This window comes from Oncorhynchus gorbuscha, linkage group LG14 (assembly GCF_021184085.1).
Source record: "Oncorhynchus gorbuscha isolate QuinsamMale2020 ecotype Even-year linkage group LG14, OgorEven_v1.0, whole genome shotgun sequence".
Taxonomy (NCBI): Eukaryota; Metazoa; Chordata; class Actinopteri; order Salmoniformes; family Salmonidae; genus Oncorhynchus; species Oncorhynchus gorbuscha.
Window position 1 is genome coordinate 42,488,213 of NC_060186.1, and position 72,089 is coordinate 42,560,301.

Genomic DNA, 72,089 nt, shown 5'->3' on the forward strand with positions numbered 1-72,089 from the left:
GGCAGAATCAAAGCGGGTTTCATTCTCTTTGATGATGGGTGTTTTACTTTTAATGTGAATTAACGTTTTTTATATATATTTTTGACCAGCCCACCTTAATAGAAGATGGTCCGGCCCTTCTGGCATTTGCCAGAATTGCCAGACCGCCAATGCTTGAAAATGGTTTTCGCAGATCAGGAGGCTCCTTGCTCCCCACAGCCCCTAATCGAAATCTATGCACTGTATTGTGACGTTTTATTGATAACGGCCTATGCAGCAAACTAATAAAAATGATTGTATTAAATGACTTGCACTGGTAGCATTTTGGCAAAGCAAGCGTCTTCCTTCCTTTACAAAAAAAATGATTTTCCTTCCTTTTTCCCCCCTGTTGGTAAAAATTACACGGCGAGTTCTGATTGGACGTGGAGCGGCACCGCCTGCGGAGAACCAATCAGCGTGGGCCACGGTAAGATTTTGTCGCCCTCTCTTCTCGCGCTGCGCATGACAAGAAATTGGAGAGGTCCACAGAGAACCATGAGCCTTTTATTTGGTAAGAAAGTCTAAACAGCTTGTGTTCGGATGTTTTTGTATTATAACTAGGTTAATATCACGGTGGCCATAATACGATGCGTGCAAGATTGCTTACGTTAGCTAGCTATTGAATCAGGTTACAGTTTGCTTCACTGTAGCTAACCATATGAATGTTCGTGGCCTTGTAAACGAACTAACAGTAATGACAGCTACAGGATGGCTTAAAAGACGACCAGCAAAATGAATACCTGATGACGGCTCAAACAGCTCCTGTATTGTAAGCTAACTAACTAGTTAAATAGTTATTTGCAGTTTGGCTTGATGTGCCAACTTTTGTAGCGCTAGCTACCTATGCCAACTTGCTAGCTAGCTAGACAGATAGATAGATAGATAGATACTTTTTTTTCTTCTGCTGAACTGTAGACAATGGAATTGTGCTGTTGTGTTAGTTTGCTTATGTATGCCATATGACAATGTGAACAGACGCATCTCACATTCAGCTCCTTCCTATTTCCCAGCAGCTCTGTTGGGGTGTTCCCTGGTCTTTATGGTCCAAGGCTTCTACTCTGCTAGCGATGATGTGGTTGAACTCAACCCCTCCAACTTCAACCGGGAGGTTCTTCAGAGCGACAGCCTATGGCTCATCGAATTTTACGCACCTTGGTGAGTGGTCAAGTCTTCCCTGGGCCCAATGAAATACTGAGAACTTGAGATCGAAATTGTCACCAAGCAGTAGTTAGTGTTGTACGTAATCTCCTTATCCCAATATCCTGTCAAGTAGGGACAACCAAAACTGTAGACCTGGGGCGCATTCAGGAGGGTGTAACATTAGAAAATGTTTAGATAGAAATGTCTGGTGTAGAATGGATTACATTGTCTGTCAGGCAGAATAGGGAATTGTGTCAATTACATTTCTGCAGCTTTCTGATCACGGCACCTCACTGAATACCCCCAAGTTTATAGGGGTCAATTATGACAATGATAAAGAAGTTGATATATTAGTAAACCCATATTCCCTTTGACATGATCTTGAAGCCACTGCACACATCCTGTCTCAACAAACATCTGTTGCAGGTCTATGCAAAACCAGAATTACTCACTATCCCTCCGATTGTTATGAAAGTCTTTGAATGTGATTTATGTAGACTTCACTTTGTCGATTTTATATGAGGCTGTGTGTAGTCTGGTACCTCAGACTTAACTGTTTCCCTCCACAGGTGTGGCCACTGCCAGAGTCTGACTGCTGACTGGAAGAAAACCGCTACAGCCTTGAAGGTAAACTGCACATTTGGTATTGCAGTGTTATGACACTGTCTTTTGGTTAAATTACACCAAAATGAGATCAACTTAAGATGTTTTATTTACAGTGCTATGTCACTAGAGACATAGACTGCACATTACTACAGTGCATTCCACATACAGTGATCACAGCTGTGCAGGACAATTTGATCACTATAACTGAATTCACAATAAGCGGAGTGTACCTTTTCATGACTTTGTGAGATTGCTATGGCCTGGGTGTATATCTTTCTTGTTTTGAGTACAAAACAAATGGAACTCACTCGCACTCTATGAGCTATACCAATGACCGTAACCTCTCGCTTTTTTTCTCTTCCCTCAGGGGATCGTTAAGGTCGGTGCGGTGGACGCCGACCAGCACAACTCCCTGGGTGGTCAGTACAGTGTCAGAGGCTTCCCCACCATCAAGATCTTTGGTGCCAATAAGAACAAGCCAGACGATTACCAAGGTACGTCTAATAGCTTTTCAATTAAAAAATACATAAATCTGCATTTCTTATTGGTTCAGGTAGTCCCTCCATGTTTCAGTCCCATTTTCTTCCTTTTTGTGCCTACTGAACACAACCCTAAGTTTGTATTCATTAGTGCACACCCATAGCAAAAAGTTTTGCAATGGAAAACAAAAACTAGTTCAGTTTATCATCCCTATTTTGTTTTTTATTTTGGTGTCTAGTGTATTGGTTTTCAAACTGCGGTGTTTAGGAAACTGGTGTTAATAATCTTTCTCCCTGCCTCAGGTGGGCGCAATAGCCAGGCCATTGTGGAAGGGGCCCTGAATGCTCTTCACACATTGGTGAAGGACAGGATGAGTGGCAGGTCGGGTGGCTCTGACTACAGTAGACAGGTAACTACTACTTATACCTAGGCTGGGTCATGTTAAGTAGGAAGAAAATGTTTAGAAATGGGTAGGTACTATCTGATCTCGTCCAATAATAACAGAGTTTTTTTCCGTTACAAAACGTTTTGCTACGTTGTACCCTATTGCACATGACTCCAGTGTCCTACAACATTTAGCCACCTGTTGAAAGAATTTTAAAATGACAGCGTGGGTTTTAAGAATCATGTCAAGTCTCTTTTTGTTGAAACATACAGTGCCCTCTGTAATTATTTGGACAGTGATAAATTTGTTGTTTTGGCTCTGCACTTCAGATTTGAAATGATACAATGACTATGAGGGTAAAGTGCAGAATGTCAGCTTTACTTTGAGGGTATTTTCATCCATATCGGATGAACCATATAGAAATTACAGCACTGTCCTCCCTGTTCCCCCCATTGTTTTTAGGGGACCAAAAGTATTGAGACAAATTCACTTATCTGTATTGTAGTAGTCTGATTTTGGTATTTGGTCCCATATTCCTAGCACGCAATGATTACAGCAAGCTTGTGACTCTACACACTTTTTAGTGCCCAAGAAAAGAATGGTAAATGTGTAATTTTGGAGTCACTATTATTGTAAATAAATAAAGGTTAAAAAAAATAAGAATAGATGTTTCTAAACACAACCAAAACAAACAGCAAATGCATTTAACAAGATTGTAGAGTCAGTCACAAGCAATTGTTGTTGCGTGCTAGGAATATGGGACCAAATACTACACTTTTGACTACTTTAATACACATATTTGAATTTGTCCCAATTCTTTTGTTCCCTTAAAATTGGGGGATTATGTACAAAAAGTTCTGTAATTTCTAAATGATTCACCTGTATATGGATGAAAATACCCTCAAATTAAAGCTGACAGTCTGCACTTTAACCTCAGTCATTGTGTCAGTTGAAATCCAAAGTGCTGGAGTACAGAGCCAAAACAACAACAACGTGTCCCTGTCCCAATAATTATGGAAGGCACTGTATATTTTGAGCAGAGTGTAAGCGGTGCGTCTAAGTTAACGTATCTTCGTGGTTGTCTTTCTCTAGAGTGGTGGTGGTGGCGGCGGCGGCAGTAAGAAAGATGTTGTGGAGCTGACCGACGACAACTTTGACCGGCTGGTTCTGAACAGTGGTGAAGTGTGGCTAGTGGAGTTCTTTGCCCCCTGGTGTGGCCACTGCAAGAGCCTGGAGCCTGAGTGGGCTGCTGCAGCCTCGGCCGTCAAGGAGCAGACCAAGGACAAGGTCCACCTTGGAGCAGTGGATGCCACCGTGCACCAAGGTCTGGCCAGCCGCTATGGGGTGAGCAGAAAACACCCACCAAAACATCACACCAGTCAGCCTTACCACTGATGAGCCGTGCACCACTGTCTGTTCATCTGTACACAACAGCAGAAAATTTAGATGGAATGAAAGATCTAGAAATTAAGGAATCACGTTCGCCTATTCATTACATCTCTATCGGCAATGTTCCACCAAGTTTGCCAACTGAATGTGGCCATGGACTGAGGTTTGTCCTGTTTCTCTCTCCGTATCTGCAGATCCGTGGATTTCCCACCATTAAGATCTTCAAGAAGGGGGAGGAGCCTGAGGACTACCAGGGGGGGAGGACCCGAGGTGACATCATTGCCGGGGCTCTGGACCTGTTCTCCGACAATGCAGCTCCTCCGGAGCTGCTTGAGGTCCGTGTCTGCGAGTCCGTGTCTGCATGTACAATAACATAATTCATTCTGATGGAGAGCATAAAAACAAATGTATATGTTTTTTTCATGCCTCCACAATTTTGTGATTATGATCTTGTCTCATCGCTCCAACTCTCCAATGGGCTCGAAGGTCGAGGCGAAGGTCGAGTCATGCGTCCTCCGAAAAAACATGACCCGCCAAACTGCGCTTTTTAACTTGTTATGGTTGCAATCCCAATATCGGGATAAGTGTCGTCAACAACCGCTGAATAGCATAGTGCTACATTCAATAAATATTACTACAAATATTTATATTCATGAAATCACAAGTGCAAAATAGGAAAACACAGTTTAGCCTTTTTGTTAATCTACCTGTCGTGTCAGATTTTGAAATTATGCTTTTCAGCGAATGTCCAAGCGTTTGTGTAAATTTATCGATCGTACTAAGTACACTTAGCATCAGGAAGCTTGGTCGCGAAACTTAGAAAAGCAATCAAATGAATCGTTTGCCTTTTGATCTTCAGATGTTTTCACTCACGAGACTCCCAGTTACACAACAAATGTTCCGTTTGTTCCATAAAGATGATTTTGATATCCAAAATACCTCCGTTCGTTTGTTTGGCGCGTTATGTTCAGAAATCCACAGGAAAGAGCGGTCACGACAACGCAGACAAATTCCAAATAGTTTCCATAATTTCCACAGAAACATGTCAAATGTTTTTTATAATCAATTCTCAGGTTGTTTTTAAAATATATAATCGATAATATATCAACTGCAAATGTCTTTCACAGTAGGAGAGGGGAAAATAATGGCTGTCCAAATTCTGTTGCGCGAGCAAAACTCTTGTGACCACTTGACGCGATGTTATCTTTCTGGCTCACTTTTCAAAATAAAAGCCTGAAACTGTGTCTGAAGACTGTTGACACCTTGAGGAAGCAATAGGAAAAGGAATCTGGTTCATATCCCTTTAAATCCAGCAGAGGCTATGGAACATGAAGTTTTCAAAATAGAAGCCACTTCCTGTTTTGATTTTCCTCAGGGTTTCGCCTGCAATATCAGTTCTGTTATACTCCCAGACTATATTTTGACAGTTTTGGAAACTTTAGTGTTTTCTAATCAATACTAATAATAATAAGCATACATTAGCAACTGAGACTGAGGAGCTGGCTGTTTACAATGGGCACCTTTTCATCCAAGCTACTCAATACTGCCCCTGCAGCCATAAAAAGTTATCTCGCTTAACCCGGAAGCCTGCCGCGCCAATGTATCGGAGAAAACAACTGATGACCGAGGTCAGCCTGCAGGCGCACTGCCCACCACAAGGAGTCGCTATAGTGCGATAAGCCAAGTAAAGCCCCCGGCACCTGTCTAAGGATCATGCTTTTTAATCAGTTTCTTGATATACCACACCTGTCAGGTGGATGGTTTATCTTGGCAAAGGAGAAATTCTCACTAACAGGGATGTAAGCACATTGTGTACAATGCTTTTTGTGCATTCAGAACATTTCTGGGATCTTTAATTTCAGCTCATGAAACATGGGATCAACACTTTACATGCTGCATTTATATTATTGTTCAGTATATAAATCTAAACACGAGGCCTATAGGCTATGCCTACGCTGCGTTGTATGCCATTACCTCATGAGTAAATTCTGAGCTGAAAACATTGTAGGGTATTCTGTTAAAACAACTACAGCCTATGCGCACGTTGTAATCAAAATTATAATCTTAATTGGTGGAAAACTGTGTCAAACTATTCTTTTGTGAGGTGCAACATAATTGGATCATAATTGGAGAGGATCCTACATAATTGTTTAAATCTCCATATCTGGAAACATATATTTTTTTAGGGGGTAGATCAGCTTTAATATTGCAGATTGTGCCTTCCATTAATGTCATTTTCTGCATCATTCCCAATCCCCCATATTTAAAAAAATAAAAATAGATTGTCCTTTATTATTTTCCCTTAACCTGGCTGCACAGTCGATTACAATGTCGATGGACAGAGTTGTAGATAAGATAACAGTATGTTCTCCACTGTTCAACAAGAATAGCCTATGCAGCTTGTTGTTGACACCAATCACAAGTCATCAAAGTGCCACTACAGTCATTTTGTAATTATTTTTTATTTTTTCACCTTTTATTTAACCAGGTAGGTCAGTTGAGAACAAGTTCTCATTTACAACTGCGACCTGGCCAAGATAAAGTAAAGCAGTTTGACACATACAACAACAGTTACACATGGAATAAACAAACATAGTCAATAATACAATAGAAAAAGTCTATATACAGTGTGTGCAAATGAGGTAGGAAAAGGGAGGTAAGGCAATAAATAGGCCATGGTGGCGACGTAATTACAATATAGCAATTAAACACTGGAGTGATAGATGTGCAGAAGATGAATGTGCAAGTAGAGATACTGGGGTGCGAAGTAGCAAGATAAATACAGTATGGGGATGAGGTAGTTATGGCTGTGTACAGGTGCAGTAATCTGTGAGCTGCTCTGGCAGCTGGTGCTTAAAGCTAGTGCGGGAGATATGACTTTCCGGCTTCAGTGATTTTTGCAGTTCGTTCCAATCATTGGCAGCAGAGAACTGGAAGAAAAGGCGGCCAAAGGAAGAATTGGCTTTGGGGGTGACCAGTGAGATATACCTGCTGGAGTGCGTGAAACGGGTGGGTGCTGCTATGGTGACCAGTGAGCTGACATAAGGCGGGGCTTTACCTAGCAGAGACTTGTAGATGACCTGCAGCCAGTGGGTTTGGCAACGAGTATGAAACGAGGGCCAACCAACGAGAGCGGAGAGGTCGCAGTGGTGGGTAATATGTGGGGCTTTGGTGACAAAACAGATGGCATTGTGATAGACTGCATCCAATTTGTTGAGTAGAGTGTTGGAGGCTGTTTTGTAAATTACATCGTCGAAGTTGAGGATCGTGGGATGGTCAGTTTTAAGAGGGTATGTTTGCCTGCATGAGTGAAGGATGCTTTGTTGCAAAATAGGAAGCCGATTCTACATTTAAATTTGGATTGGAGATGCTTAATGTGAGTCTGGAAGGAGAGTTTACAGTGCAACCAGACACCTAGGTATTTGTAGTTGTCCACATATTCTAAGTCAGAACCGTTCAGAGTAGTGATGCTGGATGGGTGGGTAGGTGTGGGCAGCGATCGGTTGAAGAGTATGCATTTAGTTTAGCTTGCATTTAAGAGCAGATGGAGGCCACGGAAAGAGTTGTATGGCATTGAAGCTTGTCTGGAGGTTAGTTAACTTCATTGGGATAGGAGGCAGCATTTTCACTTTTGTATGAAAAGCGTGCCCAGAGTAAACTGCCTGCTACTCAGTCCCAGATGCTAATATATGCATATTATTATTAGTATTGTATAGAAAACACTCAAAGTTTCTAAAACTGTTTGAATGATGTCTGTGAGTATAACAGAACTCATATGGCAGGCAGACATCTGAGAAAAAATCCAACCAGGAAGTGGGAAATCTGAGGTTTGTAGTTTTTCAACACGGCCCCTATTGAAGATAGGAAGTGCAAGATGACCAATATCCCCCTAAGGCTTCCACTAGATGTCAACAGTCTTTAGAATGTTGTTTCAAGCTTCTACTGTGAAGGGGGGCTGAATGAGAGGGGAATGAGTCAGAGGTATGCCAGCAGCCAAGAGCTTGTGACGCGCGGTCATGTGAAGGTTTCCTCGCGTTCCATTGCTTTTCTACAGACAAAGGAATTCTCCGGTTAGGACATTATTGAAGATTTATGTTAAAAACATCCTAAAGATTGATTCTATATTTCGTTTGATATGTTTCTACGACCAGTAATATAACTTTTTGGACTTTATGTCCGACCTTTCCGCTGGAAACGCACGCGCGTTTGGATTTGTTTTCCAAACGCCCTAACAAAAGGACATAAATTATGAAATTTATCGAACAAATCAAACATTTTGTGTGGAACTGGGAGTGCATTCTGATGAAGATCATCAAAGGTAAGTGAATATTTATAATGCTATGTTGACGACACAACATGTCTATACGGAACTGGTCGTCCTCGGGCCTGTTCGGAACGGGTCTCTATATTGAAAAATGTATTAATGCATATTTTTCTGGTGGGAAAGCCCGACGTCCATTTCGGAACGGGTCCAACTTTTTAAACTTCAACAGAGGCCCAATTTAATGACCCCTGTCACAACAGACAATGCCGGTGACTTCGTGAATGATATCACAGAAACTGTACTTGTTTTATTTGTATTTTTTTATTTATTTTTTATTTCACCTTTATTTAACCAGGTAGGCTAGTTGAGAACAAGTTCTCATTTGCAACTGCGACCTGGCCAAGATAAAGCATAGCAGTGTGAACAGACAACGCAGAGTTACACATGGAGTAAACAATTAACAAGTTAATAATACAGTAGAAAAAAGGAGAGTCTATATACATTGTGTGCAAAAGGCATTAGGAGGTAGGCAAATAATTACAATTTTGCAGATTAACACTGGATTGATAAATGATCAGATGGTCATGTACAGGTAGATATTGGTGTGCAAAAGAGCAGAAAAGAAAATAAATAAAAACAGTATGGGGATGAGGTAGGTAAAAATGGGCGGGCTATTTACCGATAGACTATGTACAGCGGCAGCGATCGGTTAGCTGCTCAGATAGCAGATGTTTGAAGTTGGTGAGGGAGATAAAAGTCTCCAACTTCAGCGATTTTTGCAATTCGTTCCAGTCACAGGCAGCAGAGAACTGAAACTAAAGGCGGCCAAATGAGGTGTTGGCTTTAGGGATGATCAGTGAGATACACCTGTTGGAGCGCGTGTTACGGGTGGGTGTTGCCATCGTGGCCAGTGAGCTGAGATAAGGCAGAGCTTTACCTAGCATGGCCTTGTAGATGACCTGGAGCCAGTGGGTCTGGCGACGAATATGTAGCGAGGGCCAGCCGACTAGAGCATCCAGGTCGCAGTGGTGGGTGGAATAAAGTGCTTTAGTGACAAAACGGATGGCACTGTGATAAACTGCATCCAGTTTGCTGAGTAGAGTGTTGGAAGCCAGAAATAGGATGCTTTTTAATTTAGCCAAATAATCTACAATTGACTACAATAACTGTTGTAATTTCATTTTTCCGCTGTACCACACCTGAACCGTGATCCCCAGAACATCAAAGTACTGAACTGTGGGTTTGGTGAACTGTTACACCGTTATTGTTTTCTGCTCTCCGGCTGAAAGTTAATTAGAACAATAACATATTTTAAATCAATGTTTTTCTAACTTTGACGTTTAGTGTGTTTTTGTTCTGACAGACAGATTCTGAATGTGTTTGTGTGACTCTCAGATCCTTAATGCAGATGTCCTGAAGAAGACCTGCGATGATTACCAGCTCTGTGTCATTGCTGTGCTGCCCCACATCCTGGACACAGGTTAGATGGAACTACTCTCTTCAGTTAGTCCCCTGATCACGTTCATGCTTTTATTCTCAGGCTGTTTGATATGGCACGTGGCGTTTTACCTCATGACAGTTCATTGATTTTTGCCGTTTTGGATCTGTACAAAACTGACCTGTCCCTTTCTTGACTCGTTGCAGGTGCAGCAGGCAGGAATGGCTACCTGGAGGTGATGATGAAGATGGCAGAGAAGTACAAGAAGAAGATGTGGGGGTCAGTATATAGAAAGAGCCTGCATTTGAACACTTCACCGACTGAGCAGACCGACTGATATACAAGTTATTTTATCCTATGTTAGTACTCAATAGGATTTGTGGATTAGCCGATTAGCAATGCAAGTCTTCTCTCTCTAGCTGGCTGTGGACTGAGGCTGGTGTTCAGATGGAGCTGGAAGCGTCACTGGGCATTGGAGGGTTCGGCTACCCTGCCATGGCGGCCATAAACGCCCGCAAGATGAAGTTCGCCCTGCTCAAGGGCTCGTTCAGCGAGACTGGCATTCACGAGTTCCTCAGGTAGGGGTGCCCATTTAGTGTTTTACACAGTATAGTATAGACCATGGATGCATCCTAAATGGCACCATATTCCCTTTATAGGCACTATTAAAGTAGTGCATTATATATTATCCCTATATAATGCACTACTTTAATAGTGCCTATAAAGGGAATAGGGTGCCATTTGGGACGTAGCCCATACCCAACCCTCTTCCTGGATAGCTACTGGGTCACAAAGGCTTTTGCTCCAACTTGATTCAGCTAATTAGGGTCCTGGTGAGCAGCTAAGCAGATGTGGTACAGTATCATTCTAAGGAATCTTTTCTCTTTTTTTTTTTTAGGGATCTGTCTGTAGGCCGCGGCTCAACTGCTACCGTCGGGGCCGGGGCTTTGCCTAATATCAACTCTGTCGAAGCCTGGGACGGCAAAGACGGAGAGGTGAGTGGGAGTGGTCAAAGGTCACAGGGTGTATGTGATCCTCTGAGGTCCTCGTACCATAATACAGTTTTGGCTGGACACGGTGATTTGAGCTTTACCCAAGTCTTGCCTCGGGCCAGTTCATGACGATGTAACGTTACAGAACATCCAGATAGAGATAGTGTAGAACCAATATGATGGTATGTCCAAGAGAATAGTTTCACCCCACTGAATACACCACAGGGTCTTATTCATTTGTGCACATCATTGGGAATATTTGGGAACAGAATAAGTTGTGCAAAAAAGTTAACCCCTCCCAGTTTTGTTTCGCTTTCTTACGTTTGGTTTCTAATGAATATGTTATTGTTTGCCCAGTCCTCAATCCTCTCTCTCCTCTTTTATCCCCAGCTTCCCGTGGTGGATGACTACGACCTGAGTGATGTGAACCTAGACGACAACTTTGGCAAGAATGAGTTGTGAGCCCAGCGTTCCGGTTTGACGACATCTTGTCTGTCTGGTCTACCTCGGTGTGGCCAGTCTCTCCTCTCCCGTGGAGCAAGTTGGAGACTGGGTCGCCCTGTTACTGAAATATCCCAGAAGATAAAATAAATTTAAGAGAGTGTGGCCCTGTTGAGAAATGCATTCTTCCCTCTGTTTCATTCAGGTTAACACAGATCTATAAGCGATTAGTGAGGTGTTAGGAAGCTTACCACCCGTTTACTTTCATCAGTCGAACAAATTCAGATCTTTGAGTACTTCAAAGAAGGTTGGAAAGACTCAAGGATGCATTGCTGAAGTAAATGAACCACAGGAGGCTGCTGATGGGAGAATGGCTCATAATAATAGCTGCAACGTTACAACCATGTGTTTGAGTTTGATACCATTCGACTTCTAACGTTCCAACCATTACTGTGAACCCGTCCTCCCCAAGTTAGATGCCACCAACCTCCTGTGAATTGAATCAGAAAGTCACCTGCAGCTTCTCACATCGGCCGAGTTCCACTGCTTAGATATTGCAACGCCTAGATAGGTAAAATACTTATGAGCTGTCGATGTCCGTAAGACTCCGCCTCACAGACCTGCTGAATATTAGTCACTGCATTAGTTATGCAGGCCCTACCTTTTTGGAAAGAGTTGAGGGTTTTCTGGATATGGCTGTCCAGTTGGAACATTCCTTTCTGCAACCGTCCCCTCTTCCTTGTTTCGCCACTCTGACGTCAAGCTAATCAGACATGGTTGTATTCGATTTCACTTTCATGCCCGGCCTGATGTGACTATATATATTTGGGGGATTTAGTTGTCGTATTTTTATTTTATTCTGTCGGTGACTGTGCAGGACAAAGGGCAATACCGCGGGACTTCTTGTTTTTCTTACAAAACTTTATTTAGATTGTGTGAAAACAAAATTACATTTTTGTTACAAAATAAAAAGAGAATAGAGAATACTGTTTCATCATTATTTATGTATGTGTATTCTGTGTTGGGAATTGACCAGCTTCACTGTCAATGTATTTTTAACTAGGAACACAAAATAATTGAGTTTCTCACTTTAACAATGTACCATTGCTGTAGCACAGGTATTTTGAAAAATAAATGTTTATGGCCCCCAACTGTACTGGTAGTTCCAGTGTATTAAAACCATATTTTTCAGATACTGGTTTGTTTAACTCCACAGGGATAGAGGTCATTCACAGCCAGTTTTTTGGACTTTAGTCACCTGTAATGGACACGCTTGCTACAGAAACGATAGAAGCAGCATTTTACCGAGGCTTGTGTTGCATAATCTCTTTACAGTACAAGTCTACTTCTAGCACAAAGACGTGTGTCTGAGAAGTGAACAACTGATAGTTGCTTATGTTTTTTTCCCCCTCTTCTGATGCTTCTGGTGGAGCAAGCTAAAAACAACGCTAAGGGAACGCACACATTTGCAGTGTAGTCTTCAGGGTGCGTATCCCCAGTGTTTCCTTATTGGAAATTAGTTTATCCTTTGGAGTTAAACAAACCAGTGACTGCAAAAGATGACAAGATACTGGTTTTAGTACACTGGAACTGCCTGTACAGTTGGGGGCAATAAAAAGTTCATTTTTGAAATACCTGTACATTGTGAAAAACTCTTGTTCCTAGCTAATATTACAATAAGACTCAGGATGGTTAATATACAAAATATTAGTTTTGGTTGATTTCTTCTTACCGTAACACGTCCATAATACATACAAGTGTAATACATTCAGTACAAATATTAAGATTATTAAGCACTTCACTTTGACTGAAGGCAAGTAAAAATAAAACCATAAGTATTTAAACATTTGCAAGGAAATGTAAGTCTTTCAGTGGTACTGTGGATGCAGAATGGGATGTTTCATAACGGAAAACATTATTCGCTGTAGGAAGCATTTTTCAGACCGCTGCTTTGGGATATGGGAAACTGCTAGTTTGGTCTCAGATCTGTTTGCATGGAGCTGACAAGAAAGCACAAACAGATCTGGGATCAGGCTAGGGAACTACTGCTAATGTAAACAATAATACATGGAATAAGGTATTAGTGTTGTAATGACAACTGAACCTCTTTCTTGTGTGGTTGTGTGTGTTGGATGGGGGATGATACAGGGTCCATCTGTCCGCTTTCCTGTGTTCAGGACTGTGTGTGGTTGTCCATTTGTCTTCATAACTAGCGAGAGGTTCCCTGGTCAGATTGCAGGAGCCGGACGATGGAAGGGTCACTCTTGGCACCTTTGATGAACTCCTCCAGAGAGAGTTTGCCTGCATTCCAGAAGAGACCCCGAGTTAGCAACACACAATAGACTATGGACATCAATCTCATTTTGCATAGCTACAGGCAGAATATTTTGAAAGAGGACACCAGGAATGTCATATAAGAGCCCAAGTGAAATACCCATTCAAGACAATGTGGGGGAAAAAAGTATTTAGTCAGCCACCAAAGTTCTCCCACTTAATAAGATGAGAGAGGCCTGTAATTTTCATCATAGGTACACTTCAACTATGACACAAAATGAGAGAAGGAAATACAGAAAATCACATTGTAGGATTTTTAATGAATTTATTTGCAAATTATGGTGGAAAATAAGCATTTGGTCACCTACAAACAAGCAAGATTTCTGGCTCTCACAGACCTGTAACGTCTTTAAGAGGCTCCTCTGTCCTCCACTCGTACCTGTATTAATGTCTCCTGTTTGAACTTGTTATCAGTATAAAATACACCTGTCCACAACCTCAAACAGTCACACTCCAAACTCCACTATGGCCAAGACCAAAGAGCTGTCAAAGGACACCAGAAACAAAATTGTAGACCTGCACCAGGCTGGGAAGACTGAATCTGCAATAGGTAAGCAGCTTGGTTTGAAGAAATCAACTGTGGGAGGAATTATTAGGAAATGGAAGACATATAAGACCACTGATAATCTCCCTCGATCTGGGGCTCCACGCAAGATCTCACCCCGTGGGGTCAAAATGATCACAAGAACAGTGAGCAGAAATCCCAGAACCACACGGGGGGACCGAGTGAATGACCTGCAGAGTGCTGGGACCAAAGTAACAAAGCCTACCATCAGCAAGGGCATTGAAGATGAAACGTGGCTGGGTCTTTCAGCATGACAATGATCCCAAACACACCGCCCGGGCAACGAAGGAGTGGCTTCGTAAGAAGCATTTCAAGGTCCTGGAGTGGCCTAGTCAGTCTCCAGATCTTAACCCCATAGAAAATCTTTGGAGGGAGTTGAAAGTCTGTGTTGCCCAGCAACAGCCCCAAAACATTGCTGCTCTAGAGGAGATCTGCATGGAGGAATGGGCCAAAATACCAGCAACAGTGTGTGAAAACGTTGTGAAGACTTACAGAAGACGTTTGACCTCTGTCATTGCCAACAAGTATTGTTATAAACTTTTGTTATTGACCAAATACTCATTTTACACCATAATTTGCAAATAAATAAATACAAAATCCTGGAGAAAAAAAAATATCCTTTTGTCTGTCATAGTTGAAGTGTACCTATAATGAAAATTACAGGCCTCTCATCTTTTTAAGTGGGAGAACTTGCACAATTGGTGGCTGACTAAATACTTTTTTGCCCCACTGTACAGGCTTGGGGTTTTGACAGTGGACTCAAGTTTACACTGTAAATTCAGTGCCACTAAGTTCCAGCCCGGGAATAACGGGTAATAACTATGTATTTACTAGGTAATTAGCTAGTACACATTGAGTGGCCTAGTTACAGGATGCACCAGAGCTACATTGAGTCTCATAGCTAAGGGTCTGAATACTTATGTAAATAAGCTATCTGTTTTTTATTTTTAATACATTTCCAAACATTTCTAAAAACCTGTTTACGCTTTGTCATTATGCGGTGTTGTGTGTAGATTTGACGAAAATGTTTAATCAATTTTAGAATAAGGCTGTAACGTAACAAAATACTTTCTGAATACTTTCCAAATGCACTGTATGTCCTTGTAAAATGACACAAAATTGCTATGGTGTGACAAAGCCCAGTTGTCATTATTAGCTTTATGCTACCCAAATGTAGCTTTCCTAAACGCTAGCTAGCTCTAGGCAAGTGAGTTTCAGCTACTGTTAGCTTAGAAGGTTTAGAAGGAAATGGTTGTAGCATTGTTGAGCACAGGCCTCCAGTCATGTGTAGCTTTTGAAAATTGACACACTATATACAGTGGGGAGAACAAGTATTTGAAACAATGCCGATTTTACAGGTTTTCCTACTTACAAAGCATGTAGAGGTCTGTAATTTTTATCATAGGTACACTTGAACTGTGAGAGACGGAAACAATAATCACATTGTATGATTTTTAAGTAATTAATTTGCATTTTATTGCATGACATAAGTATTTGATCACCTACCAACCAGTAAGAATTCCAGCTCTCACGGACCTGTTAGTTTTTCTTTAAGAATCCCTCTGTCACGCCTTGGTCATTGTATCTTGTGTTTTTGTTATATGTTTGGGTAGGCCAGGGTGTGACATGGGTTTATATGTTGTATTTCGTATTGGGGTTTGTATTAATTGGGAGTGTGTATTATTAGGGGTGTGTCTAGTTAGGCTTGGCTGCCTGAGGCGATTCCTAATTGGAGTCAGCTGATTCTCGTTGTCTCGGATTGGGAACCGTATTTAGGCAGCCTGAGTGCGCGTTGTATTTCGTGGGTGATTGTACCTGTCTTAGTGTTAGTCACCAGATAGGCTGTATTAGTTTCACTCGTTTGTTGTTTTTGTATTTTCAGTTATTTCATGTACCGCATTATTCTTCATTAAAAGTATTGAGTAACCTACACGCTGCATTTCGGTCAGACTCTCTACAAACAACAGACGAAGTTCATTACACCCTCCTATTCTCCACTCATTACCTGTATTAACTGCACCAGTTTGAACTCGTTACCTGTATAAAAGACACCTGTCCACACACTCAATCAAACAGACTCCAACCTCTCCACAATGGCCAAGACCAGGGAGCTGTGTAAGGACATCAGGGATAACATTTTAGACCTGCACAAGGCTGGGATGGGCTACAGGGCAATAGGCAAGCAGCTTGGTGAGAAGGCAACAACTGTTGGCGCAATTATTAGAAAATGGAAGAAGTTCAAGATGACGGTCAATCACCCTCGGTCTCATGAGGAAGGTGAGGGATCAGCCCAGAACTACATGGCAGGTCAATGACCTGAAGAGAGCTGGGACCACAGTCTCAAAGAAAACCATTAGTAACACACTACGCCGTCATGGATTAAAATCCTGCAGCGCACGCAAGGTCCCCCTGCTCAAGCCAGCGCATGTCCAGGCCCGTCTGAAGTTTGCCAATGACCATCTGGATGATCCAGAGGAGAAATGGAAGAAGGTCATGTGGTCTGATGAGACAAAAATAGAGCTTTTTGGTCTAAACTCCACTCACTGTGTTTGGAGGAAGAAGAAGGAGGAGTACAACCCCAAGAACATCATCCCAACTGTGAAGCATGGAGGTGGAAACATCATTCTTTGGGGATGCTTTTCTGCAAAGGGGACAGGACGACTGCACCGTATTGAGGGTAGGATGGATGGGGCTATGTATCGCGAGATCTTGGCCAACATCCTCCTTCCCTCAGTAAGAGCATTGAAGATGGGTCATGGCTGGGTCTTCCAGCATGACAACGACCCGAAACACACAGCCAGGGCAACTAAGGAGTGGCTCCGTAAGAAGCATCTCAAGGTCCTGGAGTGGCCTAGCCTGTCTCCAGACCTGAACCCAATAGAAAATCTTTGGAGGGAGCTGAAGTCCGTATTGCCCAGCAACAGCCCCGAATCCTGAAGGATCTGGAGAAGGTCTGTATGGAGGAGTGGGCCAAAATCCCTGCTGCAGTGTGTGCAAACCTGGCCAAGAACTACAGGAAATGTATGATCTCTATAATTGCAAACAAAGGTTTCTGTACCAAATATTAAGTTCTGCTTTTCTGATGTATCAAATACTTATGGCATGCAATAAAATGCTAATTAATTACTTAAAAATCATACAATGTGATTTTCTGTATTTTTGTTTTAGATTCCGTCTCTCACAGTTTAAGTGTGCCTATGATACAAAATTACAGACCTCTACATGCTGTGTAAGTAGGAAAATCGTCAAAATCGTCAGTGTGTCAAATACTTGTTCTCCCCACTGTATGTGTGTATGTATATATATATATATATATATATATATATATATATATAATGTAGCTTCTTGATGGTTTTTACAATGCAAATATATTTTGCTGCTATATACTACTGATTGAATAACCTCAGATTGATTTGAACATTAGTGATAGGTAATATGACAATGTGTAGATGTATGACAATAGTTTTTTGAACTTGTCACCTTTATTTTTTATACTGAAATGTGATGTGTAATTGATTTTGAACAACAACAAAACATTAAAAAAGAGAACAATATTTTAATAAATCTTGGAGAAGGCCTACTATTGAATACCACTGCCGTTTCTCCGTCTCATAATTTTTCCTGTCAATTCATGTTCATTGTTTTCTGACCACTTCCGAGGTGTGTAACACTTTGAGCATGATTATAGCGGGTTTACTATCTCTAGTAGCTATGTTGACTATGACGTTAGCTAAATATGGCTGTGTGAAGTGTTTAGGGGTTATGATAGGTTTTGCATGGAATATTTTTTTTGCCTGGTCACAGACAACTGATGTGTTGTGCACTGAAGTCCACAAGCAAAGAGAAAAGGTGAGAAGAGCAGATCGTGTAGATGCAAGAAGGAATTATAGAACAAGAAAAGTGATCATGCTGTTTGTATGTGGCTGCCTTGAAAGTGCGTTTGCGTATGATCAGGAGTGTATTCATTCCACCAATTCTGTTGAAAAACATTTCTTAAATGGAAGAAAACAGAATGAAATGGGGATAAACTTTCGTTTGTCCAATAGAAACTCTTGTTTACAACTGTTATAATGATTACACCCTACATTCAGAAGGTGGCTCCCCTTCCTGCTCGGGTGGCGCTCGGCGGTCGCCATCGCCGGTCTATGAGCTGCCACTGATCCCTTTTCCTTTTCGTTTGTTTTTGTCTAATTGTTTTCACCTGTTCCTTGTTGGGGTTTTGGGATGAGTGTTATTTAAGTTAGTTTTGCCCGCTGGTGTTTGTGCGGGCTTGTTGGTTGTTACGTTTGGTGATGTATCATGTTTTGGTTTTGGGTTTTTCGCTGTCCAGTGTGTGTCTAGGTTTTGGGTTGGTTTAGCGCCAGTGTTTTAGGCATTCACCCATGTTTTGGACCTGTTACGATTTGAAGGACATTAAAGCGTTTTCCCGTTCATTTCGCTCTCTGCATCTGACTTCTCACTCCTCACTCATTTCAATCACCCGTCGTTACAGAAGCCCGCATCACCAGATGGAGTGAGCAGGAGCAGCGACCACCCCTCTCCCCACGATGGAGGTCCTTCAGCATACGTCCATCCTCCATCGCATTGGATCAGCAATAGATCAAATGATGGAGAGGATGGATCGTTGGGAGAGGAGTGGTCTCCCTACTACCCCACCTACCCTCCCACCAGTAACTCTACCATCTCCTCCAGCGGGATCCAGTGCCAGCGCTCTGTGCATCACGCCTCCGAGGGGGTACGATGGAGCGGCGGTGGGGTGCCAGGGATTTCTGCTACAACTAGAGCTCTACCTGGCCACCGTTCGGCCTGTTCCCCCGGACGAGGAGAGCGTGAGTGTCCTCGACTCCTGCCTGACGGGTAGGGCCCTGGAGTGGGCCAACGCCGTTTGGAACGGGCCCGACTCAGCGAGGTGCCACTACCTGGAGTTCACCCACCGTTTCCGGGCTGTGTTCGATCATCCTACGGAGGGCTGAGCGGCGGGTGAGAGGATGTTCCAACTCCGGCAGGGGACGAGGAGCGCGCATGACTATGCGTTGGATTTCCGGACTTTGGCCGCTGGCTGGAACGACAGGGCCCTGATAGACCATTATAGGTGTAGCCTAAGAGAGGACGTCCGCAGGGAACTGGCTTGTAGGGACACTACGCTCAGCTTGGATGAGCTGATCGACATGTCTATCCGGCTAGACCATCTGCTGGATGCTCGCGGACGTTCTGAAAGGGTCCTGTCAGTTCCACCACCTGCCCCCCCCCCCCACCGCTCTAATCCCGATGGAGCTAGGAGGGGCTGCATCTAGGGAGACCGGAGGAGGAGGCTCCTCCTGTACCCATTGTGGCTGGAGAGGGTACATTTCCGGTCGGTGCTGGAGGAGTCCATCTGGGAGTCGAGAGGGCAGGCGGAACACTCCTCGGTCACCCCAGGTGAGTCAGCACCACACTCTCCCAGAGCTTCCTGTTGGACACATGTTTTTGTTAATCTGTTTCCTTAAGTTTTTCCCCTCTCTTCAGCATAAGGCGCTAGTCGATTCAGGCGCAGCGGGGATTTTATAGATCGCGGACTCGCTCAGAGGTTGAGGATTCCGTTAGTTAAGGTAGACCCCCCTTTCCCGTGCACTCCTTAGATAGTCGACCGTTAGGGTCAGGGCTGGTCAGGGAGGCCACGATTCCTCTGGAGATGATTACGCAGGGGGATCATAAGGACCGGATTAGTCTGTTCCTTATCGATTCACCTGCGTTTCCGGTGGAACTGGGGATTCCCTGGCTGGCTATTCACAATCCTAAACTTTTGTAGAGACAGGGAGCTCTCCAGGGGTGGTCTTATGAGTGTTCAGGCAGGTGTTTAGGAGTTTCCATCAGTCCAACAATGGTGGAGAGTTCAGACCAGGTTTCCACCGTGCGCATTCCTGCTGAGTATGCCGATTTGGCTATCGCCTTCAATAAGAAGAAGGCGACCCTATTACCACCCCATTGAGAAGGGGATTGCGTGATAAACCTCCAGGTAAATGCTGCACTCCCCAGGAGTCACGTGTATCCGTTGTCCCAGGAGGAGACGTTGGCTATGGTCTTTCGAATGGGACGTTAAATGGGTGTCCTGACTCTCTGAGGTCATTAAAGATCCCATTGCACTTATCGTAAGAGTAGGGGTGTTAACCCCGGTGTCCTGGCTAAATTCCCAATCTGGCCCTCAAACCATCATGGTCACCTAATAATCCCCAGTTTACAATTGGCTCATTAATCCCCCTCCTCTCCCCTGTAACTATTCCCCAGGTCGTTGCTGCAAATGAGAACGTGTTCTCAGTCAACTTACCTGGTAAAATAACGGACAAATAAAAATAAAATAAATAAATGTCACGGAGGCACGGGACAGGGGTACAGTCGGCCCTCCATGTCACCCGTCTCCTCGAGTTTATTTTTTGTGAAGAAAAAGGAGGGTGGTTTGCGTCCGTGTATTGATTATCGAGGTCTAAATTCCATCACTGTGGTTTTTAGCTACCCACTACCTCTCATCGCTACGGCGGTGGAATCATTTCACGGGGCGCGATTCTTCACGAAACTGGACCTCATGAGTGCGTATAATCTGGTGCGTATTTGGGAGGGAGATGAGTGGAAAACCGCATTTAGTACCACATCTGGCCATTATGAGTACCTCGTCATGCCGTACGGGTTAAAGAATGCTCCAGCCATCTTTCAATCCTTCGTTGATGAGATTCTCAGAGACCTGCACGGACAGGGTGTAATGGTGTATATTGACGACATCTTGATCTACTCCGCTACAAACGCCGAGCATGTGTCTCTGGTGCGCAAGGTTCTTGGGCGACTGCTGGAGCATGACCTGTATGTGAAGGCAGAGAAATGTGAATTTTCCAAACAAGCCGTTTCCTTCCTGGGTTATCGCATTTCCACCTCGGGGGTGGTAATGGAGGGTGATCGCGTCAAGGCCGTTCGTAATTGGCCGACTCTCACCATGGTAAAGGAGGTGCAGCGGTTCTTAGTGTTTGCCAATTACTACCAGAGGTTTACCCAGGGCTTTGGTCAGGTGGTGGCCCCTATTACCTCACTGCTGAAGGGGGGGGCTGGTGCGTTTGCAGTGGTCAGCAGAGGCGGACGGAGCGTTCCGCCGTTTGAAGGCGCTGTTCACCAGTGTTGGCGCATCCGGACCCTTCTTTGGAATTTATAGTTAAGGTGGACGCATCCGAGGCTGGCGTTGGAGCTGTGCTCTCCCAGCGCTCGGGTACGCCACTGAAGCTCCGCCCCTGTGCTTTTTTCCCGAAGAAGCTCGGGCCAGCGGAGCGGAATTATGATGTGGGGGATAGGGAGTTGTTGGCCATGGTTAATGCTCTGAAGGTGTGGAGACACTGACTTGAGGGGGCTAAGCACCCTTTTCTCATCTGAACTGACCATCGTAACCTGGAGTATATCCGATCAGCTAGGAGACTGAATCCTCGTCAGGCATTTCACCCGATTTCGTTTTACGATCTCGTATCGACCAGGTTCCCTCAATACTAAGGCCGACGCGCTGTCCCGCCTATACGAGATGACCGGTCCATTGATCCTACTCCCATCATTCCGGCTGCCAAGCTGGTAGCACCGGTAGTATGGGAGGTGGACACGGACATTGAGCGGGCACTAAGAGAGGACCCTGCGCCTCCGCAGTGCCCGGAGGGTCGTAGGTACGTGCCGCTCGCTGTTCGTGATCAATTGATTCGATGGGCACATAGTCTACCCTCATCAGGTCACCCGGGTATTTCGAGGACGGTGCGAAGTCTTAGAGGGAAGTACTGGTGGCCTACCTTGGTGAGAGACGTGCGATTCTATGTCTCCTCCTGTTCGGTATGCGCTCAGAGTAAGGCTCCTAGACATTTGCCACGAGGGAAATTACAACCCCTCCCCGTTCCACAAAGGCCGTGGTCCCATCTATCGGTGGATTTTCTCACAGATCGTCCCCTGTCTCAGGGGAACACGACGATCCTGGTCATTGTGGATCGGTTCTCTAAGTCCTGCTGTCTTATCCCGTTGCCCGGACTCCCTAAGGCCCTGCAGACTGAGGAGGCACTATTCACCCATGTCTTTCGGCACTACGGGATGCTCGAGGATATCGTTTCTGATCGGGGTTCCCAGTTTACGTCCAGAGTATGGAAGGCGTTTATGGAGCGGCTGGGGGTCTCTGGCAGCCAGACCTCGGTTTATCACCCGGAGAATAATGGGCAAGTGGAGAGAGTGAACCAGGAGGTGGGTAGGTTTCTGCGGTCGTATTGCCAGGACCGGCCAGGGGAGTGGGCGAGATACATCCCCTGGGCAGAAATGGCCCAGAACTCACTAAGCCACTCCTCTACCAACATCACCGTTTGAGTGCGTGTTGGGGTACCAGCCGGTTCTGGCACCATGGCAGCAGAGCCAGACCGAGGCTCCTGCGGTGGAGGAGTGGGTGCAGCGCACTAAGGAGACCTGGAGAGCCATCCAGAAGTCATTGTGTCAGGCGAGTGGACGGCAGAATAAGAGCGCTGACCGTTACCACAGTGAGACCCGGTGTTTGCACCGGGGGACAGGGTCTGGCTCTCGAACCGAAACCTGCCCCTCCACCCTGCCCTGCCGGAAGCTGTGTCCGCAGTGTGTAGGGCCATTTAAAGTCCTGAGGAGAATAAACGAGGTGTGTTATCGATTGTTACACCCTTCGTATTATCGTATTAACCCCTTATTTCATGTGTCTCTCCTCAGGCCGGTGGTAGCTGGTCCCATGCAGGAAAGTGAGGTTCCGGAGGTCCATCCGCCCCCTCTGGACATCGAGGGGTCCCCGGCGTACACGATACAGTCCATTCTGGACTCCAGACGGAGAGAGGGGCCTGCAGTACCTCGTGGACTGGGAGGGGTACGGGCCGGAGGAGAGGTGCGGGGTCCCGGTCAGGGATATATTGGATCCCACTATACTAAGGGAGTTCCATCGCATCCATCCGGATCACCCTGCGCCTCGCCCCCCGGGTCGTCGCCGAGGCCGGTAGTCGGCGCACAGTGGGAGCCGCGCATCGGGGGGGGGGTACTGTCACGAATACCACCGAAGGTGGCTCCCCTTCCTGCTCGGGTGGCGCTCGGCGGTCGTCGTCGCTGGTCTACTAGCTGCCACCGATCTCTTTTTCCTTTTTATTTGTTTTTGTCTAATTGTTTTCACCTGTTCCTTGTTGGGGTTTTGGGTTATTGGGGTTTGTTTTTGCCCACTGGTGCTTGTGCGGGCTTGTTGGTTGTTACGTTTGGTGATGTATCGTGTTTTGGTTTTGGGGTTTCCGCTGTCCAGTGTGTGTCTAGGTTTTGGGTTGGTTTAGCGCCAGTATTTTGGGCATTTACCCATGTTTTGGACCTGTTACGTTTTGAAGGACATTAAAGCGTTTTCCGTTCACTTCGCTCTCTGCATCTGACTCTTCACTTATTTCACTCACCCGTCGTTACAGCAACTAGCTACTGTTGCAATCAAGTAAACTTGCTAGCTACTTCAGTGGATGTTGAACACATTTCTACCTGCAAATGAACACATTTATAGTAGGAAATGTGTTAATTTATAGCCTGATATGAAAGATAATCAACTCGGGCCTCTTGATGTTCTCTGGAAAATAATGCAGCTCTGTGGAAGGTAAGTTCCACGACGCGCTACACCCTTCTTTCCACGTTGTTCATTATTTTCCAGAGAATGCATAGCCCCTTGTTGATTATCCCTTACATAATGCTAAAATCACAACATTTGGAAAGGATTCGTGAAATATACATAAACGTGTTCTAGCGACACTGTTTAAAATAAATAATAATAATAAATACATTTCCTAAAAGCATCTTAAGTTCATCGTTATCATTATAGTTCATCGTCACCACCCTCTAGTGGTGTGGGGGCTGTGCTTTGGCAAAGTGGGTGGGGTTATATCCTTCCTGTTTGGCCCTGTCCGGGGGTGTCCTCGGATGGGGCCACAGTGTCTCCTGTCCCCTCCTGTCTCAGCCTCCAGTATTTATGCTGCAGTAGTTTGTGTCGGGGGGCTAGGGTCAGTTTGTTATATCTGGAGTACTTCTCCTGTCCTATTCGGTGTCCTGTGTGAATCTAAGTGTGTGTTCTCTAATTCTCTCCTTCTTTCTTTCTCTCTCTCTGAGGACCTGAGCCCTAGGACCATGCCCCAGGACTACCTGACATGATGACTCCTTGCTGTCCCCAGTACACCTGGCCATGCTGCTGCTTCAGTTTTAACTGACCTGAGCCCTAGGACCATGCCCCAGGACTACCTGACATGATGACTCCTTGCTGTCCCCAGTCCACCTGGCCATGCTGCTGCTCCAGTTTCAACTGTTCTGCCTTGTTATTATTCGACCATGCTGGTCATTTATGAACATTTGAACATCTTGGCCATGTTCTGTTATAATCTCCACCCGGCACAGCCAGAAGAGGACGGGCCACCCCACATATGCTCTCTCTAATTCTCTCTTTCTTTCTCTCTCTCGGAGGACCTGAGCCCTAGGACCGTGCCCCAGGACTACATGACAGGATGACTCCTTGCTGTTCCCGGTCCACCTGACTGTGCTGCTGCTCCAGTTTCAACTGTTCTGCCTTGTTATTATTCGACCATGCTGGTCATTTATGAACATTTGAACATCTTGGCCATGTTCTGTTATAATCTCCACCCGGCACAGCCAGAAGAGGACTGGCCACCCCACATAGCCTGGTTCCTCTCTAGGTTTCTTCCTAGGTTTTGGCCTTTCTAGGGAGTTTTTCCTAGCCACCGTGCTTCTACACCTGCATTGCTTGCTGTTTGGGGTTTTAGGCTGGGTTTCTGTACAGCACTTTGAGATATCAGCTGATGTACGAAGGGCTATATAAATAAATTTGATTTGATTTGATCGTTAACTATAAGATTATTTTGGGAAACCAGGCCCTGATTGTAAACTGTGCTTTGTTTGTCATGTCATAGCAATGGTGTGTTTGTTATGGGGAAGGGATATAATGGTTTAACTATTTCCAGGTAACAACCATGGGCTGGTTGGGATATTTAAAGGGATAAAACGGTAGAACTAAAGAGAAACAGATAATGTTGCATTTTCCAGCACTGTTCATCGTTATTACATAGAACTGCCATCTCTATTTCCAGGTAACAACCATGGGCTGGTTGGGATGTCAGGAAAGAGGATTGGTTGAAACAACATGGTAACTACTAGTGGTAATTACATAGTTCTTACCTGGTTATTACCAAGCTGGAATGTAAATTCTTATGTCACTATAAAAATTCGAATTAGAGGTTTAAAAACAAACAAGACTCACCATCATTGTCTACATCCATCTGTCTGAAGATCTTATCTGTCCGTTTCTCCGGTGTCGACTCATCTTCTGGCATCTTCATCACTGAGGACACCATCTTGTAAATCGCCTGCAGAAGGAAGAACAATTGACCTTGGGTAAGAGAGTTGCACAAAACTCATAAGGTTTTAGAAACAACATTCTTGAATGTGTATACAGTCTACCACTAATGACCATTAAAAAACAAAGTAACTTCCAAATAGTGCCTTTAACAAATAATACAATATTCTCTGTCAGAATGGAACTATTCTACTAGTTACCTATGCAGTCCGGTTACCACCTGGAAAATTCATCACGGTTCTCTGGCTTTATAAAAAAACAAGGTATTTGAGCCTATCACCAATGAGACGGGAACTGAAATTTCCATCCCAAACTATAACATTTTCTGACAAGATAGAACTGCCAAAGTGGGCAGAGTTGTAATCTACTACAGAAATAGCCTGCAGAGTTCTGTCATACTATCCAGGTCCGTGCCCAAACAATTCGATCTTCTACTTATAAAATCCACATTTCCAGAAACAAGTCTCTCACCGTTGCCGCTTGTTATAGACCACCTTCTGCCCCCAGCTGTGCCCTGGACACCATATATGAATTGATTTCCCCCATCTATCTCCAGAGCTCGTACTGTTAGGTGACCTAAACTAGGACATGCTTAACACCCCGGCCGCCCTACAATCTAAACTAGATGCCCTCAATCTCACACACATGATCAATGAACCTACCAGATACAACACCCCAAATCCATAAACACGGGCACCCTCATAGATATCATCCTGACCAACCTGCCCTCCAAATACATCTCTGCTGTCTTCAACCAGGATCTCAGCGATCACTGCCTCATTGCGTGCTTCTGTAATGGGTCTGTGGTCCAATGACCACCCCTCATCACTGTCAAACGCTCCCTAAAACACTTCAGCGAGCAAGCCTTTCTAATAAACCTGGCCCGGGTATCCTGGAAGGATATTAACCTCATTCCGTCAGTAGAAGATGCCTGGTTATTCTTTAAAAGTGCTTTCCTCACCATCTTAAATAAGCTTACCCCGTTCATAAAATGTAGAACCGGGAACAGATATAGCCCTTGGTTCACTCCAGACCTGACTGCCCTTGACCAGCACAAAACATCCTGTGGCGTACTGCATTAGCATTGAATAGCCCCCGCGATATGCAACATTTCAGGGAAGTTAGGAACCAATATACACAGGCAGTGTATATATTTTTTCAAACAGAAATTTGCATCCTGTAACACAAACTCCAAAAAGTTCTGGGACACTGTAAAGTCCATGGAGAATAAGAGCTGAGGCTAGGAAACACTGTCACCACCGATAAATCCACCATAATTGAGAATTTCAATAAGCATTTTTCTACATGGCTACCGGTACCCTGGTCAACAGCCCTGCACCCCTCACAGCAACTTGCCCAAGCCTCCCCATTTCTCCTTCACCCAAATCCAGATAGCTGATGTTCTGAAAGAGCTGCAAAATCTGGACCCCTACAAATCAGCTGGGCTAAACAATCTGGACCCTCTCTTTCTAAAATTATCTGCCGCAATTGTTGCAACCCCTATTACTAGCCTGTTCAACCTCTCTTTCGTATTGTCTGAGATCCCCAAAGATTGGAAAGCTGCCACGGTCATCCCCCTCTTCAAAGAGACACTCTAAACCCAAACTGTTACAGACCTATATCTATCCTACCCTGCCTTTCTAAGGTCTTCGAAAGCCAGGTTAACAAACAGATCACTGACCATTTCGAATCCCACCGTACCTTCTCCGCTATGCAATCTGGTTTCCGAGCTGGTCATGGGTGCACCTCAGCCACACTCAAGGTCCTAACGATATCATAACCGCCATCGATAAAAGACAATACTGTGCAGCCGTATTCATCGACCTGGCCAAGGCTTTCGACTAGGTCAATCAGCACATCCTTATCGGCAGACTCAACAGCCTTGGTTTCTCAAATGACTGCCTCGCCTGGTTCACCAACTACTTCTCAGACAGAGTTCAGTGTGTCAAATCGGAGGGCCTGTTGTCCAGACCTCTGGCACTCTCTATGGGGGTGCCACGGGGTTCAGTTCTCGGGCCGACTCTTATCTCTGTATACATCAATGATGTCGCTCTTGCTGCTGGTGATTCTCTGATCCACCTCTACGCAGACGATACCATTCTGTATACTTCTGGCCCTTCTTTGGACACTGTGTTAACTAAACTCCAGACGAGCTTCAATGCCATACAACTCTCCTTCTGTGGCCTCCAACTGCTCTTAAATGCAAGTAAAACTAAATGCATGCTCTTCAACCGATCGCTGCCCGCACCTGCCCGCCCGTCCAGCATCACTACTCTGGAAGGTTCTGACTTAGAATATGTGGACAATTACAAATACCTAGTCATCTGGTATTTCACAACAAAGCATCCTTCACTCATGCTGCCAAACATACTCTAGTAAAACTGACCATCCTACCAATCCTTGACTTTGGTGATAGCCTCAACACTCTACTCAGCAAATAAGATGCAGTCTATCACAGTGCCATCCATTTTGTCACCAAGCCCCATATACTACCCACCACTGCGACCTGTATGCTCTCGTTGGCTGGCCCTCGCTTCATATTCGTCGCCAAACCCACTGGCTCCAGATCATCTATAAGTATTTCCTAGGTAAATCCCCGCCATATCTCAGCTCACTGGTCACCATAGCAGAACCCACCCGTAGCACGCGCTGCAGCAAGTATATTTCAGTGATCACCCCCAAAGCCAAATCCTCGTTTGGCCACCTTTCCTTCCAGTTCTCTGCTGCCAATGACTGGAACAAATTGCAAAAATCACTGAAGCTAGAGACTCATATCTCCCACACTAACTTTAAGCATCAGCTGTCAGAGCAGCTCAGAGATCATTGCACCTGTACAAACTCATCTGTAAATAGCCCATCCAACTACCTTATCCCCATATTGTTATTATTTTTTTGCTCCTTTGCACCTCACTATCTCTACTTGCACATTCATCTTCTGCACATTCATCACTCCAGTGTCTAATTGCTAAATTGTAATTATTTCGCCACTATGGCCTATTCATTGCCTTACCTCCCTAGTCTTACTTCATGTGCACACACTGTATATAGAATTTTCTATTGTGTTATAGTCTATACGTTTGTTTATTCCATGTGTAACTCTGTGTTGGTGTTTGTATCACATTGCGTTGCTTTATCTTGGCCAGGTCGCAGTTGTAAATGATACTTGTTCTCAACTGGCCTACCTGGTTAACTGAAGGTGAAAAAAATACATAAAAAAATGGTCTGAGGACTTTAACAGGAGAATGTGTTCACTTGTGTCACCACCACACACAATCGCCTGAGTCAACACTGATACGGGACATGCTGCTCTGGCCACAGTGGGGGGGGGGAGCAAATATGACCATGATTAAGGGAAACAAAAATAGAATGAGTTGCAGCCAATGTCCATGGTGAAAATATGTTTACGATATCATGGACGTGAGAAATAAAGAACGTATCATTCATTAGATTAAACACAAAGACAAGTAAAAAACTGTCGTTCTCAACTAACATCAAGGCGGTGGCCCGTTCCTGTAGGTTCATGCTCTACAACATCCGCAGAGTACGACCCTGCCTCACACAGGAAGCGGCGCAGGTCCTAATCCAGGCACTTGTCATCTCCCGTCTGGATTACTGCAACTCGCTGTTGGCTGGGCTCCCTGCCTGTGCCATTAAACCCCTACAACTCATCCAGAACGCCGCAGCCCGTCTAGTGTTCAACCTTCCCAAGTTCTCTCACGTCACCCCGCTCCTCCGCTCTCTCCACTGGCTTCCAGTTGAAGCTTGCATCCGCTACAAGACCATGGTGCTTGCCTACGGAGCTGTGAGGGGAACGGCACCTCAGTACCTCCAGGCTCTGATCAGGCCCTACACCCAAATAAGGGCACTGCGTTCATCCACCTCTGGCCTGCTCGCCTCCCTACCACTGAGGAAGTACAGTTCCCGCTCAGCTCAGTCAAAACTGTTCGCTGCTCTGGCTCCCCAATGGTGGAACAAACTCCCTCACGACGCCAGGACAGCGGAGTCAATCACCACCTTCCGGAGACACCTGAAACCCCACCTCTTTAAGGAATACCTAGGATAGGATAAAGTAATCCTTCTCACCCCCCTTAAAATATTTAGATGCACTATTGTAAAGTGGTTGTTCCACTGGATGTCATAAGGTGAATGCACCAATTTGTAAGTCGCTCTGGATAAGAGCGTCTGCTAAGTGACTTAAATGTAAATGTAAATGTAAAAAAAGAAGACGCTGAAGTGAGCAGAAAACATATTGGAGGGTGTTCTGACTAAATCCACCTGTAAAGTCCACCACAGGAAGTTAGCAAACACTTTTATCCCAAGCAACTTGAACCCTTAATAATACCTGCAGCATGCTCAGTTTCTAATCCATTGAACCACCGGAACCAACTCATTCTCATCTCAACTCACCTGTACGATCTCCAGCATCTCAGCCCGGCTGATGTAGCCATTCCCATCCAGGTCATACATGCTGAAGGCCCAGCGCAGCTTCTGCTCCAGGCCGCCGCGCGATGTGACACTCAGCGCGATGATGAATTCCCGGAAGTCGATGGTGGCATCGCCGTTGGTGTCGAATGTCCGGAAGACGTGCTCAGCAAACTTGGAAGCGTCGCCATACGGGAAGAAGTTGGCGTAGATCTTCTTGAACTCTTCGACTGTCAGGTGGCCCGTTGGGCAGTCTTTGAGGAAGCCTCGGTACCACTCCTGGAGCTCATGGTCGGAAAACTCTGTGTTTTCGCGCAGGTCATTCAGCACTTCAGGCCGCAGTTTGCTGTTCTGTTTCCCCATGACGGCCCACTGGAACGGGGTTTCAAACCTTAAGGGCCTTTTCTGGTTAAAGGAAGGTGAAATGAAATGTGGAGCCTCTCACAGTCAGCTCTGCTATTAGTCTTGGAACCTTATCTCCACCACGCAGGACTGTAGGTCCCCTTCTGCTCTCCTTACGATGTCTGTCTGCTGGCTGGCTTGCTGGCTGCTCAATCTGCGTCCTCTTCCTCTGTTCCTACAGGAGATTGAACACTCTTATTAGGAACATCAAGTGAAACACTCAAGTGATAAATTGGTTTAATCCAAACCGCATCTGGATGTTGCATTATACTGTAACTCGAGAGGTAGAAGAACCACCTCAAATAGCCCAATGTTGATTCATATTGAATTATGGTTATTGTAATGTTTGACTGTAGAGGCTTTAAACAGCATATGGGCAGCGGTAGAGTGATACTGATAAGATGACAACTGAGATGTTCTGAGTGCCACATGGGAGGGTGAGGCCTGGTCTCCATGGACACCATTTACATCCCCTCGCAATGTGAGAATTTATTTATTGACCGTTAGCCAGGTGGTGGAGGGAGAGTGTCCGGGATCATTCTAGGCTTCAATAACTCAATCTGTTGCCTCAAAAGGTCAGCACGGCACAAGAAGCTAAGGTTGTTACTTCAGAACTCAGGTAACCGTTAGAAAATCCAGGCACCTAGGTTAGGATGCCACATGGGAGACAGTCACACACACAGGCATGCGTTTTCAGCTGTACGTGTATTAAATGTTACTGGAAAAGTAACACATAGGTGGAAAAACCATCATGCATGCACATGGCACACATTTAATGACACGTCATATAACATTTCCACTCCCTCTGCTTTACCCATAAAGCTTTTATTGGCCAGAGAGAGAAACGGTCACGTGACCCTGTTCTTGCTTTACCTCTCTTTCTCTCTCTCTCTGCTTGCCTTTTTTTCTCTCTCTCCTCTCTGAGATTATTGGCCCAGGACAGATTATATCAGAGACCGGAGCGGAGGACAAAGGAGGACAGCAACTAATTGTTTGTTTGTGTCTGACTGTGCTCCAAGAGCTTTCTAGAGAGTCGAGTTCACACTCCGAAATCTTTAATGTAATTTCCTGCAGTTTCCTCGGTTTGACTTGCAATTACAATGCAATATGAGAGCTCTAAGGGGGAAAGTGGACTGGGAGTAGCCTACACTCCCTCTGACACACCAACACCACCCTTAGCTTGGTTTGCCAGGCTTACAGGAGTGCACAGCTGGGAATGAGACACCACACACACACACACAGCCACAAACGCACACACACACACACACACACACACACACACACACACACACACACACACACACACACACACACACACACACACACACACACACACACACACACACACACACACACACACACACACACACACACACACACACACACACACACACACACACACACACACACACACACACACACACACACACACGCCCATCCAGAACCCGACCACACCCCCTGGCCCAGAGCATAACAGGACCAGGATGCAACTGGCAGCACCTCCCCTGGACTGGGTCGCATGGTCACATGGACAGTTTTCCACTAAATCTCACTGTGGTGGCAGGGCCAGGACAGACATAAACACGGGCGTTGCTATTTATTCTCTCCCTGCACACAAACCCACAGAACATCCAAAACGTGGGGGATATCCCCGGTGGCTGGTTTGTTGTTCTAATTTTAAAGTTGTGTAGAAGAACACTTAGTAGCCTACACTCCAAAAGATGCCCATGGAGTTATACACTTATACACTTATTATATAGTTGTATGATAATGCATTCCATTTCTATTGCAAAAATAGCATGTAGTATTTTCAAAGATAGAGATTTGCTTGATAACAATGCAGGTTCATACACAATGCAGGACAAAAGATAACCGCAAGGTTGATAGGCATAGGTTTGTAAAAAGCAATGGGAGACAGGCGCAGGAATGCATAATAATTTTTTTTACTGTACCCAAATTATGGTGTGCCATGTAAAGGCAAGGGGACGAAGACCAAACAAACACGTAACAAAAACACAGGGTAGTAACCCAAAAGAAAAGAGCGACGAGTACCTTGAATAAATAATACACTCGCACGATGATTAACACACAGGACGAGACCCGTAATCATCTGCGCAATCCACAAGGGCACGAAAGCACAAAACACACAGCACAGGTACTCACACGCACCAACGGACATTGTAACAATAATCGACCCCCAATGGAAACCAAAGGGCACATATATACAAATACTAATCAGTGGGAATAGGAGACAAATGTGTGTGATGAAAGTTCCGGAGGGATCCATGACATGTTTTCATAGCTGGAGCCTTAGCCTAATATTGGCAATTCCAATGAAGTATTCAGTGCAGTGAACAGCAGTTGGGATAGCAATCTAGCCCTGTTTTTGTGTGTCAAGTTTAGTGCGACATCAGTCCAACGCGGTTTGTTTGCATCCCCGTCTTTGTTAGAGAACTTGGGACTATAAGGTTCTATCTGTATTTTTGTTCTGTTAGACATAGCCTTATTCTATTCAATGTTCTCTATCTAAATACAGTAGGACTGTAGACTGCAGACGGTTTGTTGCGCTATCTGAGGTAAGATTATACTTTTCCACTCAATTCAATGTTTTTCTTGGTTAGTGTGTGTTTTTATTTGCAGGATAGAACCACACTTTGTATATGTTATGGGGAAAAGAACAGGCCTTACTAACTTCACATATGACCGCCAATGAAATCCATTAGGCCTTTGTTTTGAGATTGTGTAACAGGTTATTCCTAATGAGCCTAGATTCCTTCCTCAGCCCTATGGGCCATGGTCAAAAGGAGTGCACTACATAGAGAATAGGGTGCCATTTGGGACACAGAAAACATCTGCTTATCCCCTCAGTTACACTGCAACAGTCTTTCCCTTGTCGGTCTGCCACTTACTGTAGTCTGAAGAAGCCGCCCTGCCCCCATCCCTCTCAACTCTTCCCCAATAACTATGGCTGTTATGGTTCCACTTTTTCCACTAGCTAATGAGAATGTTTCACACAGCTTCCAGATTCCACACACTCACACGGCATGTGTTTCCCCTAAGGCCAACTGGGAGTCCTTGCCCTGTCCCACCTCTGACTCCCCTAAAGTTCCACTCGCAGGCATACAAACATAGTTTTTCCCTTGGATGCCACCAACAATAGGATCACACAAGACAATCATTAGCCTTAAATGTGTCCAAGCAGCCAGAGCTAATTTATCCATGCATCCAGGAAAACCCCATAAACCTCATTTTAGTTAAAAAGTGTGCATGTTTGCCTGTGTACGTGAGTGTGTCCGCATCCTCTCACACTGACAGGTATATGAAATATCATCATGTCCAGGAAATGATACATTAAACATGACTCTAGTAACCCCTAACCTCAGTATCGGCGATCGTTGCCTTAGAGCTTGCTATGCTAAACATATCCCCTGGCTACAGGTAGGCTTAGTGACATCATGAGATGACAGTGTCAAAATAAAGCACCATATTTCTCCAACTCCATTCAACCAGATGACCAGTTAAAACAAACATACCCCCGGAATAGCATTGTTGTTCATGGCGCTCCATTTAATGATGTCTGTCAAGGGGGTCAACATGTACATCTCCCATCGCTGAATACTGCTGCCGAGATGGATTGAACTGAGAAAATATTTGGGCCGTCTGTATTTATGGTAGCGTCTTGATAGGAATGCAAATAGGAATGCAAATGACGTAGTTTCATGTGATGTGCTTTGGGCAGAGAACCAAGCTTGAAATATTCTGAGTAACAGTCTCTAGCTAACATTCCATTTCAGCAATCTCAACGTTCAATATGTGCTGGATTTACAGTGGAGTTGCTCATTGGTTGTTGGAAATAACATTCATATTTTCCATGAAAACATGTGGAGCCTCAAAATTACTGCAATTCCTAAAAAGGTTGGAATTGCAGTATGTATTTACTTTGGACAGATTGGTTTCATCTGGACAAACAAAAAATGGTTGCTTAGCATATAGAGTTCAAATATTTGCATAATCGTTGTGATTGGAGGATAGCTGTAAAGGTGATCGAATCAGGATCAAATCCTTGGTTCTCCTCGAGCTCATTAATTTTATAATATTCATACTTAAAGATGGCAGATAGGCCAGTCTTTTTGGCAAATGGCATGAAGTACAGGGAGTGGATTAGCTAAAGAGACTAGTACACAGGCTAAACTTGACAGCCTTCTAGCATTGAAAAGATCATTACTTTAGCGTGCTGTGAAGCCAACTGTGCTTCAATGATGTAGGACTAGGATTTTATTGGTAATGTGTAGGCTACTAAGGCCGAATTCCAATTTAGGAAATTATGACTTTCTTACACAAGCCTTTCCTACGCATTTCTCAGTAGTTGGTATTCAGACTTACCTCATTAACGTGCGTAACAGGCTTTGAGTGCACTGAATATATGTAATTAAATCGCTTAAAACCCTCCCACTTGCTGACCAACATATTTTCTCGTGGAGTTTTCATTCAATAGGGTTTTCAGTATATTTATTGCCATCCCTTTAAATACAAAGTACATTTAATTACAATTTTATTGACATATTTGAATGCCATCTATCTTCAGAAAATAGGGATCAATGAAAGAATGCCATCTATGCATCTTTTTCTCAAATTCAGCACCAACTGGTAGATTTAAAAAATACTCTGATTTTGTAGATTATTTAGGCAAGTTTTAGGGTTAGGAAATTATATACTGTATGAATCATTAAAGATGCAGAAATCGCTCCCGCCATTTCCTGGTTGCTAAAATTCTAATAGTTTGCCTAATTTCAGTTTATGTGACAAATCAAGCAAGTATAGTGTTGACAATCATTGTACCATCTAAACCGCTGTGAAATATATTTTCCATAACCAAAAATATTTTATTTTTAGCTGTTTGAAGCTGGTGTACAAACCTTAAAGTAAAAGACACAAAAAGAACGGGAAGCATATAAATAGTGCACATATAACAAATCTACTACTTCTTAGACTTGCTTTTGATGAGAATGACAGATCTATAACTCACATTTCTATGTGGATTTTGCCAGGTCGCCCAAAAAGTTACACAAAATGCAGATTAAAAAAAAAGGTTTGGAGAGCCTTGACATGCAAAATATATGAATAAATAAATACAGTGGTTTGATTCATCCTGAAATGTCAGTGTCATATTCAAGTTCAAGCCATGAAATATTTGAAGGTGGAAAAAAGTGTACAATAGAGGTTGAACAATAGTCCTATAAATCCAGCCTAATTCTCACTAATAATAGAACTGTGTGACAACGGTCCAGTCATCATGAACCGTGCACCAGGCTCCAGGTTTAACTTGCCACGTGTGGTCTGAGTTCCATAATGATTCAAATAGGCTACTTGTGCCAAATTATTGCACAACGTTAGCCTAAAATGATCCACTAATTCTAGCAACACTGAGGAACAACTTGCATGGACGTGACAGAAGAAAGATGAACGGAACGTAATGGAAGGATGCAAATGGATGAAAACTAATACTAAAGTGACAGTTATAAATGGATTTGGGTATTACTGGCAGTAGCTCCCGATAGTGGCAAATATTTAACATGATTGTTTTACAAATTGTAAAAGAAAACGGAGAAAAGCCCGGGCATAGGCTATAATTAAAACATTCTAAAGAGCTTACATCAACTCAGCAGGTTCAGCCATACATAAACCTAGAGCTTGGGTGTTCAAATTTCATCCTTGCAAATTATGAGGGCACACAATTAAAATTTGGAAATAATGGCACAGCTATTCAGAGCCTATTTCACTGTGGAGAAGGGGCCGCAATACATGTCATGTTGATATGATTTTCAGTTTGCTTCCATATGGCTGATTTCACATTCGTCTCCAGCGATCATAAGGAAAAATAATCTAAAACAATTGCTGTTTTTACAATCCCCTTCTCCAAAGGGATTACTTATTTTCCTAGCTCTTTTAAATAGCTCTTATCCATTTATAAATTGCACTGCATGGATAATGCTTTTATTTCTATCAGAAAAAAATAAAGTAGAGTCTTTTTCCACTTGGAACCGGCAGGTTCGCTCAACCTTATTCATGGTTTGCTCGCACATAAAGGTGGTGGAGTTATCAGGGAATTAAGTCTTGCTCAGAATAGACACACCTCCACCACACAGTCAGGAAAGCTAAGGCCAGCTTCTTCAGGCAGAAGTTTGCATCCTGTAGCTCCATCTCCAAAAAGTTCTGGGACACTGTGAAGTCCATGGAGAACAAGAGCACCTCCTCCCAGCTGCCCACTGCACTGAGGCTAGGTAACACGGTCACCACCGATAAATCCATGATTATCGAAAACTTCAACAAGCATTTCTCAACGGCTGGCCATGCCTTCCGCTTGGCTACTCCAACCTCGGCCAACAGCTCCGCCCCCCCCGCAGCTACTCGCCCAAGCCTCTCCAGGTTCTCCTTTACCCAAATCCAGATAGCAGATGTTCTGAAAGAGCTGCAAAACCTGGACCCGTACAAATCAGCTGGGCTTGATAATATGGACCCTCTATTTCTGAAACTATCCGCCGCCATTGTCGCAACCCCTATTACCAGCCTGTTCAACCTCTCTTTCATATCGTCTGAGATCCCCAAGGATTGGAAAGCTGCCGCAGTCATCCCCCTCTTCAAAGGGGGAGACACCCTGGACCCAAACTGTTACAGACCTATATCCATCCTGCCCTGCCTATCTAAGGTCTTCGAAAATCAAGTCAACAAACAGGTCACTGACCATCTCGAATCCCACCGTACCTTCTGCGCTATACAATCTGGTTTCCGAGCCGGTCACGGGTGCACCTCAGCCACGCTCAAGGTACTAAACGATATCATAACCGCCATCGATAAAAGACAGTACTGTGCAGCCGTCTTCATCGACCTTGCCAAGGCTTTCGACTCTGTCAATCACCATATTCTTATCGGCAGACTCAGTAGCCTCGGTTTTTCGGATGACTGCCTTGCCTGGTTCACCAATTACTTTGCAGACAGAGTTCAGTGTGTCAAATCGGAGGGCATGCTGTCCGGTCCTCTGGCAGTCTCTATGGGGGTGCCACAGGGTTCAATTCTCGGGCCGACTCTTTTCTCTGTATATATCAATGATGTTGCTCTTGCTGCGGGCGATTCCCTGATCCACCTCTACGCAGATGACACCATTCTATATACTTCCGGCCCGTCCTTGGACACTGTGCTATCTAACCTCCAAACGAGTTTCAATGCCATACAACACTCCTTCCGTGGCCTCCAACTGCTCTTAAACGCTAGTAAAACCAAATTCATGCTTTTCAACCGTTTGCTGCCTACACCCGCACGCCTGACCAGCATCACAACCCTGGATGGTTCCGACCTTGAATATGTGGACATCCGTAAGTATCTAGGTGTCTGGCTAGACTGTAAACTCTCCTTCCAGACTCATGTCAAACATCTCCAATCAAAAATCAAATCAATAGTCGGCTTTCTATTCCGCAACAAAGCCTCCTTCACTCACGCCGCCAAACTTACCCTAGTAAAACTGACCATCCTACCGATCCTCGACTTCGGCGATGTCATCTACAAAATTGCTTCCAACACTCTACTCAGCAAACTGGATGCAGTTTATCACAGTGCCATCTGTTTTGTCACTAAAGCACCTTATACCACCCACCACTGCGACTTGTATGCTCTAGTCGACTGGCCCTCGCTACATATTCATCGCCAGACCCACTGGCTCCAGGTCATCTACAAGTCCATGCTAGGTAAAGCCTTACCTCAGTTCACTGGTCACGATGGCAACACCCATCCGTAGCACGCGCTCCAGCAGGTGTATCTCACTGATCATCCCTAAAGCCAACACCTCATTTGGCCGCCTTTCGTTCCAGTTCTCTGCTGCCTGTGACTGGAACGAATTGCAAAAATCGCTGAAGTTGGAGACTTTTATGTCCCTCACCAACTTCAAACATCTGCTATCTGAGCAGCTAACCGATCGCTGCAGCTGTACATAGTCTATCGTTCAATAGCCCACCCATTTTTACCTACCTCATCCCCATACTGTTTTATTAATTTACTTTTCTGCTCTTTTGCACACCAATATCTCTACCTGTACATGACCATCTGATGATTTATCACTCCAGTGTTAATCTGCAAAATTGTAATTATTCGCCTACCTCCTCATGCCTTTTGCACACAATGTATATAGACACCCTTTTTTCCTACTGTGTTATTGACTTGTTAATTGTTTACTCCATGTGTAACTCTGCGTTGTCTGTTCACACTGCTATGCTTTATCTTGGCCAGGTCGCAGTTGCAAATGAGAACTTGTTCTCAACTGGCCTACCTGGTTAAATAAAGGTGAAATAAAAAATATAAAAAATAAAACCTTCATTTCTTAGAGCTCCATCCTGAATAAATAGCGGGGTGAATAGCATGCTATTCTAATGCTTAAGTTGTGGGTAAGAATGTGCCTAGAGAGAAAGGTGCATAAAAAGGGAATAATGTTCCATGTACATGCGCTTAACCAGGTCGGAATCGGGGCCTAATGAACTGGGATATGGAGCAGGAGGATGGTGGCACCTTAATTGGGGAGGACGGGCTCGTGGTAATGGCTGGAGTGGAATTTGTGGAATGGTATGAAATACCTTAAACCCACTGTTTCCATGTGTTTAATGCTATTACATTCCATTAGCTCCATTCTGGGCATTATTATGAGCCGTTCTCCTCATGGCAGCCTCCACTGATATGGTGGATTAACATCAAAGTGACTTGGTCACATCTCTCCATCAAAGTTGACTGTGAAGAGACGTTTGAGAAACACTAGGGAAGGAAGTGACCCGGTATTTGGTTGAGAAGGAGAAAAGGCATTTCCAAATCATTCTCACTTCCATCAGTGAGTGTGAGGTTTACTGAGGCAGTGTCAGAGAAAACCATAAACTGTATCGGGAGTAGCCTATAGTCCCTTGACACACCCGTCTCCACGGCAACACCAGCTGTGCTAAGGCTGGTTTATGCAAGGGTAAGAGGCAGTAACTACCCAACTGGGGCACAACTTCAACAGGGCACAGCGTTCAATTCATTGCAGACAGAAATGGAGCGTATAGAACCGCATAGTAGTGTTATTTCTATAAATTATAACTGTTCTGTCTCCAAATAAATTATAGTGACTTGAAAAAAAGACGGTCAGATATGACACAATGTGACAATATATGCTAGAATACGACACATCTTCATCAGTGAAGTGGTAAAAATAGGTGGTTAAACTCTGATCACCGGTTGCGGATAAAAAAAAAGTTTCGCTCCCTATAGGCCTCCTTTCAAAGCATTTTTCCCCAAAGGTGGATAAATGGTAGGTCAAAAAAAGTGTGTAAACTGCATTTACCCTCCACTACACCACTGACTTCATCCATAATCTTCCCACATTTTGGGATTATAAATCACTTTATAATTCCTGAAAAAACAATAACATTTATTTTGACAATTGCCACAACAGATAATATGCCATTTTATTTTCCTGGTCTATAACCCCATATGAGATTCTCTCTGCTCCAGGCAAAAACACCACTGTGCCAAGATAAACTACATACGCATATCAGATACTGTTTCTCACCATGGCAAGAAAGTTTCAATGTTTTTAACTAGTCTGAAGGACGCGTAATTACGCACGTAAATGCATCGCCAAATTAGTAATCTGATTGAACCAACATCGAGTACATAAACCGACAAAAATAGATATCGAACTGTCAACAAATTCAAAGTTTTATACTTGGTCCTGGTTTACGATGTTGTATTATCCTTTGAAGACGGTTAGGGCTATCCAGACCTGTCGTGTCCAAGATGCTGCTCAATACCGTTAACGTTTATTTCTAACGCGTCAATAGAAAACTCCATTTAAGCTATTGGCAAAAGTAAAGTAAGGTTACCCAATTACCTTGAGATGGTATAAGCAACCTTATACAACTATCTTTGAAGGAAGTTTTCAAATATATTCAGAGATCGGCATAAAATTCATCGTTCTTCATGCAGCGCAGTTTGATCATTTTACAGAGATTCGACTTGCACGGCTGTTCGGCTTTCACCGGACTCGCCCAGTTCTCTGGTGGGGGATGGCGGTTCCAACAAATTGCAGTCGTATTTAGTTTAGCTGCCTTTGAGTGGCATTTGCTAGGCTATAATAAACGAGCATTTTCCGTCAATGGAATCTGTGTATTTATGTACGGGCATACAATAATAAATACTCGAATATGTCCAATAGGCCACTCATGCTTGGATATAGAACAATCCACACTCATATACAGATACAGTAGTGGGAATGTAATTGTAACTGCTGGGTCAAATATGTGGTCAAATGGCAGGTTAGATGATAGGTGTGGGTATTTAATAGCACATTCTGGATTTGTTTAAACTTTAGGTTTTAGTTCTGCAACCGTCGATTATTACATTAATTAATAATTAATAAGAAGTTCGGACTACTTTACTATAGTAAATAGTTAAACACATGCCCTGGGACTTTGGAAAATTGTGATAAATTATGTCAGTGTTTTTTTAAACCTCACGTTTTGGGCTGGGTGTTTATGTCTGTGTGTATTTCATGCATGCATAATCTATGAGCAGAATTACTGGGGTGTTCCGCTGCCCAGGCCCTGAAACCTGCCAGATCTTACAACGCCTGGATAGGTACAGTGCATTCAGGAGAAAGCATTCATTTACATTACATTTAAGTCATTTAGCAGACGCTCTTATCCAGAGCGACTTACAAATTGGTGCATTCACCTTATGACATCCAGTGGAACAGCCACTTTACAATAGTGCATCTAAATCTTTTAGGGGGGGGGGGGGGGGGTGAGAAGGATTGCTTACACTAGAATAGGATGCCATTTAGATGCACCTTTGAAGTGCCACCATTTTCCCTACGATCCATCCATGTCATTTCCTCAGTGAAGTGTTCTTCCTGGTTCCCACCACCGACGTTGGTTTGGTATCAGAGGGTACTCTCGTAGGTGATTGGGGACTCGGTCATAGTTCCGCTTTGCTCCCGTTCCCAGGCAGGGTTCTTTGGTTTCTGCAGCAGGCGAGGTCCCGTGAGTCCGATGACCAGGGCCCCTATGGGGGGCGGTGAGCAGGATGGAGAGCACGGCCACTGTCAGCACGTCCATGCCGTACTTCTTCAGCTCTGTATCCTGCTTGATGCGGGCCATGTCCAGCGCTGTGGAGCCGATGGCCGCCTGTACGGTGGCTTTGGGTTCCGACCCCCTTAACGTTTTCCACATTTTGTTATGTTACAGACTTATTCTAAAATTGATTCAATTGTTTTTCCAACTCTCAGCAATCTACACACAATGACAAAGCAAAAACAGGTATTAAAAATGAAAAATCACATTTACATTAGGTATTCAAACCCTTTACTCAGTACCTGGTTGAAGCACCTTTGGCAGTGATTACAGTCTTGAGTCTTCTTTGATATGACTCCTCAGGCTTGGCACACCTGTATTTGGGGAGTTTTTCCCCATTCTTTTCTGCAGAGCCTCTCAAACTTGTTGCTGCACAGCCATTTTCAGGTCTCTCCAGAGATGTTAGATCGGGTTCAAGTCCGGGCTCTGGCTGGGCCACTCAAGGACATTCAGAGACCAATCCTGCGTTGTCTTGGCTGTGTGCTTATGTTTGTTGTCCTGTTGGAAGGTGAACCTTCGTCCCCGTCTGAGGTCCCGAGAACTATGGAGCAGGTTTTCATCAAGGATCTCTCTGTACTTTGCCCACTTCATATTGCCTCGATCCTGACTAGTCTCACAGTCCCTGCCGCTGAAAAACATCCCCACAGCATGATGCTGCCACCTCCATGCTTCACCTTAGGGATGGTGCCAGGTTTCCTCCATATGTAATGCTTAGCATTCAGGCCAAAGAGTTCAATTATGTTTTTTTCAGACCAGGGAATCTGGTTTCTCATGGTCTGAGAGTCTTTAGATGCCTTTTGGCAAACTCCAAGCGTAGTGTCATGTGCCTTTTACTCAGGAGTGGCTTCCGTCTGGCCACTCCACCATAAAGGCCTGATTGGTGGAGCGTTCTAGACCTAATAGAACTCAGTAAATAAATGCATCAGTCTCAAGTCATGCATATTCATATAATTCATATATAATCTGAACTGTATCCCTTCAAACATGTAATAGGGCCACGTATGCACCAGGAGTAATACAGGAGTAATGAACCTAGTGTTACACGGAAACTACTTTTATAAAACGGCTTCCCGCGTTCTCCTTTGGCATCCCTTCCTTGACTTTGAGAATGTCCTCAAAAGGTACTGACATGGTCCTCAGTGACATCCTCGTAACTTACAAGGAACTAGACAAAGGTCCGCCCTGGAACGTTCATTTGGGACCATCACTCGATGTCTTAAGAACTAGTACATTTAAAGTCCTGCAAAATCCTTAAAAAGGTCCTGACATGATCCTCAGTGACGTCCTGGTAACTTACAGGGGACTAGTCAAAGGTCTCCCAGAGAACATTCCCTTGGGACCATCAGGCAACGTCTTAAGAACTAATAAATGTTATGTAAAGAGAACGTCCCCAAAAGGTCCTGAAATGGTCCTCAGTGACATCCTGGTGACCTACAGGGATCTAAAGGTCTCCCAGAGAACATTCCCTTGGGAACTTCACTCAACATCCTAGTAAAATAGGATAAGTATCCCTGACATCCAGTGGAACAACCACTTTACAATAGTGCATCTAAATATTTTAAGGGGGGGGAGGGGGGGTGAGAAGGATTACTTTATCCTATCCTAGGTATTCCTTAAAGAGGTGGGGTTTCAGGTGTCTCCGGAAGGTGGTGATTGACTCCGCTGTCCTGGCGTCGTGAGGGAGTTTGTTCCACCATTGGGGAGCCAGAGCAGCGAACAGTTTTGACTGGGCTGAGCGGGAACTGTACTTCCTCAGTGGTAGGGAGGCGAGCAGGCCAGAGGTGGATGAACGCAGTGCCCTTATTTGGGTGTAGGGCCTGATCAGAGCCTGGAGGTACTGAGGTGCCGTTCCCCTCACAGCTCCGTAGGCAAGCACCATGATCTTGTAGCGGATGCGAACTTCAACTGGAAGCCAGTGGAGAGAGCGGAGGAGCGGGGTGACGTGAGAGAACTTGGGAAGGTTGAACACTAGACGGGCTGCGGCGTTCTGGATGAGTTGTAGGGGTTTAATGGCACAGGCAGGGAGCCCAGCCAACAGCGAGTTGCAGTAATCCAGACGGGAGATGACAAGTGCCTGGATTAGGACCTGCGCTGCTTCCTGTGTGAGGCAGGGTCGTACTCTGCGGATGTTGTAGAGCATGAACCTACAGGAACGGGCCACCGCCTTGATGTTAGTTGAGAACGACAGGGTGTTGTCCAGGATCACGCCAAGGTTCTTAGCGCTCTGGGAGGAGGACACAATGGAGTTGTCAACCGTGATGGCGAGATCATGGAACGGGCAGTCCTTCCCCGGGAGGAAGAGCAGCTCCGTCTTGCCGAAGTTCAGCTTGAGGTGGTGATCCGTGATCCACACTGATATGTCTGCCAGACATGCAGAGATGCAATTCGCCACCTGGTCATCATATATAGTATACTATATATAGAATATAGTATATGCATATGATTAGTGTGGATAGAAAACACTCAGACGTTTCCAAAACTGGTTAAATCACGGCTGTGACTATAACAGAATGTGTGTTTCATCGAAAAGCGCAGGAAAATCTGATCACTGAAAACTGGAAAATATATCAATGCGCCACTTGAATGTATTGTTGAATAGAAACCACATTACCTGGAGCCGAGGTTGCAATACCTACAGCTTCCACACGATGTCAACAGTCTTGTCATTTGCCTAGAATTTGTTTCTTGGTCAAACGGACAAGAGACGCCCATTTCTTCCGGTCTCCGACCGGATATTTTGGTTGAGGTTTATCCGGACATTATTTCAAGACGTACAGCTATAGAATATACATCACCTCGTGATCAATTTGATTGATTATTAACGTTTACTAATACCTAAAGTTTCATTACAAAAGTATTTCGAATTGTTTTGTGAAAGTTTATCATCGACTTTTTTAATAAAAAAAAATGACGTTGCGTTATAAAACGATGTTTTTTTCCTTGATCACACAGTCTTCATAGATCGATATCTAGGCTATATATGGACCGATTTAATCTAAAAAAGTTAACTAGACAAAGGTCTCTCAGAGAACATTCCCTTGGGACCATCAGGCAACGTCATAAGGACTTGTACAAGTTAAGTCCAGAGAACGTCCTCAAAAAGGTCCTGATATGTTGACTTACAGGGGAAAAGATAAACATCCCCAGAAAACTTCCCCTTTGAATGATGGTCCCATGTCCTAAGGACTAGTAAAATAAAAGTCCTGAGATTTTCCTCAATATGTCCTGACATGGTCCTCAGTGAAATCCTGGTAAGTTACTGGGAACTAGACATAGGTCTCTCAGAGAACGTTCCCTTGAGACCATCACGCAACATCCTAAAGACTATTACATTTCATGTCCTGAGAACGTCCACAAAAGATCCTGAAATAGTCCTCTGTGTCGTCCTTGTAACTAACAGGGAACAAGACAAAGGTCCCCCAGAGTTCTGAAGTTCTGTAAAAGGGACGTCTTTGACTAGTGAGACTACTCTGTGAACATGTATGACTAGTGAAGTTAAGCCAAAAGCCTTTGGTGTGAATTGTTTCACAAGGGTTTATGACTAGTGATGCTGAAACTGATTAAAACTTTAGGGTGTAGGATATTATCAGTGATTAGATGAAATATAGGTAATGTAAATGTATGAGTTACGGTATCCCAGGAACTAACCCTGAGATAAAAATGATAAAATATTCCTGCTGGTTATAAAAAAAATACATTGTATAAAACAAAAAATTGATTAGTGTGTTTTGGGAACAGTACTATTGTGAATGTGATATGTGAGAGAATTTGAATTTTGTATAACAAGAGATTTACAGTTGCATAATAAACTGATTGAAATTGGAATAATACATTTCTATATACAGTGAGGCAAAAAAAGTATTTAGTCAGCCACCAATTGTGCAAGTTCTCCCACTTAAAAAGATGAGAGAGGCCTGTAATTTTCATCATAGGTACACTTCAACTATGACAGACAAAATGAGAAGAACAAAATCCAGAAAATCACATTGTAGGATTTTTAATGAATCTATTTGCAAATTATGGTGGAAAATAAGTATTTGGTCACCTACAAACAAGCACGATTTCAGGCTCTCACAGACCTGTAACTTCTTTCTTTAAGAGGCTCCTCTGTCCTCCACTCGATACCTGTATAAATGGCACCTGTTTGAAATTGTTATCAGTATAAAAGACACCTGTCCACAACCTCACAGTCACACTCCAAACTCCACTATGGCCAAGACCAAAGAGCTGTCAAAGGACACCAGAAACAAAATTGTAGACCTACACCAGGCTTGGAAGACTGAATCTGCAATAGGTAAGCAGCTTGGTTTGAAGAAATCAACTGTGGGAGGAATTATTAGGAAATGGAAGACATACAAGACCACTGATAATCTCCCTCGATCTGGAGCTCCACGCAAGATCTCACCCCGTGGGGTCAAAATGATCACAAGAACGGTGGGCAAAATTCCCAGAACCACACGGGGGGACCTAGTGAATGACCTGCAGAGAGCTGGGACCAAAGTAACAAAGCCTACCATCAGTAACACACTACGCCGCCAGGGGCTCAAATCCTGCAGTGCCAGACGTGTCCCCCTGCTTAAGCCAGTACATGTCCAGGCCCGTCTGAAGTTTGCCAGAGAGCATTTGGATGATCCAGAAGAAGATTGGGATGTCATATGGTCAGATGAAACCAAAATATAACTTTTTGGTAAAAACTCAACTCGTCGTGTTTGGAGGACAAAGAATGTTGAGTAGCATCCAAAGAAAACCATACCTACTGTGAAGCATGGGGGTGGAAACATCATGTTGTTTCGGCTGTTTTTCTGCAAAGGGACCAGGACGACTGATCCGTGTAAAGAAAAGAATGAATGGGGCCATGTATCGTGAGATTTTGAGTGAAAACCTCCTTCCATCAGCAAGGGCATTGAAGATTAAATGTGGCTGGGTCTTTCAGCATGACAATGATCCCAAACACACCGCCCGGGCAACGAAAGAGTGGCTTCGTAAGAAGCATTTCAAGGTCCTGGAATGGCCTAGCCAGTCTCCAGATCTCAACCTCGTATAAAATCTTTGGAGGGAGTTGAAAGTCCATGTTACCCAGCAACAGCCCCAAAACATCACTGCTCTAGAGGAGATCTGCATGGAGGAATGGGCCAAAATACCAGCAACAGTGTGTGAAAACCTTGTGAAGACATACAGAAAACGTTTGACCTCTGTCATTGCCAACAAAGGGTATATAACAAAGTATTGAGATAAACTTTTGTTATTGACCAAATACTTATTTTCCACCATAAATTGCAAATAAATTCATAAAAAAATGTGATTTTCTGGATTTTTTTCTCATTTTGTCTGTCATAGTTGAATTGTACCTATGATGAAAATTTACAGGCCTCTCTCATCTTTTTAAATGGGAGAACTTACACAATTGGTGGCTGACTAAATACCTTTTTGCCCCACTGTATGATGGTTATCTAGGGGTTTCCATCCATCACTGCCCATTTTGGTAATATCACAAGGTACGTGGTGCATTATTCCGATGACCAGCCGGGTAACGTCCGGGACACCAAAGTCTTTGGGTTCCTGGGGGAATTATGGCTGCACAGCTCAAACTTTGCAGCAGTGGAGAGTCATTGGAATGCACAGGGAGTGGTGTTGACGTAAGTAGCTAAGATTATAACGTTATATATGGATTCTGTGTAGGCATGAAGAAAAAAATGAAATTGTATGTGTGTATAATCGTTTACTGGAGATATTAAGTAATAATAATAATAATAATAATAATAATAATAATAATATGCAAACTTGCACATACCCCTAACCTATAAAACTATAAATGCTTATGGTATTTCCTCCGTCCTGATAACACATTTTGAAAAAACATATGCCCTGTTAATTGGAATCATTGAAATATTGAACATGTGTCTGATTTCATGTCTCCACCATCTCAGGCACCAGCCTTATTATGGACAAAGACCGCCATCTACAGGGGACTGATGGACAGTACAAAGCCAGTTATAGTGAAAGTTATAATCAGAAAGAAACCTAGTCTCGAGAGCTACCTTAGAAAGTAAGCTCCCTCCAAAGTTTATATTTTCCCTTCTGAAATTGGCAAATGTATTTCATAAATTTGGCGCATTACATGTTCATCTTAAAATAATAGACATACATTTTTAAAGGGGGAGGACAGTGGCCTCCCTGTTCACAGAAGTGTCATGTTTTGTTTTGTCTATCATTTAAAACTTTTTGTTCACCTGGTTAAGTAACCTTCGACGGAGAGATTGTAGATGGAAACAAGTATTTGAGTGGAAGAGAAATGTACTGGGTGATGGTGATTGAGAGGGCTTCTGAGTTGAAGTAAACATATAAGTATACTTGTGAAAGTAACAAAGAAATTGGGAAAGAAAGGAAACGGGAAGTTAGTTGGAAAGTAAGAATTACAATGTTGAATTGTTTAGACTGATTAAGATTTCACAAAATGTTTATTTTCTCTTTAGGACAGGATGTGGTGTCCAAATCTCTCTCTTTGAAAAGTTTCCGGAGGCTGTTGCCTTGGGAGAGCAGTTAGTGAAATTCTGCAGTTCTATTAGGCATAAAGGTACGCACATCTGGTCATAAAGGGAGCTCCCAATTAATTAAGGCCTGGCTATTTGTTTTGTCCTATGTTTTCCCGCACATACACCAGCACACACACACACACAACCCACCTTTTACGAAAGTTTTTTTAGTAGTGTTAATACTATGTTTGATTTATTGTAAGGTGGTCTTTTCATTTGTTTTAGGTGGGTTTTTCACAGGTTAGAGAGGGTGTACCTTAACTTCTTATGGTATAGGGGACGGATGCGTCCCACTTGGGATAATGCAGCACGGCAAGTTTTTTTAAATGATATAAAAATCAAACTTTCATTAAATCACACGTAAGATACTCAATTAAAGCTACACTCTATGTGAATCCAGCCAACATGACAGATTTTTTAAAGGCTTTTCGGCGAAGGCATAAGAAGCTATTATCTGATGATAACAGAATAGTAAACAAAGAGGGTAGCATATTTCAACCCTGCAGGCGCTACACAAAACGCAGAAATAAAATATAAAACATGCCTTACCTTTGACGAGCTTCTTTTGTTGGCACTCCAATATGTCCCTTAAACATCACAATTGGTAATTTTGTTCGATTAATTCCGTCCATATATATCCAAATGTCAATTTATTAAGTTTGATTCAGAAAAATACAGCTTCCAAAAAACTATTATAAACTAAAATATTTCAAACTACTTTTCTAATACAACTTTAGTTATTTTTAAAAGTTAATAATCAATCAAATTGTAGAGGGGTCTATCTGTGTTCAATACAGGAAGATAACAAACCAACGCTACTTTTCACGTCTTGTGCACTCTCAACAGTGTTACCCAGTTCCTACATGGCCTACTTCTTCATTGCACAAATGAATAACCTCAACCAAATTCCAAAGACTGGTGACATCCAGTGGGAGCGGTAGGAACTGAAAACAGGTTCCTAAGAAATATAATTAGCCAATGAGAGCTCAGTGAACAGACAGAGACCACAAAAAATAACTTCTGAACGTTAGTCCTCTGGGTTTTGCCTGCTACATAAGTTATGTTATACTCAGACATGATTCAAACAGTTTTAGAAACTTCAGAGTGTTTTGTATCCAAATTGTCACGCCTTGGTCATTGTATTTTGTGTTTTTGGTATATGTTTGGGTAGGCCAGGGTGTGACATGGGTTTATATGTTGTGTTTCGTATTGGGGTTTGTATTAATTGGGATTGTGTATGATTAGGGGTGTGTCTAGTTAGGCTTGGCTGCCTGAGGCGATTCCCAATTGGAGTCAGGTGATTCTCCTTGTCTCGGATTGGGAACCGTATTTAGGTAGCCTGAGTGCGCGTTGTATTTTGTGGGTGATTGTAGCTGTCTCTGTGTTAGTCACCAGATAGGCTGTAATTAGTTCACGTTCCGTTTGTTGTTTTCTTCTTCAGTTAATTCATGTACCGCATTTATCTTCATTAAAGTCATGAGTAACCTACACGCTGCATTTCGGTCTGACTCTCTTCATTCAACAGACAAACTACGTTACAGAATCACCCACCACTCACAGACCGAGCAGCGTGTGAACTGGCAGGATCTGAAGGAGGACGTTATGGACAGCAGAATCAGGGATTATATGACGTGGGAAGAAATCGACAGGTGGGCGGCCGACCCAGAGCGCGTGCAGGAGCCCGCCTGGGATTCCCTACAGCAATGCGAGGAGGGCTATAGACGTATGGATTCGAGAAGGAAAGCACGGCTATACAGAGCGAAAACGGAAAGTAACGGGGGAAAGCGCAGAGAGAGAGTGGCTGAGTCAGGAGTCAGACCTGAGCCTACTCTCCCTGTTCATTGTGAGGAGCAGCAATATGAGGACTTCTGGTCTTGGGAGATGATATTAGACGGTAAAGGACCCTGGGCGCAGTCAGAAGAATATCGCCGTCCCAAGGAGGAAATAGAAGCAGCTAAAGCGGAGAGGCGCAGGTATGAGGAGGCAGCACGGAGACGCGGTTGGAAACCAGAAAAACAGCCCAAAAAAATTATTGGGGGGGGGGCAAAAAGAGAGAATAGTTATGTCAGGTAGGAGACCTGCGCATACTCCCTGTGCTCACCGTTGGGCTAGAGAGACCGTGCAGGCACTGTGTTATGCTATGGAGCGCACAGTGTTTCCAGTTCGGGTGCAGAGCCACAGCTGCGGCACATACCAGCCCTTCCTATTGGCCGGGCTAGACTGGGCATCGAGCCAGGTAAGCTTGGGCAGGCTCGGTGCTCAAGAGCTCCAGTGCGCCTGCACGGTCCGGTCTATCCAGAGCCACCTCTACACACCAGTCCTCCGGTAGCAGCTCCCCGCACCAGGCTTCCTGTGCGTGTCCTCGCGCCAGTACCACCAGTTCCAGCACCACGCACCAGGCCTCCAGTGCGCCTCGCCTGTTTAGAGCAGCCAGAGCTGTTCTCCTCTCCTGTGCTGTTGGAGTCTCCCGCCTGTTCAGCGCAGCCAGAGCCTTTCTCCTCTCCTGCGCTGCCGGAGTCTCCTGTCTGTCCAGCGCCGCCAGTGCTCCCAGTCGGCCCAGCGCGTCCAGTGCGCCTCGCCTGTTTAGCGCAGCCAGAGCCTTTCTCCTCTCCTGCGCTGCCGGAGTCTCCTGTCTGTCCAGCGCCGCCAGTGCTCCCAGTCTGCCCAGTGCTCCCAGTATGCCCAGTGCTCCCAGTCTGCCCAGCGCCGCCAGTCGGCCCAGCGTCACCAGTCTGCCAGGATCCGCCAGAAGTGCCAGTCTGCCAAGATCTTCTAGATCGGCCAGACAACCTGAATCATCCTGTTCCACCAGCCAGCCAGGATTTACCGGAGCCTACTACCTGCCTGAGCTTCCTCTCAGTACTGAGCTTCCTCTCAGTACTAGGCTTCCTCTCTGTACTGGGCTGCCTCTCAGTACCGGGCTTCCCCTCAGTACCGGGCTGCTTCGGTCCCGGGCTGCCCCTCTGTCCCGGGCTGCCCCTCTGTCCCGAGATGCCCCTCTGTCCTGAGATGCCCCTCTGTCCTGAGATGCCCCTCTGTCCTGAGATGCCCCTCTGTCCTGAGATGCCCCTCTGTCCCGAGATGCCCCTCTGTCCCGAGCTGCCCCTCTGTCCCGAGTTGCCCCTCTGTCCCGAGCTGCCCCTCTGTCCCGAGGTCCCGAGCTGCCCCTCGGTCCCGAGCTGCCCCTCGGTCCCGAGCTGCCCCTCGGTCCCGAGCTGCCCCTCAGTTATGTGGGGATCAGGGTGAGGACTATTAGGCCATGGTCGGTGGAGAAAGTGGATTATCCCAGTACGCGAAGGAGAGGAAATAGGACATTAATGGAGTGGGGTCCACGTCCCGAGCCAGAACCGCCACCATGGACAGACGCCCACCCGGACCCTCCCTATGCTCTTGAGGTGCGTCCCGGAGTCCGCAACTTAGGGGGGGAAGGGGGTTCTGTCACGCCTTGGTCATTGTATTTTGTGTATTTGGTATATGTTTGGGTAGGCCAGGGTGTGACATGGGTTTATATGTTGTGTTTCGTATTGGGGTTTGTATTAATTGGGATTGTGTATGATTAGGGGTGTGTCTAGTTAGGCTTGGCTGCCTGAGGCGATTCCCAATTGGAGTCAGGTGATTCTCGTTGTCTCGGATTGGGAACCGTATTTAGGTAGCCTGAGTGCGCGTTGTATTTTGTGGGTGATTGTAGCTGTCTCTGTGTTAGTCACCAGATAGGCTGTAATTAGTTCACGTTCCGTAACCTACACGCTGCATTTCGGTCTGACTCTCTTCATTCAACAGACGAATGACTTTACACAAATCTAATAATGATATGTATATATTATATTCCTGGCATGAGTAGCAGGAAGTTGAAATCTGGCACGCTATTTATCCAAAAGTGAAAATGCTACCCGCTATACCTTAAGAAGTTAAGGGGCACACCAATTAAATGTTTAGACATTTTTATTTTCAGAGTTTTAATTGAACACGTGAATTATTCCTGGGGAAAAAACAATGTAAACCTGGTATACAACATGTATGAAATGTTTGAAATGTTTTTAAAATAATGAGTGAGTTAGAGGGAGAGAAAGAGGAAAGAAACACTCACTTAATGGGGTTGAATGACCTCTGAATTATTTATTTATGGGGTTATTAAGGGTATTAATTCTAATTTGATCTGTTATTTTTATTATTTTCAATTAAACAGCAGTGTTTTTATTTTTACACATTAATCACAATGTGAGTCATGTGTCAAAAGGGGGGATTACCAGTCCCCTGAAGCTTCTTGGTTAAATATGCTGAGAGTTTTGTTCACATGACTGCCTGTAAAAGGAAGAAGTGTATCGAAGGATATATGCAGAAGTGTATGGCTGTTTGTTGTGTTTGTTCTGTTTCTGCTTTGCTTTCATATACATCTCACGAGATTGGGCCTGCTGGATGGTCGAGATTTCTCCCTAAGAATTAGCTGTCTCCCTGACCCTGTAACTCTGCGGTGAGGTCATCAATATGATTGGGGAGTGTAAGCCAAAAATAATAATGCTTTCAACTATGTGTTGTTATTCTCTTTGACCTGTGTCTTAGAAATTTGTAATACGAATATTGGTAGAAGTAATCATTTGTCATACAGTAAATCATTTGTCTGGATTTCTTGAATCAGAAATGCGCCAAACTAAACTTTTGTTCTGATCTGTCCTCTCTCGAGGTTATGGTGAAGGTGACCACAGATGGTATCTAGATGCATAAAAGGGACAATTTGATCGAGAACAGTGTGAACCTAAACTCCTTCTAAACCGGCTGAAGCAACGGCAAAAATGGCGTTCAGTATGGTCCTTTACCACTTCTACCGTGAGACCTGAGTCCGAGTCGGCCACCTGTACACAGTATCCAGTCAAAGCTATCAACTGCCTGTTCTCTCATGCCTTTCTCTCAGGAGTGCGACAAGAGTTCACATGGAGTGAGCATGGAGAGAGATCCGTTACAAACTTCTCGCATGTTGCTGGTATACTGGTTGGCTAATGAACAAGACATAATGGACTGTAAAGGTGAGAGACATTATCAAGGGCCATCCAATTGGAACATGTGTGCTATTGGGAAGACGAACTGTAAAGCTATCTGAATAAGAAAATGAAGAGACACCAGAAGATTGAATGCCGAGGGAGGGAGGGGGTTGGTCAACTGTGCCCGTAATGGGGTGTCAAGTTGATTGTAGAGGTCTACACACTGCAAAATGTATAGTAATTTAGACTAAGAATGCATTGAGATACTGATATATAATTGTCACGTGATGAGAGAGTTAATGCTAGAATTATGGATAACCAGTGGTGTGCCGTGGGCCTGGGGCCTGGGCCTTCAGTGAGGTCCTACACAGTCCCACCCAAATTAATCCACCTCTTATTACCATCATTATGATGCCATGGCTCTAGACACTATACATTTAGACAGAAACGCAGTATAACCAGGCGTTGCGTCACCTTGAAATTGACATTTTTATTCAGAGAATTGTGCAGGGGAAGAGTACATTACAGTACAGTTCAACTAATAGGCAAGAACTTAGTCGAGTGCAACAGAGTTATATTAATATTCTTCTTCTATCCATTTCTGGTCCACAAACTTTGAGCTTTAAGTTAAAAAAAATATACAGTTCCTGTTTACCCCAAAACATGACACAATCAATATTTCAATATTTCCCTATTTTTCTTCACCTTTTCATTGTGCAGCTCCGTTGCCCTGCGCGCTTGTTCGTTGAGCTGTAGATCCACTCGGGTGTCCCCAAAAGTTTTCAAAAGCACCATTGCTTGTAAGTGCCCAGCCGTACTTTGGTGTCTCCTTGCTGCCTTGGTTAGACACCTCAAGTTTGCAAAGCCAGTGTGGCTCCAAACACCAAATCGATCACTTGCAAATAATAGGCATTCCCAGCAGTACAATTTGCAGTGCTTCTCGGAGCCTGTGAGCCATTGATAGCGCTCGTAGTTGGAACTTTGAAAGTGGCGAACGAACCCCTTTCACGCCAGTGACAGGTTTTGTAGCGTCGGCGTCGGGCGACCTCTCCTTACAATGTCTAGCTTTTCTTGAAAAGTTCGTCTTGAGAATGGCGTTATAATTATATCCTCGACCAAATCGATATCTTCTCCTCCTTCCGCCATTGTGGGTTGAAAAAACAGCTTAGTAGTACGCAAATGAATTTGTTTATCAAATTCAGTTTCCTAGTTCTGCATAGACCTGCCCATAGGACTTGCCTCTCAATATTGGTAATCCAATCAAAAGACGTGCACGCACTACGCCTGCTAGCTGGCTCCTGTGTAACACTGGAGCCAGCCAGCAGACGTACAATAGCCAACTCTAAAGCTGATTGGTTGACACTAAATTTTCATTTCCATTCACTTTAAGCTACAAGCGCGTGCACTGTTGATTCTGAAGGCCCGAGGGCAGATTTTAGACCCCTGGCAACACAGGATGGCTGAATATGATTGGATAAAAGATCTAACATAAAGACCAGCCTTCCAAATCTCAACCTGGGTCTGGAAGCATTGCAACTAAGAGGAAAGCTATGAAATGAAGAGTATAACTCTTACTCTGGGGAATAATTTAATACATATTTGTGGGAAAATATATTTTTAAAAATGTTTATATTCTGATGATGTTTAGGCCAGCAGAGAAGGTCTTGCAGGCCCTGACGGCTCACCACTGTGGGTAACTATACTGCATGTTCTTGTAAAATCTGCTTGTGCCAATGTGTGCTAAGTTGAGGGTTTGAACTTTTAGTGATAGAACCAACGTGAATCACTGAGCAATGCCATTCTAAATTTGGGTTGGATAATTAATTGGGTTTTAATTATGATTTGGAAACGTAGGTGCACAAGTTGAGAGACATTTGAGTAATCAGACAGTGACAGACATTGACACATTCAATACCGAGTTACACACTCTTTCATGTATCTAGGTGATCCAGGGTGTAGCCATTAGTCCAATACTTGCAAACAAAGTTTCTATTGGACAAATTCAGGTATGTTTATCCCCATTTCGTTCCGTTTGCTTCCGTTTAAGAAACGTTTTTCAACAGAATCGGTGGAATGAATACACCCCTGATCACATGCAAACACAGTTCATTCTCATAGCAGCCACATACAAACAGCATGATCCCTTTGATTGTTGTATAATTACTTCTCGCATCTATGCTCTCTCCACCTCTCACCTTTTCCCTTCGCTTGTGGACTTCAGTGAACAACAACACATCAGCTGTCTGTGACCAGGCAAAAAAAACTTTACAGGCCTTCATATCATAACCACTAACTGCATACATAATTGTCACCATATTAGCTAACGTCATGTATATCAGCTACAATCATGCAGTACAGTGTGCAGTCAGCAAGCAGCTTAGCAGTTACAACAACGGGCCCGTGGCAATAAATTAACAGAACCAAAAGCATATATTGACTTGGAACAGTTACAGTGTTGGACAGCCATAGCTGTTACGAAAAACTATGAGTGGTGGATGGAATCAGGCGCAGAGGGCAGGGTTCTGTCGTTTATCAAATTTATTACACCGGTGCACCGAAAAAATGATATAACGCCAACACACAGGGCCAATCCAATAGGTTGCCAATCCAAAACAACAGGACAAAATAGACCAGAGAATAAAGATAAGAAAACAAATCACACCATCAAACACAGAGTACAAATAAACAAGCCCGCACAAAATACCCAGCGGGCCTAGTGCCCTTAAATACCCTACAAACAAACCCTAATACAAAACAGGTGTACCCAAATAACCACTAACCAACACAAACGGAAAAGGAATCGATGGCAGCTAATTGGCCGGTGACGACGACCGCCGAGCCCCTCCCGAACAGGAAGAGGCACCCTCTTCAGCGAGGTTCGTGACAATAGCCAGCTAAGTAACCTAGCATCCCTCTCTGTTTGAGCCAGGTGTTTGATTAGGCTAAACTAGCTAGTTAGGTACGTGAAAGTACAAAAATACACTGCTCAAAAAAATAAAGGGAACACTAAAATAACACATCCTAGATTTGAATAAATTAAATATTCTTATTAAATACTTTTTTCTTTACATAGTTGAATGTGCTGACAACAAAATCACACAAAAATTATCAATGGAAATCAAATTTATCAACCCATGGAGGTCTGGATTTGGAGTCACACTTAAAATTAAAGTGGAAAACTCACACTAGAGGCTGATCCAACTTTGATGTAATGTCCTTAAAACAAGTCAAAATGAGGCTCAGTAGTGTGTGTGGCCTCCACGTGCCTGTATGAACTCCCTACAATGCCTAGGCGGGCATGCTCCTGATGAGGTGGCGGATGGTCTCCTGAGGGATCTCCTCCCAGACCTGGACGAAAGCATCTGCCAACTCCTGGACAGTCTGTTGGTGGATGGAGTGAGGCATGATGTCCCAGATGTGCTCAATTGGAGTCAGGTCACATGAGGTCTTGCATTGTCTTGCATTAGGAGGAACCCAGGACCAACCGCACCAGCATATCGTCTCACAAGGGGTCTGAGGATCTCATCTCGGTACCTAATGGCAGTCAGGCTACCTCTGGCGAGCACATGGAGAGCTGTGCGCCCCCCCCAAAGAAATACCACCCCACACCATGACTGACCCACCGCAAACCGGTCATGCTGGAGGATGTTGCAGGCAGCAGAACGTTCTCCACGGCGTCTCCAGACTCTGTCACGTCTCTCACATGTGCTCAGTGTGAACCTGCTTTCATCTGTGAAGAGCATAGGGCGCCAGTGGCGAATTTGCCAAACTTGGTGTTCTCTGGCAAATGAAAAACGTCCTGCACAGTGTTGGGCTGTAAGCACAACCCCCACCTGTGGATGTCGGGCCCTCATACCACCATTATGGAGTCTGTTTCTGACCGTTTGAGCAGACACATGCACATTTGGGGCCTGCTGGAGGTCATTTTGCAAGACTCTGGCAGTGCTCCTCCTGCTACTCCTTGTACAACTGCGGGGGTAGCGGTCCTGCTGCTGACTTGTTGCCCTCCTACGGCCTCCTCCACGTCTCCTGATGTACTGGCCTGTCTCCTGGTAGCGCCTCCATGCTCTGGACACTAACACTGACAGACACAGCAAACCTTCTTGCCACAGCTCACATTGATGTGCCATCCTGGATGAGCTGCACTACCTGAGCCACTTGTGTGGGTTGTATACTCCGTCTCATGCTACCACTAGAGTGAAAGCACCACCAGCATTAAAAAGTGACTAAAACATCAGCCAGGAAGCAAAGGAACTGAGAAGTGGTCTGTGGTCCCCACCTGCAGAACCACTCCTTTATTGGGGGTGTCTTGCTAATTGTCTATAATTTCCACCTGTTGCACAACAGCATGTGAAATGTATTTTCAATAAGTGTTGCTTCCTAAGTGGACAGTTTGATTTCACAGAAGTGTGATTGACTTGGAGTTACATTGTGTTGTTTAGGAAAACCCTTCATATTACAATGTTTTTGTACTAACGTCATCTATTAACCCTTAATACCAGAACAAAAATGACATATATTTTCATAGTCCACCTATCGTCATGGACAACATTGTGGCTGACGGAAACCATTTTTCCAAAGTCCCTTTATTTCATGTTTAATGTTCTGAGGTTGGCTCTCCATGGTGACAGGACAAAGGAATTTGTCTGTGGCCTGAGATTTACAAGGGGTGTGGGGCCATAAACCCCCCCCCCCATGTCTTCAGACCCACAGCTCTCTCCTCTTGTGGTTGAGAGATAATCTGTAGGGTTGGGGTCTCCTGTAGCCTGACCTGATCAAGAGAGTCAAATAGAACCCTAATGGGTTCCAAATAAAGGGTGTACTCATACAAGAGTGTCATTTTCAAAGCTATTACCACACACCAAATGGGAAACCTTAAAATATAAATGACATCAACAAATATGTGTAGTAAAATGTGCCAAAAATGAATTTACGTAAAGTTATTCAGTTTCCAAAGACTAAATCTGACTAAATCTCTCTCTCTCTCTCACACACATGCACGCATGCACGCACGAACACACACGCAGTTAGCAGAGTTCATTATCGGGGTGTTGCTGTAGGCTTTGGGACTTTGTTGGTGTGCCCTAGGTGTTTCTCTTCTCCAAAACCACTGCGGAAAAGACTCAAGTTGAGCAATGGTACCCTCTAGAGGACGCCTTGGAGTATAGCTGTCTGTAGTTGAATTCCAGTACACTAAAACCACTGTTATTTTTCATTAGGCACCAAACTAATCAAAGTGAAACAGGGAGGGATAACATAGACTTGTCCACTAAGAAACCCTTCTTTTAATTTTCAGTTGCTTAACATTTTTCATTTTGTTCCCTAATGAACATCTTGATTCATCCATAATTTACTTATTCAGTAGATTTCCCACCCCTCAGAAGTTTATCAAAGCAGTGCGCTTTCAAATACTTTAGAAAGGCAGGGCAGGATTTATATAGGTCTGTAACAGTTTGGGTCTAGTGTGTCACCTCCTTTGCAGAGGGGGATGACCACGGCAGCTTTCCAATCTTTAGGGATCTCTGACGAAATGAAAGAGGTTGAACAGACTGGTAATAGGGCTTGCAACAATGGCGGCGGATAATTTTAGAAAGAGAGGGTCCAGATTGTCTAGCCCAGCTGATTTGTACGGGTACAGGTTTTACAGCTCTTTCAGAACATCTGCGATCTGTATTTGGGTGAAGGAGAAGCTGGGGAGGCTTGGGCAAGTAGCTGTGAGGGGTGCGGAGCTGTTGGCCAGGGTTGGGGTAGCCAGGAGGAATGCATTTCCAGCCGGTGGTGACCATGTCACCTAGCCTCAGCACAGTGGACAGCTGGGAGGATGTGCTCTTGTTGCTCCATCGACTTTACAGTGTCCCAAAACTTTTGGGATTTAGAGCTACAGGATGTAAATTTCTTTTTGATAAAGCTAGCCTTTACTTTCCTGACTGACTGTGTGTATTGGTTCCTGACTGCCCTGAACAGTTGCATATCGTGGGGACTATTCGATGCTATTGCAGTGTGCGACAGGATGTTTTTTGCTGGTCAAGGGCAGTCAGGTCTGGAGTGGCATCCTCGACTGATGGGATGAGGTCAATATCCTTCCAGGATACCTGGGCCAGGTCAATTTAAAAGGCCTGCTGTTTTAGGGAGAGTTTGACAGTGATGAGGGGTGGTCATTTGACCGCGGACCCGTAGCGGATACAGGCAATGAGGCAGTGATCGCTGAGATCCTGATTGAAAACAGCAGAGGTGTATTTGGAGGGCAAGTTGGTCAGGATAATATCTATGAGGTTGTCCATGTTTACGGATTTAGGGTTGTGCCTGGTGGTTTCCTTGATGATTTGTGTGAGATTGAGGGCATCTACCTTAGATTGTAGGACTGCTGGGGTGTTAAGCATATCCCAGTTTAGGTCACCTAACAGAACGAACTCTGAAGATAGATGGGGGGCAATCAATTCACATATGGTGTCAAATCAAATAAAATCAAATCAAATGTATTTATATAGCCCTTCGTACATCAGCTGATATCTCAAAGTGCTGTACAGAAACCCAGCCTAAAACCCCAAACAGCAAGCAATGCAGGTGTAGAAGCACGGTGGCTAGGAAAAACTCCCTAGAAAGGCCAAAACCTAGGAAGAAACCTAGAGAGGAACCAGGCTATGTGGGGTGGCCAGTCCTCTTCTGGCTGTGCCGGGTGGAGATTATAACAGAACATGGCCAAGATGTTCAAATGTTCAAAAATGACCAGCATGGTCGAATAATAAGGCAGAACAGTTGAAACTGGAGCTGGTGTCCCGGGCACAGGTGTGAGCTGGGGGGGTCTATAACAGGCGGCAACAGTGAGAGACTTATTTCTGGAGAGATTATTTTTTAAATAAGAAGCTTCAACTGTTTGGGCATAGACCTGGAAAGTATGACATAACTTTGCAAGCTATCTCTGCAGTAGATTGCAACTCCTCCCCCTTTGGCAGTTCTATCTTGACAGAAAATATTGTAGTTGGGAATGGAAATCTCAGAATTTTTGGTGGCCTTCCTAAGTCAGGATTCAGACACGGCAAGGACATCGGGGTTGGTGGAGTGTGCTAAAGCAGTGAGTAAAACAAACTTAGCGACTAGGCTTCTGATGTTAACCTGTTGAATCTAGCGGTCTTTTTTTTTGTGAAAAATAACGTTCCCAAAGTAAACAGGCTATTTTTCAGGACCAGAAATGTTCATATTTATATCCCAAAATTGTATTTTACATTGGTGCGTTACGTTCAGTAGTTCCAAAACATGCAGTGATATTGCAGAGAGCCACATGAATTCACAGAAATACTCATTATAAATGTTGATGAAAATTCAAGTGTTATGCATGGAACTTTAGATACACTTCTCCTTAATGAAACCGCTGTGTCAGATATCAAAAACTTTACGGAAAAAGCATAATCTGAGAACGGCACCCAGAGCCCAAATCAGCCAGAGAAATATACACCATGTTGGGTAGTCAACAGAAGTCAGAAATAGCATTATAAATATTCACTTACCTTTGATCTTCATCATAATGCACTCCCAGGAATCACAGTTCCACAATAAATGCTTGTTGTGTTCGATAATGTCCATCATTTATGTCCATTTATGTCCAATAGCTTCTTTTGTTAGGGTGTTTAGTAAACAAATCCAAAATCGCGCTCAGGTCCAGTCAGACGAAAAGTTTAAAAAGTTATAGTCGAAGAAACTTGTCAAACTAAGTATAGAATCCATTTTTAGGATGTTTTTATCATAAATGTTCCAACTGGAGAATTCCATTGTTTGTAGAAAAGCAATGGAACCAGAGTTACCTCTCATGTGAAAGCGAGTGACTGAGAACGAGGCTGCTGGAAGACCCCTAAGTCACACAGCTCCCATCCGGCCCCCCTTCACATGAGAAGCCTGAAACAACGTTCTAAAGACGGTTGACATCTAGTGGAAGCATTAGGAGGTGCAAGATAACCCATATCCCACTGTAAATATGATAGGGGCTGAGTTCAAAAACTACAAACCTCAGATTTCCCACTTCCTGTTTGGATTTTTTCTCAGATTCTTGCCTGCCATATGAGTTCTGTTACACTCACAGACATCATTCAAACAGTTTTAGAAACGTCAGAGTGTTTTCTATCCAAAACTAATAATAATATGCATATATTATCATCTGAGACTGAGTAGGAGGCAGTTCACTCTGGGCACGCTATTCATCCAAAAGTGAAAATGCTGCCCCCTATCCCAAAGAAGATTTATACTACACTTAATTAAATTAGAACAAGTTGTAACATAACTCAATGATCTGATCAAAATCATCACAAACGCATAAGGAAGACATCTGAAACGCTTTTAGATAGCAATAACTTACTGTATGTTTCTTTTGAATAGTCATTGTCCTCACACTATTTTTTTATGAAACTACATAGACTGTAATTTCTTATGAACAGTGCTGTGGTAAGAAGGAAGATTGTGGTAATAAAACTGGCAACTTGTTTAATTTTAACATAATCTGTGCAAAATCCCAGGTTGCTCATTATGCCTGCATTGGCCCACTTGTTGGGTCCCGCTGAGTACCACAACATTCTCCAGCAGGGGTCACTGTGGCCCTGTGTGATTCCTACGACGCTGGTCGATCTGACGACCCACTGAGAGCTGGGCTGAGATAATGATCGGGTGGGGCTTAAGGGAGCCAGGGGGTGTGCTCGTTCCCGAAGACCAGTCCCACTGTGATTGCCCTCTCATTGAACCCGTTTCCACACCGGGGAGTAACCAAGAGGATGGAGTGATGGACATTTGGCACGTGGTCAATGAAATTGGGATATTTTCAATTGTAGTGTACTGCTGGACCTACCTGAGCCAGATCTTCTCGCAGGAGCAGTCTGACCGTACAGTAACCCGGCCGATCGGGATCAGAAGTTTAGAAAACGTCACATGTCATGGCTGAGTAATAGTCGGTGAGTTAGTTCCTTCCCCTACATACCCAATCCCCCACTGCAAAAAAAGAACAGAATAAAAAAAACAGGTTAAGAAATGTAAACAATAGGTAATTGCAGCACAGGGCAGTCTGTTACTGGATGTGTGAACTTTGAATGAACTCTAAGCTTTGTTTTCAGACAGGGAGGGCGACGGGGCAGGTTAGAGTCGATGAAAGGGCATCTGGGAGGGGGGCCCAAATATGCAGAAGGATGAGAGGAGGGGGTTGCTAGATTTTTTTGCAAGCTCATCCCCCATGAATGACCGAAATGTTACCATGTGGGGAGGGGAGGGGGAGGGGTGTAAGCGAGAAATTTAGAAGATGTGCTGCTGCAACACGGATGTTTAGACAGTGCAGCCCAGCATAGTGTCATCGTGTTCAGAATGGTTGAGCAGCACAGGAGGGACCCATGTTCCACCAATAGCCTTCTATTGGTAAATCAAATGCAATGGCAACAGGAGCCACAATTATTGCCATAATGCTACATTCCTACATCTCTCTACCTATATAACTCACTTATCAGTTAACATGACCCCTCTTCTGTTTAGGGAATAACAAAATGATATTCAATGAATTTACTGCCTTTTCGTAATAAGACCATATAGGATTTCAGTGTGTCAAGTGTCTATGAACAGACCAACGGGTCTGGCTTTCATCTGAACTTTCGAGCTACCACAGGTTCACAAAATATTTAAAGACTGCAATATCTTGTCAGTGAAATATCTTAATTTTTCAGCAAAATCCTCTACACAGCTGCGGTTGAATCAAAATGGTAGTGTGCGTTAGAAACTAGTGAAAGTGGATGAGTGTCTCGGCAAGGGGAAGCACTCAAGTCTATTTTTATTCATACGTGTCACTCCTCCAAAGTGTGAGATGTCCCCAAAGAGAGAGTGTGATGGAATGCAGTTAGGGAGAGTTGGAAGAGGATCAAGTAGGAGAAGTGGCAGAGAATTGGGGAAAAAAGGATAAGCTGTGGCGTTGTAGAGAAACATCACTCGCTGCCAGAGGAAAAAGTACTAGAGCGAAAGGTGAATTTATGCAACCTTTGGTTCAGATAGTTTAGTCGTCTCTAAGTATGATAAAAGGTTAACTGACAAACACAATTCTAATGTTCTTGTTTTTGTTGTTGTTTCAAGTCCTGTGCAAGGGCCTTGCGCAATGCCCAATTCAAATCTTGTGTTGAGAAATTCCCATTTGACATTTGAACAGAACATTACGTCTTGTCAGGAAAGTACAACAGTCGTGGTTTTCTGCATTTCCATATGGGTTGTTGATCATGTCCACACTCCACAGTCCATACAGCACACCCGGGCTGTATTCCCCCATAGCTGGACGCATCTCATTCAGATGACCCTGTCTTTTCAGATAGGGTCACGGTTGAGTCCTCTCAACTATAAGGCACATTTCTTAAACCCTTTATTAACCTCTTGCGACGAGCAATCCCGTATCTGGGAGCGTAATCATAGCCTCAAACTCATTAGCATAACGCAACGTTAACTATTCATGAAAATCGGAAATGAAATTAAATAAATATATTGGCTCACAAGCTTAGCCTTTTGTTAACAACACTGTCATCTCAGATTTTCAAAATATGCTTTTCAACCATAGCTACACAAGCATTTGTGTAAGAGTATTGATAGCTAGCATAGCATTAAACCTAGAATTCAGCAGGCAACATTTTCACAAAAACAAGAAAAACATTGAAATAAAATAATTTACCTTTGAAGAACTTCGGATGTTTTCAATGAGGAGACTCTCAGTTAGATAGCAAATGTTCAGTTTTTCCAAAAAGATTATTTGTGTGAGAGAAATCGCTCCGTTTTGTTCATCACGTTTGGCTAAGAGAAAAACCAGAAAATTCAGTCATTACAACGCCAAACTTTTTTCTAAATTAACTCCATAATATCGACAGAAACATGGCAAACGTTGTTTAGAATCAATCCAAGGTGTTTTTCACATATCTATTCGATGATAAATCATTCGTGGCAGTTTAGTTTCTCCTCCAAATGGAAAAATGCACGCAGCTGGAGATTACGCAATAATTGCAACGGAGGACACCAAGCGAGCGCCTGGTAAATGTAGTCTCTTATGGTCAATCTTCCAATGATATGCCTACAAATACGTCACAATGCTGCAGACACCTTGGGGAAATGACAAATTGTAGGCTCATTCCTTGCGCATTCACAGCCATATAAGGAGACATTGGAACACAGCACCTCCAAAATCCGGGGCATTTCCTGTTTGAAATTTAATCTTGGTTTCGCCTGTAGCATCAGTTCTGTGGCACTCACAGATAATATCTTTGCAGTTTTGGAAACGTCAATGTTTTCTTTCCAAAGCTGTCAATTATATGCATAGTTGAGCATCTTTTCGTGACAAAATATCTTGTTTAAAACGGGAACGTTTTTTTATCCAAAAATTAAAAGAGCGCCCCCTATATCGAAGAAGTTACCATATACAGTGGGGAGAACAAACATTTGATACACTGCCGATTTTACAGGTTTTCCTACTTACAAAGCGTGTAGAGGTCTGTAATTTTTATCATAGGTACACTTCAACTGTGAGAGACGGAATCTAAAACAAAAATCCAGATAATCACTTTGTATGATTTTTAAGTAATTCATTAGCATTTTATTGTATGACATAAGTATTTGATCACCTACCAACCAGTAAGAATTCCGGATCTCACAGAACTGTTAGTTTTTCTTTAACCTGTTAGTCCTATAGGGGCAGTATTTCATTTTTGGATAAAAACACGTGCCCGTTTTAAGCGCAATATTTTGTCACGAAAAGATGCTCGACTATGCTTGGAATTGATAGCTTTGGAAAGAAGACACTCTGACGTTTCCAGAACTGCAAAGATTTTCACTGTGAGTGCCTTATAACAAAAGCTTCAGGCAAAACCAAGATGTTTGAGCGACCAGGAAATCAACAGGATTTCTGAAGGTACGTTTTCCATGATCGCCTTATATGGCTGTGAATGCGACAGGAATGAACGGACACTTTCTAGCGTTTCCCCAAGGTGTCTGCAGCATTCTGACGTATTTGTAGGCATATCATTGGAAGATTGACCATAAGAGACTACAATTGTCAAGTGTCCCGCACGGTGTCTGCGTGGAAATTGGTGCGCAAAAGTCACCTACCAGTATTTTTCCATCCGAATCTGAGAACAATGCAGGCTTCCAGGAACGGCATTTCAATGAAGAGATATATGACAAAAAACCTTGAGAATTGATTCAAACAACGTTTTCCATGTTTCAGTCGATATTATGGAGTTAATTCGGAAAAAAGTTCGACGTGTAGGTGACTGAATTTTCGGGTTAGTTTCGGTAGCCAAATGCATAATAACAAAACGGAACGATGTGTCCTACACAAGATTCTTTCAGGAAAAACTGGACATCTGCTATGTAACTGAGAGTCTCCTCATTGAAACATCTGAAGTTCTTCAAAGGTAAATTATTTTATTTGATCCCTTTGCTGGTTTTTGTGAATATGTTGCGTGCTAAATGCTAACGTTAAATGCTAAGCTAGCTATCACCACTCTTACACAAATCATTGATTTTCTCTGGTTTTAAAGCATATTTAGAAAATCTGAGACAACAGGATTGTTAAGAAAAGGATAAGCTTGCGAGCAGGCATATTTATTTAATTTCATTTGCGATTTTTAGAAATCACTAACGTTGCGTTATGGTAATGAGCTTGAGGCTGTAGTAATGCGACCGCATGCGGGATGGGGCGGACTATGAGGTTAAGAAGCCCCCTGTTCTCCACTCATTACCTGTATTAACTGCAACTGTTTCAACTCGTTACCTGTATAAAAGACACCTGTCCACACACTCAATCAAACAGACTCCAACCTCTCCACAATGGCCAAGACCAGGGAGCTGTGTAAGGACATCAGGGTTAAATTGTAGCCCTGCACAAGGCTGGGATGGGCTACAGGACAATAGGTCAGCTTGGTGAGAAGGCAACAACTGTTGGCGCAATTATTACAAAATGGAAGAAGTTCAAGATGACGGTCAATCACCCTCGGTCTGGGGCTCCATGCAAGATCTCACCTCGTGGTGCATCAATGATCATGAGAAAGGTGAGGGATCAGCCCAGAACTACATGGCAGGTCAATGACCTGAAGAGAGCTGGGACCACAGTCTCAAAGAAAACAATTAGTAACACACTACGCCGTCATGGATTAAAATCCTGCAGCGCACGCAATGTTCCCCTGCTCAAGCCAGCGCATGTCCAGACCCGTCTGAAGTTTGCCAATGACCATCTGGATGATCCAGAGGAGGAATGGGAGGTCATGTGGTCTGATGAGACAAAAATAGAGCTTTTTGGTCTAAACTCCACTCGCCGTGTTTGGAGGAAGAAGAAGGATGAGTACAACCCCAAGAACATCATCCCAACCGTGAAGCATGGAGGTGGAAACATCATTCTTTGGGGATGCTTTTCTGCAAAGGGGACAGGACGACTGCACCATATTGAGGGGAGGATGGATGGGGCCATTTATCGCGAGATCTTGGCCAACAATCGCCTCAGTAAGAGCATTGAAGATGGGTTGTGGCTGGGTCTTCCAGCATGACAATGACCCAAAACACACAGCCAGGGCAACTAAGGAGTGGCTCTGCAAGAAGCATCTCAAGGTCCTGGAGTGGCCTAGCCAGTCTCCAGACCTGAACCCAATAGAAAATCTTTGGAGGGAGCTGAAAGTCCGTATTGCCCAGCGACAGCCCTGAAACTTGAAGGATCTGGAGAAGGTCTGTATGGAGGAGTGGGCTAAAATCCCTGCTGCAGTGTGTGCAAACCTGGTCAAGCACTACAGGGAACATATGATCTCTGTAATTGCAAACAAATGTTTCTGTACCAAATATTAAGTTCTGCTTTGCTGATGTATCAAATACTTATGTTGTGTAATAAAATGCAAATTAATGCAAATTAATTACTTAAAAATCTTACAATGTGATTTCCTGGATTTTTGTTTTAGATTCCGTCTCTCACAGTTGAAGTGTACCTATGATAAAAAAATTACAGACCTCTACATGCTTTGCAAGTAGAAAAACCTGCAAAAACGTCAGTGTATCAAATACTATCTTCCATCTTGCCTCCTGTATATTGGTTTGTGGCATACTTTATGACCCCCTGCCCCCTTAACGAGCCCATACACTTCCCCACCACAACAGCCTAGCTTAAATGGTCACCCAAATAGGTGGATCACGTCTCTACCACAGCAGACGGGATCGGGGACTGTTATGTCACCATCCCATCCACCCTCCCCCTTTTTCGGAAAAACTCATTCCTGTCCCTTAGTACAGTGTGAACAACAAATTTCCCCTCCCCATATCACACCCAACTGCACCAACCACCACATCCACCCAACTCTTATTTTGTGACGGCTACCGCCTTCCCTCTGCTCCCCCCTCCAGCCCAGGGATTATTTCCCCATCTGTATCACCAGCGCAAGTCTGTAGCGCTAAGCCAATGGGATCCCTGCTCAGCGAGGCACCACGATGGTTAACCCTGATTAACTGGATGTGGCGTTCAGTGGAGAAACAGTGTGAAAATCAACTGCATGCCGTGACCCTGTGCCCTGATACTGAACCGAGGGGAATTTGGAAGAGGGAGCATAGGAGGATAATGGAGATAGAGATAAAGAGATGTTTTAATTTCAGAATTTTCAAAGCCACTCTTATGTGGTGGGGAGCAATACAGTGCATTAGAGAATGTAAATGAAACATTCAATAATATCGGTAAATGATTACTGTTATGGTAAGTGTGGCTTCATAGAGACAGATTAGTGCTGCATACTGGTAACTGGAGCAGAAAAGGAATAATGTAAAATAATGTCATGTCTGTTCTCACCTAAATCTTTGTACTCTGTTCCTACGTTGTGCTTTGGGAACTAATTGCTAGTTAAGTGAAATATCATCATGTACTGTACAGAGTCAATTGATTTAATCTGAGCAAACAGAGAATGATTTGTGTTCTTCTGCAGATACATAAAAAAATAATTAAAAAATGCTGGGTTGTGTTGACCCAACTGATGGGTTGAATGCGTTGGGACAATTTTTGGGGTTGTTTTCTTTAAAACCTGCTGGGTTATTAATAATGCGTTATTGAGATATGACCCAGCGGGTCAGGTCAGTAGACGATCACCCAAATTGTAGCTGAAATCTAACCTCATGTTTACTCTATGAATTAATGGGAATGGTGGAAGGCAATTCTACCTTATGTATTATAAAAATAAATAAAATAATAGGTAGCAAATTTGTATTTTACTTTGTTTACTGGCAAAAGTGTTTTCATGTATTTCAGTAGAGAACTGTCTCCCAATCAAGTCTTATGCTTAGGAATGACATCCCATGATATGTTAGCATCCTATTATTATATTATAGCTATTTTATTATTCTTAAATATTATTTTGTTTTATGATATACTGAACAAAAGTATAAATGCAACATGCAACAATTTCTATGATTTAATGGGTTACATCTCATATACGGAAATCAGTTAATTGTAAAAAAATAAATTAGTCTCTAATCTATGGATTTAACATGACTGGACAGGGGTGCAGCCATGGGTAGCCAATCAGAATGAGTTTTCCCCCATAAAAGGGCTTTATTAAAGACAGACATACTCTTCAGTTCATGTCCGGTCGGCTGGTCTCAGACCATCCTGCAGGTGAAGAAGCCGGATGTGGAGGTCTTGGGCTGGCGTGGTTACAAATACACTTAGATTATTTGCTTTCTAAATTGTGTTGAACACAGGCAACAAAGGTTAAACTGGATAAAACATTTATTGTATGGAACAATTTCAACTTCAATAAATTACCTTAAATTTCAAAGCCAGGAAGGAGTACAATTCCATGATGTAAGTCTGTTGTTTGAAGAGAGTCAGACCGAAATGCAGCGTGTAGGTTACTCATGACTTTTAATGAAGATAATAGCGGTACATGAAATAACTGTAAAAGAAAACAACAAATGAAACAAAAACCTATTACAGCCTATCTGGTGACTACAACACTAAGACAGGAACAATCACCCACAAAATACAACGCGCACTCAGGCTACCTAAATACGGTTCCCAATCCGAAACAACGAGAATCACCTGACTCCAATTGGGAATCGCCTCAGGCAGCCAAGCCTAACTAGACACACCCCTAATCATACACAATCCCAATTAATACAAACCCCAATACGAAACACAACATATAAACCCATGTCACACCCTGGCCTACCCAAACATATACCAAAAACACAAAATACAATGACCAAGGCGTGACACATGAGAGAAATCGTAAACACTTTGAATGTAGTTTGAAAAGTTGTTTGTTTTCCACAGTGTAGACTAATAACAGCAGTAGCTTTCTGTTTCATGATTGGTTTTAGTTTTCCGAGGTTGAAAATAACCACTTTTACACGTCCCTGCAGCTGATGTTTTTTGAGATTATGATGAGGTAAGCAAGTTGTACTACGCTATTTCTATTCTAAAACCTATTTTTCAAAAAACAATAGGAACACATCTATAAATTATTGCATACAGCACCCTGAACATGTATTCTGGTAAACGTCTAATGTTCCCATTGGTGAGTTAAACGCCAATTAAGTAAGTATGGACATGTAAGACTCCATGACCTAAAAGCAATGAAGACATGTATTTAATAATACCTAGAAAATAAAGAATTATAAAAGTAACAATGCCTTTGGGCATACATAAGCAACAATATCCAAAACAAAGGGATAGTAATGGAACATTGATCTTCCCTCAAGCACTTTCTTCTTTGACCCAACAATTAAGCTGCTTTTGGACATTATAAGTTGAGAGAAGCAGCTTTGCCGACCTGAGATGGAAAATCTCTCTTAATCAAAACACCACAGCTTTAACTTCTTGGATATAGGGTGCGCTATTTTAATTTTTGGATGAAAAACGTTCCCGTTTTAAACAAGATATTTTGTCACAAAAAGATGCTTGACTATGCATATAATTAACAGCTTTGGAAAGAAAACACGCTGTTTCCAAAACTGCAAAGATATTGTCTGTGAGTGCCACAACTGATGTTACAGAAAAACCCCAGATAAAAATCCAATCAGGAAGTGCCGCATTTTTTAAAACCGCCTCATGCCAATGACTACTTATATGGTTGTGAAGGAGCTAGGAGTCAGCTTACGTTTTCCACGTTTTCTCCAAGGTGTCTGCAGCATTGTGACGTATTTGTAGGCATATCATTGGAAGATTGACCATAAGAGACTACATCTACCAGGTGGTCGCTTGGTGTCCTCCGTCACAATTATTGCGTAATCTCCAGCTGCAGTCTTTTTATTTTTGCTTCTGATAAGAAGCCAACTGCCACCACTGATAGATTATCGAATAGATATGTGAAAAACACCTTGAGGTTTGATTCTAAACAACGTTTGCCATGTTTCTGTCGATATTATGGAGCTAATTTGGAAAAAAGTTTGGCGTTGTAAGTGACTGCATTTTCCTGTCTTTTTCTTAGCCAAACGTGATGAACAAAACGGAGCTATTTCGTCTACCCAAATAATCTTTTTGGAAAAAATGAACATTTGCTATCTAACTAAGAGTCATTGAAAACATCTGAAGTTCTTCAAAGGTAAATTATTTTATTTGAATGCTTTCCTTGTTTTTGTGAAAATGTTGCCTGCTGAATGCTAGGCTTAATGCTATGCTAGGCTATCAATACTCTTACACAAATGCTTGTGTAGCTTTGGTTGAAAAGCATATTTTGAAATGCTGAGATGACAGTGTTGTTAACAAAAGGCTAAGCTTGTGTTTGAATATATTTATTTCATTTCATTTGCGATTTTCATGAATAGGAAATGTTGCGTTATGGTAATGAGCCTGAGGCTATGATTACGCTCCCGGATACGGGATTGCTCGACGCTAGCGGTTAAGTGTTTTCCCTTATCTGTATTATTAAGCATGGGCGACTCTCCTCCCTAGCCTCACTAAAACCACCACACTGACATTTTTATCCTCCCCATTTTAAACAATTTGGAAGCAGCTGCAAAAAAAAGTATTTGCGTATGTTTTACGAGAGAGACCTTTTAAAGCTTAAGATGACAAGGTGTAGGAAATAGGGTTTGGCCTGGTGAATGTGGGGAACACAGTGTCCATCCACTGGGTAGTAGTAGCACTGCTAAGCTCGGATAGGCAAGGGGGACAGTGGAGGGAAATACACAGGATGTTGGGGGGAGGGGGGCCAGTGGAGAGAAAATGTGTGAGGAGGGGGCAGGAGGTGCTCGGAGGAGGTCCTGGTACATGTTAGTATTGTGCACCAGGGACCCAGGATTAAGTTCCGTAGAGAGTAGTAGTTTCATTTGGTAGTGATGTGTTGTTAAATTGTTCATTAAATCCAATTAGGCGAAGGGTACAACGGAAAAGTGGAGGAAAGGGGAGGCGGTTTGAATCGGGCCTGAGCCACTCCTGGGAAAGATTAGATAACTAACGAGCAACTGACCTCCTGACCTTGCTGCAGAACGGAGGGGTTCGGAAGGACATTCACCCTCCCATCCCTCCTTCCCCCTCTCCTCTACTGTCCCCTCAGAGCCATGGTCATTCTCTCTCATACCTCTCTCTCTCCCTCTCGCTGTTGCTGAGGCAAAAAAGAGATGCAAAGCACATGCAGGACCTTGAAACCCCCCTGGAACACCAATAAGCAACAAGTGAGAAGTAGTCACCCAATTTTGGCCAACAAGTGCATTGTCATGCCAATTAGTGTTTCAGGGGAGGAAAAGGTGAAAACAGTAGGCGGCTTGTCGCTCTCAAGTGGTGTAAGCACTGCGGGCACATCGCAGCCCATGCCGAGCAGATGCTGTGCCGTTGTGCAACTTGACACCCAATTGTGACCTCCCTACCTCCACACACTACCCACAAAAATGGTACAGAAAGCTTCACTTGAGACCAATTATTATGCAGCAACCTCCTTAATTCAATACAATGTGATCATCATTTCCATGCTCTCATTAGTTTACCTTCTTCATTACAGATTTTCATTTCAGACTATAATATTGCTAATGTTATATAAACTATTATGAATATAAGGTAGGCAGTGTTTCAAGGCACAAACACATTGGAATATGTTGCCTGTGAGATTACAAGTTTATGTGGATCTGCAGGAGGTTAAACTGGGACAGGTGCTTCGTGATGCATTGTTTTTTCCTTCAAAATCATTCCAAACTCCAAAAATATGGGCACATGGTATTTTGAGTGGATAAT

The 72,089-nt window shown here is 43.7% G+C and overlaps 2 protein-coding genes across 5 annotated transcripts; one reads left to right on the forward strand and one right to left on the reverse strand.

The window, feature by feature from the left end:
- Positions 1 to 428: 428 nt before the first annotated feature.
- LOC123994950 (protein disulfide-isomerase A6-like) lies at positions 429 to 12,137 on the forward strand. Of its 3 annotated transcripts, none has more exons than XM_046298083.1 (12): positions 429 to 529; positions 1,032 to 1,173; positions 1,728 to 1,785; positions 2,132 to 2,258; positions 2,547 to 2,653; positions 3,722 to 3,973; positions 4,213 to 4,353; positions 9,678 to 9,762; positions 9,927 to 9,999; positions 10,140 to 10,298; positions 10,619 to 10,715; positions 11,103 to 12,137. In XM_046298083.1, the coding sequence occupies exons 1-12, from the start codon at positions 481 to 483 to the stop codon at positions 11,172 to 11,174; spliced, it is 1,362 nt and encodes a 453-aa protein (XP_046154039.1). In that variant the 5' UTR covers positions 429 to 480; the 3' UTR covers positions 11,175 to 12,137. The 3 variants fall into 3 exon arrangements, with proteins under 3 accessions (XP_046154039.1, XP_046154038.1, XP_046154041.1); XM_046298082.1 differs by having other exon boundaries at positions 431 to 529; positions 1,029 to 1,173; XM_046298085.1 differs by lacking the exon at positions 429 to 529 and adding an exon at positions 583 to 787.
- Positions 12,057 to 40,325, reverse strand: LOC123994951 (hippocalcin-like protein 1). Of its 2 annotated transcripts, none has more exons than XM_046298086.1 (4): positions 40,158 to 40,325; positions 29,837 to 30,428; positions 25,334 to 25,439; positions 12,057 to 13,454 (listed from the first exon to the last, which is right to left on the reverse strand). In XM_046298086.1, exons 2-4 carry the CDS (start codon positions 30,212 to 30,214, stop codon positions 13,363 to 13,365), a joined length of 576 nt encoding a protein of 191 aa, XP_046154042.1. In that variant the 5' UTR covers positions 30,215 to 30,428; positions 40,158 to 40,325; the 3' UTR covers positions 12,057 to 13,362. The 2 variants fall into 2 exon arrangements, with proteins under 2 accessions (XP_046154042.1, XP_046154043.1); XM_046298087.1 differs by lacking the exon at positions 40,158 to 40,325 and adding an exon at positions 33,787 to 33,880.
- Positions 40,326 to 72,089: the final 31,764 nt, after the last annotated feature.

Bases quoted from the DNA above. Each gene is read 5' to 3' on its own strand.
- LOC123994951 (XM_046298086.1), bottom strand. From the start codon at position 30,214: ATGGGGAAACAGAACAGCAAACTGCGGCCTGAAGTGCTGAATGACCTG. The intron at 25,440-29,836 runs GTGAGTTGAGAT...TTCCTTCTGCAG, and splicing joins AGATGCTGGAGATCGTACAG to GCGATTTACAAGATGGTGTC. The intron at 13,455-25,333 runs GTGAGTCTTGTT...TCTGGAATGCAG, and splicing joins GATGGATGTAGACAATGATG to GCAAACTCTCTCTGGAGGAG.
- LOC123994950 (XM_046298082.1), top strand. From the start codon at position 481: ATGACAAGAAATTGGAGAGGTCCACAGAGAACCATGAGCCTTTTATTT. The intron at 2,259-2,546 runs GTACGTCTAATA...TCCCTGCCTCAG, and splicing joins CAAGCCAGACGATTACCAAG to GTGGGCGCAATAGCCAGGCC. The intron at 3,974-4,212 runs GTGAGCAGAAAA...CCGTATCTGCAG, and splicing joins GTCTGGCCAGCCGCTATGGG to ATCCGTGGATTTCCCACCAT.